The following is a 72089-nucleotide window of genomic DNA, read 5'->3' as shown; positions in this document are numbered from 1 at the left end:
TCTAATAGTATATTGATTAGGTAAACTCAAGCTTCTTACCACTAAAGAAATTTTGGATGTATAAAAATCTCTCTTAATTTTAAAAATTCATCATAAAAAATAAAGAAAATTTTAACCATGGGTTTGTGCTGTTTTATTTCTTTCGAAAGTTATGATATCTCTATTGTTTTTATTATTTATGAGTATCCTTTAATTATTAAATAGTTAATTAAATGATGAAATACTACTTTGGTATGATATTGTGTATTCTTTAATTATTTTTTTATGGAATATGTTTCTTATTATTTAGATAACTTTTTCATATATGGATGCGTATTTTTTAGGTATTAAAAGTTTTGAAGGAATATTTCAATTAAGTTCAAGTTATTGACATGTAGAAGATGTTCTTTTCATATACCATTGAAAATATAATAAAAAATTAATATATATATATATATGTGCGCGCTAATCTAATTATTTTCACTACAATGAAAAATTAATACATAGTTAATTTAAGAAATTTGTAGATAAAACTTAATAATCTCTGATATACCAATGAAAAAGAATTTGTAAGTAAAATACTTGAGGATTTCTAATGTGTAGGTAACTACATGTGATTTTATTCGCATATATAATTGGTTACATATAAATTCATAATATAATTATCTACATTTAAATTTATATATTATTAGATGTGGATGGATCTATACAGGTAATTACATATAAGGATCTTATAATAAAAGGGACGTTGCATAGGTTTTGTTTGAAAATTACAAATCAACTACAGATAATAACATTTTATAGTATGTAAGTGAGTGCAAACTTCACTTTATAAACCGATTATATAAGGTTGAGTTAGACATAAAGTGTATTTCTTAATAGTTTCATTGAAGTTGTATAGAATATCCTAAAGTGGTCCTATGTGGGTCTAATACTCTTTGAAGGAAGACTGTGGTTCATGGAAGCATTTTCCAATTAAAAAATTTAAATGTGTTTCTAAAGACTAAAGGAAATTCACTAAATATTTTGAGAGATGAAGTCTAGTTTGCCACGAATACTAAAACGCTAATGAAAACAAAAGAAAAATAACTCCACCTAAGTCTACAGTAATACCTCTCGGATGTTAACATATTTAGTTTTTCTGTTTTATGTTATTGGGCTTTGTTTGGGCTTTGTTTGTTTGACCTAACTTTCCTTCTCTGTTTCAGCTAAGTCTTAGTCTTTTTCTTATATATACACCATGTATTTTATTCTCATATGCACAAGTAAATAAGAATTTCTTTTGTATTTTCTTTTCTCTATTTTTTCTCTTTTATGCTTAAGTCATTGTCTCTTTTTCATTTGCAATTAGGGTTCATGAGAACCTACCTTTCTTCATTGCGGTTACGTGCGATTACGTGTGCTCCATTTGATGCACCACATCAGATAAGGAATATTCATCTTCATTGACTGTAATATGGTATCAGAGCTCTTCGAATGAAGAGTTCTGTTGCGCTTTTCTCTTATCTTTATTTCCTCATTTGTTGTTCTTAGGTATCTTTTCTATTCTCTTTCAAAATCTTGATTGTGATTCAAAATCTCTTAGAAAATGTCTAATGAAAACCCTAGTCTTTGTAGTTTTAATAGTAGTCACACTATTACATGCAATTTTTATGGTAAATACGGTCATATTGAGGCTATTTGTTTTCGCAAAGTGGGTTTTGCTTTTGGTAATGTTAAAACCTCAAAGTTTTCTTCTACTAGAAAAGTCTGCACTTTTTGTAATAGTCTTGGCCACACCGTCGACACCTGTTATAAAAAGCATGGGTTCCCTCCTGGCTACAAATTCACCAATTGGAGATCCCAAGCCAATAATATGATTACTACTGACACTTTTTCTGAGCTTTTTCCTAGAGAACAGAATGTAAAGGGAATTCAACTTAGATCACATCAGTGTCAATTCCTGACCAACATTTTGCGTCAACAAAACCTTGAGAATCCTTCCCCTCACACTCAAATTAATCAAGCCGGCACCTTCTCTGCGGATGAAATCCCCAATACTGAGCAATCTTCAATAGGTAAGTTTCTCTCTTCACTATCTGCTATAAAAGAATCTTGGATTATTGATTCTGGTGCCACAGATCATGTTTGCAACAATTTGAACGTTTTTACTACTTATACAAAAATTAAACATGTTTTAATTAGTCTTCCAAATAGTCAAACTATTTATGCCACATATTCTAGTTTAATACGTTTTTCTGATAAGTTTTATTTGTCTGATGTGTTATATTTGCCTCATTTTCAATTAAAGTTAATATTTGTTTCTAAACTCACACACCAACTTAAATTCACTTTAACATTAACTTTCACTTCAACCCACTGCATTATACATGACAATCTCACCCAAGAGAGGATTGGTACGGTTAAAACCACTGCTGACTTGTACCTTGTCAGTACCTTGCCTACTTCTAGCTGTTCTAAACCGCATTATTTTGCTCCTTTTATTAATTGTAATATCACGGACAAAACATTGTGGCATTATAGACTAGAACACCCTTCACTTGAAATATTACATGTCTTAAGGAAACAATACTATTTTATTACGGTTGATACTCATCATGTATGTGACACTCGTAGTCGTGCAAAACAGAGAAAACTTCCTTTCACTTTAAGCAATACTGTTACTTCTTCCATTTTTGATCTTGTACACTTTGATATTTGGGGACCATGTTCCATAATTTCTATGCAAGGTTTTCATTATTTCTTGACTATTGTTGATGATTACTCATGTTATACTTGGAGCATTATGTTGCATAACAAATCTGAAGTGCGTCTAGCACATCACTAACTTCACTATTTTCATTCAAAATCATTTTAAAACTAATATCAAAACGATTCGTACTGAAAATGATGTTGAGTTTGCTATGTCAAATATTTAACCACGGGTTTGATGCTGTTTCATTTCTTTCGAAAGTGATGATATCTCTATTGTTTTTATTATTATTGTGTATCCCTTAATTATTAAATGGTTAATTAAAGGATGAAATACTACTTTAATACGATATTGTGTATTCTTGAATTATTTTTTTATGGAACTTTACGTTTCTTAATATTTTATAATTACGTTAAGATAATTTTTTTCATCTCCATTATATGGATATGTAATTTTTTTTGGTATTAAAAGTTTGGAAGGAATATTTCAATTAGGTTCCAATATATATTAACATCTTATTGACATGTAGAAGAAGTTGTTTTCATATACCATTGATAATAAGAAAAACATATGTTTTAATCTTATTAGTTTCACAACAATGAAAAATTAATACATAGTTAATATAAGAAATTTGTAGATAAAACTTGTAATGAATTACCAATGAAAAAGAATTTGTAAGTAAAATACTTGAGGATTTCTAAATGTATGGGTAAGTTCATGTGATTTTATTTGCAAATATAATTGCTTATACAGATAAATTGATAATATAATTACTTACATATAAATTCATATATAATTACATGTAGTTGGATCTATAGGTAATTACTGTTAGAATATATGGCCTTAAACGAGAGGGGGGGTGAATTGTTTAAGAAGGATTTTTGAAAACTTTTAAACTTAGAATGAAACTTCTTTGATAGAATCTTGATTAAGGATTCAGTTTTTCCAAAACAAATAGCAAAAGCACAAAGCTGGAAAAACAATCGGTTGTTTTAGCGAAACAATAGGTTGTTTATACCAGTTCCAAAATATTAAAATTGAATGAAAGAGATAGCGATAGAGAAATTGTACACAGTTGTTTATATTGGTTCACTCCAATCCAGAGCTACATCCAGTCTTCTCAGAAACCCTGAGGAAATCCACTAAGCAATCACCACTTGATCACTTACACTACAACCAAGAGAATGACCTTGAACACCTCAAGAAACACACTCTCATTGGCCAACACTAAGATTGCTGATCTTGAACACCTCAAGAACACACAGCCAATCTCAGCAACACACACAAACGAATTGTTCAGCAGTTTACAAAGATTACACTTGTTACAGATGAATTTCTTAAATCAATACAAGTAGAATCCTATTAAGCACCTTGATCAATCTCTCAACTCTTTTGCAATCTTAGAACTCTTTGAAAAACTCTTAGATCAAAACTTTGTTTCAAGATACTTAAAACTCCAAAAACAGTTTTTCAGAATATATCTAAGAATATAGTTTGTTATCAAATCTTAACAAACTCTTAATTGCATTTAAAATAGATTGGTCAAAACATTTAATGACTGGAGCGTATTCTGTTAAAGCATTTAAAGCTCAGTCAAAGAAAACAGTTTTTCTGTTATGGTTTCAAAACAAACAATCGATTGTTTCCTCGAATCAATCGATTGTTTTGTTACTTAACAAAATTCACCATTCAAAAACAGTTTTCAAACTTTCACAAAACACCCAAGTGTAAACAATCGGTTGTTTCGACAAAACAATCGGTTGTTTCAACTTAGTTTAAAAAACATTTTGCTTTGTTAAAATTGAGATGCTAATTGCTTTGAGATTTAATCTAAATGTTGATGACAACATTAAACTACCCCAGAACAAGGCTTAAACCAACACAGCAGCATCAAGCAAAGCAGAGGCTTCATCATCCTTCAAAGAATTTGGATTCTTAAAAACATTGAACACCACTTCGTTCAACAATCTCCCCCTATTTGATGAAGACAAATCCCTGGTGCTTGTGTTGTACTGATTAAATCTGAAGCAGTTCCTGCAGAGAAAGCATTCATACTATCCAAAGCTTCTTACAGCAGCAAGTTAGATTTCAACTTATTAAGCATAATAAACAATCGGTTGTTTACACGAAAAAATCGGTTGTTTCTATCAGCAGCAACAGAAAGCAATTTTATATTCAGAGATTTAAACATTTTATGCATATAAGACATAGATATACAGGAACCAATAATTCTCCCCCTATTTGTCTTCACAAATAGACTTTAACATGTATCAAAGACAGATTTAAGAAAGATTATTAAGATCAATAATACCTAACTCATTTCTCAAGAAGAAAAACCTTTCTTTTGGCAAGGGCTTTGTGAAGATGTCAGTTAGCTACAGTTTGGTCTCCACAAACTTCACTTCACTGTTCCCATTTTGCACATGATCTATGATGAAATGATGTCTTATTTCAATATGTTTGGTCCTTGAGTGCTGGATTTGATTTTTGGTAAGATTTATTGCACTTGTGTTATCACACATCAAAGGAACTTTGCTGATTTGTAAATCAAAATCTGCAAGTTGTTGTTTGAGCCATAGAATCTGTGCACAGCAGCTACCTGCAGCTATATATTCTGCCTCAGCAGTAGAGAGAGCAACACATGCTTGCTTCTTGCTATGCCATGAGATTAGGCTTGAGCCAAGAAGGTGACAAGTGCCACTTATGCTCTTTCTATCTAGCTTGCAACTTGCAAAGTCAGAATCTAAATAACCAATTAAATGTATTGGAGAATGAGAAGGATACCATAGTCCTACAGAAGATGTTCCTTTGAGATATTTCAGAATTCTTTTTGCAGATGTACCGTCCCGTACCCGGGCCTTGACGAAGTTAAGGTCAAAGTCAGCGTCGAGGTCAAAGTCAACATGAGGCGTCGCCTAGGTGAGGCGACGCCAAGTACAAGCATCGCCAAGGCAAGGCGTCGGCACGAGGCAGCGTCGCCAAGTTAAGACGTCGCCTAGAGCGGGCGTCGCCAAGGTAGGGCGTCGCCGAGGCAAACGTCACAAAAGCAAGACAACCACAGTGTTGCTCCCCGATACCCATGGGTAGGAAAGACCATGCAGGGAGTGACGCCATGGGAAGGCCTCAAACCCGATAACCCGGGGTAGCGATAAAGAGAAGAGAAAGGTGGCTTCAAGGCCATAGTGATAGCGCTAGCGGAGAGCAATCTGACTCGTGAAGTGCCCATGTCGCCCCAGAGAATCCCTTGGGATAGTTACGACTAATGAAAAGGGTCATGCCCAGGGGTAGCCAGGTGCAGGGTACGAGAGGAAGATAAATACGCTCTCAAAGCGAGTGACTAGAGGTTTGGGGGCATGAGTTGGCACCCAAAAGGTCACCCCTTGCACCTAATGCACTCCAAGAAAGGAGGACTCACGCGACGAAAATACCCCTAAGTTGGGTCGCCGTGCTGTGAGGCCCTCCACGTGTGATAGCAGCCAAGTCAGAATAGAAACATCAATTGGTCAGGTACATGGTAATTAAAGCTATTGAAGTTAAGGTTTCTGTTTCGAGCGTTTAAGGTACTTTAAATGCTCCAAGCGGTTTAAATGTCTTAAAGGCGCTGAACGTTTCATAACCTTAAATGCGCTTTAAGACGCTTTAAATGCTAGAATCGTTTAAATAGAACCTTGGATGTTGGAAACGGGGTTGGAACTTTTGGCGAATTTCCTGAGAGGATACTCTAGTTGTTTGCTCAAGTCTTGAGACTACGGACAGGGGACTAGAGAAAGGTTGTTTGCCAGAAGGAGAAAAAGATACACAATACACAATTTCGTTCACCACCTTCAGAGTGCCACTCACGGTGCTCAGATACGAAGGTGCAAAGTTTTTGGTGTTTCTTGCTAGCTGACTTGAGCGTCAGAGTGCAAACGGTCGCTAGTGCGCCCTTTTGTCCTTCTTTGTAGATCCACAGGTAGCCAGAGGGAAGGTGTCCCTAGCTGACGGGCAAAGGTTGCGCACCAAGACGTCCCAGGTCAACCGGCCGGAACATTTGGCGCCCACCGTGGGGCCCAATTTAAAACATCAGCCCCATTACAGTTCAGAGGATCTATCGGAGCTACCATAACGTCAGCAAAAGTTTGAAGGAAACAGTGAAGAATGAGGGGCACTAGAAGAGGTTCCGCACGCCCTGCGAATGAGGAAATGTCCATGCAGCGGGTCATGGAAATGATGCGGGGGCTGCAGGATGAGATGGCGGAATCGAGGATGGAACAAGAACGCATGAAGGCGGATCTCGCAGCCTCGCATGCGAGAAACGAAGAGCTTCATCGTATTAATAAAGAGTTGCACCGGGGTACGGGCAATAACCAAGGGCAGACGCACGCCGACACTCTTGAAAACCACCTGGTAGAAATAGAAGAAGGGGACCCCCTCGTTGGCCCGTTCGTCCCCGCACACCGGCTCCCCTAAAGCGCAAGGAAGCATGATGATGTCGTCATCATGCCTCTTCGCGAAGGCACAATGATCGTAGGAGCACGGATCCCCTTTGTGCTCCCTTATGGCCCTGGTAGACAGTAAGCATGAGCACTCGTCAAGGAGCTCACGCGAGGCCCATGTATAAAGGTCCTTGGGATTGACTCTAGCGGGAGGGGGATGGGCAGGCATGTTGGAACAGTATCTGGGGAGGGGTTGGAAGGTCGAAGGAGAATAACGCGCTAGAAATGTGGAAGTAAAACACTGACTAGAAGGAACGCAGGAAGAACTCTTTGTGAGGAAGAAGAGCGGTGCAAGGAGGTTGTGAAAATGATGAGTGCAGGTGTAAGATTTCAAAGACCCAAATGTTATAGTTGGAGCGCCAAACGACGCAAAGGGGAACACCGTCCGATCATGCCACGTGTCAGGGGATGAGAGGATGACCCTGGCGTCACTGGCTAACAGTCAGAAAAACGTCACATCGACAGAATGCCCAAGGGTACGATGCGCCATCAAGATGGGAGCATCTTGTCAAAAGCTCAGAAAATGTCAAGATCAAAACACGGAAGGGAACATCCCATCAGCCATAGGGGAAATGCCACGTGGATGGTGCTGGGAAACCTTAAACTTTCCACTACGGCAATGACCTCGCCTTCAGGCGTCGACCGGAGTCGAAGTCAAAGTCAATGCCAAGGTCAAAGTCAACAGGTTGGTCGCACTAGGCATCGCCAAGACGCTGAAGGCGTCGCCAGTATAAGACGCTGAAGGCGTCGCCAGACGCTGAATGCGTCGCCAGTATAAGGCATCAGCAGCGTCGCCTCCCCGATACCCACAGGTAGGAAAGACTGTGAAGGGAGGCGAAATCGCTAGAAGTCAAAACAAGTCACCAGCGACGTCGCCTCCCCGATACCCACAGGTAGGAAAGACTGTGGAGGGAGACGAGATCGCCAGGAGCCGAGTGAGCCACCGGCAGGGTTGCTCCCCGATACCCATGGGAAGGAAAGACCATGGAGGGAACGACCCCATGGGGGGCTTCAAGCCTTCCCGGGGCTTGGCGTCTCTAGACACCCTGAGGACGATACGGTGCTGCTGTAGCAGACCTCTCCTTAGGCGTGAGCGCCAAACACCCAGAATTAGGGGGCAGATCGCCTTCGTGTTTAAGACACTCCATGGACGATACGACACTGTTAGATAGGCCTCTCTATGGGCGTGGTCTCGACTTTTGCGTTTGCAACAATAGCGGTGTGGCCAGCGCCTCCACGAGGCAGAGACCTCATAGATACGAAGGCGGAACGGGTTTTGAAGGGCGCGTTGGAAGTGAGGCGCTGCATGTACGGGATCACCCAACACAGCGAAAGAAACAGGTAAAGGTACAGGTAAAGCAATTGAAGCATACAAAATAAAGAACGGAGGTGAAGCCAACCAAACAGTGCTCAACGCCTCAGAAGTATGCCATCGTTATACAAAACCCGTTGTTCAAACAAAGTGCAAATGGTTCAAAATGTTTACAAGTTTATCAAAGGTTAGCAAGAACGAATAAAAAGCACAAAAGGTAAAGGAGGCAGTTGAGAGTTGGTGTTTCAATCATCCAATTCGAGAGGCACGACTTGTCCTTCGACGACATGGTGGGTGGGATCGCAGTTAGAAACATTGATCCCCGGGTTCTCGCAGGCGGCCTGGGCCAAAGCCTCCTTGAATCCCTCCTCGAAGGTGTCGGCCATGTCATCGATGAGTGCCTTCTTGACCTTCTCCAACTCCTCGATTGTAGAGTCCCCGGAGGCCACCTGCTTCTCCAGAGCCTCCTTCTCAACTCGGAGCCTGTTGACCTCAGTTTGCAGCTTGCCATGGTCAACCTGGAGAAGGCCCAATGCCTCAGCCTTGGTAGCCATTTCCTCCTCCATCCACTCTAGTCTTTCCGCCTGCCCGTAGCACTGATCCTGGAAGTCCTTCTGAAGCTCTTCGGAGGCCTCAGCCATGTCTCGGAGACCCGTTATTTGAACTTGGAGAGACACTTCCCGGACGTAGATATCTCCCTGAAGTTCCAACGCCTCACCAAGTTGCCTGTCAACCTCCTCTTTGGCCTCTTGGGCCAACTTCAGAGAGGCTTGATAGGCCTCATTTTGGCGTTCCAAAGCTTCTTTCTCCTCCTTCAGAGCGGCCACTTCCTCTTTCAGAGCCTGGAGGGCTTGTGTGTTCGAAGCGGCGTTTCTAGCTTGGGCGCGCCAGTCAAGGGCCACGACCAAGAAGGCCCCCAAGTAGAAAGGCATTCCCTCTTTCCTGTCGGAGCTTTCTGGCATCAATCCTCCGTTGAAGCCCCTCATCAGATGCATGATTGGAGGAGGAATGACAATAAGCTCGGGGGCAGCAGAAACGGAGGCGGGAACAGCAGAGACCTTGCTGGTGGTGGAGGTGGAGCAGACTTGGCCCCTTCGCCTTTTTCCTCTTGGACTATTGTGGGTTGGGGAGAGGTAGCGCTAGGGGGATTGTCCCTGAAGGACACCCCTCTCTGGGAGGATGTTGCTGGTAGGATGGGAACCCTAGCAGCCTTTCTCCTCTTGAGGACTACCCCACCGTCAGAGTCTTCGTCATCGGAGAGAACCTCCAACACCTTTTTCCCTTTGTCAAGGGGAGCTGGAGCGGGTGATGAGGCCACAACCAGTGGGACTGCGGCGATGGGCGGAGGTGAATGGGGTGTTTGAAGTGTTTGGGGGCTACGAGGGGGTGGTGAAGATGGGCCTAGTGGAATTTCAGTGGTGGTTGGCGTTGGTGAGGGTGAGGATAATGGGGGGTTTGGGTTAGCAGCGGGGGTGGCGGAGGCGCCAGCCTTGGAGGCACGAGCGACCTTCAGTGCTCTCGCCAAGACCATCCTTTTAGACGAATCCATCACTGATCCTGCATTCAGACAAACCAAAGAACAGAAGTTAAAAGCCACACCAGACCAAGCACAAGGCGTCAGTTACACACAAAGCACAGAATGCCAATCCCCCCGCCAACGCAGTTACACGGATCCCCAAGGCACGCAGGTAAATGAAATATAAAGAGTAAAAATGAACACTTAGCAACGAGGGAAATAGGTGGAGAAGGCCAACAGTACAAGCATGATGTAATAAAGCACAGATAAGAAAGGAAGGACAAAGGGCAATAAGGAATGAGCCTCCCTACCAAAATAGCTGGACAGGGTGTGTGCGTTGTACTCACACGCTATGAGCTTCAGCGTGTCAAAAACAATCCCCAGGCCAGCCAAGGCCTCACATACCCCCCTATCAACGGAAGACAGTTCATCTAGGGCCTTAGGCTTGAGCAGCTTGGGGTGCTCCGTCCAGTATAAGCGAAAGCCATCCAAGGCTGTGGGGTCCTGTTTGGCACAGCACACCCTAAAGAACTTCCCTTTCCAGCCTTTGTATGAGTTCTGGAAGAGGGAGAGGATGATCCTACCGGCGATCCCAGAAAAGCTCACCCAGAGGCTTTTCCCTTGCTTCTTCACCTCGAAGAAATGTAGAAAGACGTCCACAGAAGGAAGAACGCCCAGATATCCACGGAGAATTTGAAAGGCCCGAACGAAGGCCCAGCTATTAAGGTGTAGCTGGGCGGGGGCCGTGTTGATCTCCGTGAGGAGTTCCCTCTCGAAGGGTGTAAATGGAAGGCGCACACCAACGCGTTTGAATACAGTTTGGTACATGAAGAAAAAGGGGGCCCTACCACTAGGTCTATCATCCACACAAACGGGTTCCCCCGGTGTGCCATGGCGGACGGAGATGTGGGCGTCGTGGGTGCGACAGAAGGCGTTGAAGTTGTATAAATGAGGGTCACCCTGATGGTTCTCCACATCCTCGATGGTTGTCAAGGTGGTGCATTCATTTAAGAGATCGTCAGAAGCCCATTTATAGAAGGCCTTGTAGTCGATCTTGGGGGGAGAACTGGACTTCGGTTTCGAGCGCACCATGATGCAAATAAACAGATGAAGAAAGAAGAAAGGAAAAGGGTTTTAACAAGCGATGCCAAGGCAGAAAGGGGAAGAGAAACCCTAGAAAATGCCACCCACGCGAAGAAACCCAGAAAGGGGAAGAAGAGAGCGTAGAAGCACGAGGAGAGAAAGAAATGTGGAAATACAGAAGCACAGACAGTCCCAGGCAGTTCATACACAGCAATGCAACGCAATGAAGAAGAAGAGCCATGGAGGTAGAAAAATCATACCTTTGAACGTGTGGGTCGGTGGTTGTTGGGAAGCGCCAAGGGAGCAGCGGTCGCTGGGATTTAAGAGAAAGAGAGATGAACAGTAGCGCACAATGCGAAAGAGTGAATAGAACAGTGTTTGGGGCGCGGGATTTCGAAGTCTTAAACGTTACATTTGCAGCCCAAAAGGCGCTAATTTGGGACCGCGCGATTGAGCCACGTGTCGAAGGATTAGGCACTCGCTGGGAGCGTAAGAGGCTTGTGAGGCTAACCGCGTGATGAACCACGTGGCAAGCGATTAAGCGTGGCCCCAAAAAGTGTTGCTCTCCCCGTTTCAGAGGATGTCCAATCAGCCATTAAGAGCACCCCAATGGTTTAGAGAATGTGACGTCAATAGTTTGAGGAGTGTCACGTCAGCAAGAATGACATGTCACCAGGATGCCACGTGGATGGCGTGGGCGAGGCCTTAGTCTTTTCGCTGAAAACAAGTCATCAACTTAAGACTGGGGGGCTTGTGTACCGTCCCGTACCCGGGCGTTGACGAAGTCAAGGTCAAAGTCAGCGTCGAGGTCAAAGTCAACATGAGGCGTCGCCTAGGTGAGGCGACGCCAAGTACAAGCATCGCCAAGGCAAGGCGTCGGCAAGAGGCAGCATTCCCAAGTTAAGACGTCGCCTAGAGCGGGCGTCGCCAAGGTAGGGCGTCGCCGAGGCAAACGTCACAAAAGCAAGACAACCACAGTGTTGCTCCCCGATACCCATGGGTAGGAAAGACCATGCAGGGAGTGACGCCATGGGAAGGCCTCAAACCCCGATAACCCGGGGTAGCGATAAAGAGAAGAGAAAGGTGGCTTCAAGGCCATAGTGATAGCGCCAACGGAGAGCAATCTAACTCCTGAAGTGCCCATGTCGCCCCAGAGAATCCCTTGGGATAGCTACGACTCATGAGAAGGGTCATGCCCAAGGGTAGCCAGGTGCAGGGTACGAGAGGAAGATAGATACGCTCTTAAAGCGAGTGACTAAAGGTTTGGGGGCATGAGTTGGCACCCAAAAGGTCACCCCTTGCGCCAGATGCACTCCAAGGAAGGAGGACTCACGCGACGAAAATACCCCTAAGTTGGGTCGCCGTGCTGTGAGGCCCTCCACGTGTGATAGCAGCCAAGTCAGAATAGAAACATCAATTGGTCAGGTACAAGGTAATTAAAGCTATTTAAGTTAAGGTTTCTGTACCGCCCTGGTAGTCGGAAGTGTTGACGTGGCATCGAGCTATTATAAAGGCGTGTTAAACGGGACACCTGGCTAGCAGAAGGGAAGGAAGTCGGGGGGGCTCGTGTAGTCGCCAGTTATTAAGTTGGCGTGCTCCGATCTCCAGCATACCTAAACCGGCGGTCACCGGTTTGAAGATGAAGTCGCCAGATGTGAACCCAGGCAACCAAGTGATTAGAGATCGCCGAAGATGAAGGCAGATAGTCATTTCCCAGCTGGCCAGAGGATGAGCTCGGGAGACAGCTTACTTGAACATACACGGGGAAGCAGGTAGGGCAGATCATGAAGACGGTCGGCGAGACCACAGGGAAGGTGTGTACGAAGGCACCCGAACTCGCCACCCAGAAGAGATCACGCTCCAAGGCATCTATGCACTGAGTATATCATGCATAAGTAACTTAGCCAAAAAACCTGAAGAGTAAGAAGTAGCGCCCAAGTCAAGGATGCTCCAGATGATGGCACGTGTACAGCTGGATACGAGCCACGTGTCCAGATGTGTAACTGCCAGGAGAGAGAAAGTGCCCAGGTATATAAGAGTTTCTAACGAACTTCTGAGGTACGCACGTTCAGATTGTTTCTCTACACTTGCGAGTCTTGAGTACGCTGAGAGAGAATTTGTGCACGATTCCTTAGAGTTCTTGAGTTTTTTCTTAGTATTTGGTGGTTCAGTCGCTGACTTGGACGTCGGAGCGTGATCGACCGCAGCGGCGCCGTTCTGTCTTTTGCAGGTTCTTGAGGTGGATCGCGGTGAAAGACGGAGGCTAACACGGCGCTGAAGTCGATCCAGGTTTGATGAGGCAAGGCTCCAGCGTTTTGGTCAACAGGCAGGATCATCAGGCGCCCACCGTGGGGCCGTGTAAAACCTGTTCCCATCCACAGCGTGAGTTCTTGGAAGTTTCTGCGGTTTCTGTGTGGTTGTGTGCTGGTGCAACCATTTTCCGCTGTTCATCTAAGTTTTGTTCGGTAGTTTCGCGTTTTCCACCGTTCGTTTGAGTTCTTGTTCGGTGAGGTGAGGTTCTTCGCTGCTTACGCGAATTTCAATCGGTGAAGATCTAAGTTTCGCCGCTCGTATAGATTTTCGCGGAGGAAGCGTTGGTTCGTGGTGGAGTCGCGAATTTCTGTGAAGGTTTTGCTGTCGAAGTTGTGTTCTTGAAGTTCTTCAGAGTTTAGCGAAGTTCTGACCGATTGTTCGTCGAATCGATCGTCGCTGAGGAAGGCGTTGTTCGTCGCTCTTTGTGATCTGTCAAGTTTTCATGAGAAAGATGAGAAGCAACCGACCAAGTCCAGTCGCGCCCGTTGCTGCTGAAGGCGCCATGACTATGGCGCAGATGGTGGAAATCATGCGTTCGCTGCAGGCGAATGTGGAAGCCTCGCGTATAGAGGAGGCGAGGATGCACGAGGACCTGGTGCCTCTCAGGCCAGGAATGAAGAGCTTAGCAGAGTGACTGAGGAACTGCGTCAAGCTCTTCAGGAGCAGCGAGGGCGTCCAGTCGCTGAAGAGGCTGGGCCGTCAACGCCGCCCCGCGTTTTCCCTATGCCTTTCGCTCAGGCGATTACAGACACGCCAATCCCTGCGAGTGTGGTACCCGTGAAGGCTGTTTTTACCGGCGTGGAGGATCCTGAGGCACATCTCACCACGTTCCACACACAGATGATGCTATCAGGGGGATCGGACGCCGTGTACTGCAAGATGTTTGTGAGCACACTCCAGGGAACGGCGCTGGAATGGTTTGTGAGCCTGCCTACAGGTCACATAACCAACTTCCAACAGTTTTCGAAGATCTTCGTCGAGCAGTATATAGTGAACAAGGCGCCGCCTAGGGTGTCTTATGACCTGTTCGACATAAGGCAGTACCAGGGAGAATCCCTCAGGGACTACTTGAATCGTTTTGGGGCGCAGATGGTCCGCTCGCCAGCCAAAGACGAAGAGATGCTGGTTTACGCGTTCAAGAAGGGCGTGCTGCCGGGACCCTTCTGTGAGGCGTTGATTAGGGCTCACCCCGCCACGTTTGCTGAGGTTCGGCGACTTGCGGTGGCCCACATCGCCGATGAAAGTGAGGTCGCTGAGAAGAGGGGAAGCGTGGCCCCCGCTAGGATCCAGCCACAGAGGGTGCTGGAGACAGCGGCGGCCAAGAGGGATCAGAGGACTCGCCATCCTTATGATCCAAGGAAGAACAAGGGTAGGGGCCCAGGGCGTTCTGAACCAGCACGTCGGGAGTACAATCGCCCACCAAAGCATAAGTTTGTCATGGGGTTGGCGGATTTGATCGCCATTCCCAATATATCAGCTAGGCTGAAGGCACCCGAGAAGGTGGGCGACAAGGTGTTGGGACCAAAGCCAGACGCCTGGTGTGAGTTCCACCAGGGCTTTGGCCACACCGTGGACTCATGTTTGGCTTTAGGATACCAGCTCGACGACCTGGTCAAGAGCGGGTTCCTAAACGACTACTTGCTGGATAGAAGGACGGGGGGCGCGTCGAGCTCCCAGCCCGCAGGTGGTGAGGCTCAGCAGCACGAGATGCCCACTCACGGAGAGATCCACACCATTGCAGGAGGTTTCTCGAGTGGTGGATGCATCGCGTCACAGAGGAAGAAGTATGCGAGGTCTGTGATGACGGTGGACATGTTCGAGGACCACTCGCCGGATGTGGACATTACGTTCACAAAGCAAGATCTTCGGGACGTTGTGCCTCATGACAACGACCCCATAGTCATCTCGCTGATTACGGCAGGAAGGAAGGTCCACAGGGTGCTGGTGGACCAAGGAAGCTCGGCAGACGTGATGTTCTGGCCGACTTTCACGCAGTTGGAGCTACCCCTTGACCAGCTGAGGCCCTATGGAGGGTGTTTGTATGGTTTCGCTGGCGACCAGGTGGAGGTCAGGGGGTACATTGAGTTAAGGACTACGTTTACAGATGAGGCGGGCTCGAGAACAGAGAAAATCAAGTACCTCGTCGTGAACGCTCCTTCAGCATACAACATTCTGTTGGGAAGACCCACGCTCAACAGAATAGGCGCTATACCTTCGACCCGGCACATGAAGGTGAAGCTGCCATCTATGGAGGGGGTGGTGATCACCATCAAATCCGACCAGAAAGAAGCAAAGAAGTGCTATGAGAATAGCCTGAAGAACAAGAGGTCCGTGAGTTACGTGACAACCACCCCGCCTCCCGGTGTGAAGCCCAGGCCAACAGTAATAGAGGAGACCGCCGGAAGCGACGTGGTGATGGTGGATGCTGAGTTGGGGGAGGAGAACGCCGGTCTAGAGGAAGAAGAGGTGAGGAATCGCCCTGAGGAAGCGAGGGAGCTGGGAATCGCCAGAGCGGTGATCGCCAGAGAAACCAGACCAAAACCCGTCGAGTAGTGGCTCGAAAGGGAGATCGGGGGAAAAATATTCAAGCTGGGAAGATCCCTGGAGGTTGAGCTCCAGGACCAGATCGCCAAGGTGATAGAGCGGCATCTGGATGCGTTCGCATGGTCCGCTTCGGACATGCCCGGGATCGATCCCGACTTCTTGTGCCATCATTTGGCGATGGACAACCAGGTCAGACCGGTACGACAGAGGAGAAGGAAGTTCAACGAGGAGAGGAGGCAGGCGATTAGAGACGAAACCCAGAAGCTCCTCGCTGTAGGCCATATCAGGGAGGTGCAGTACCCTGAGTGGCTGGCCAATGTCGTGCTGGTAAAGAAGAGCAATGGGAAGTGGCGCATGTGCGTTGACTTCACTGATCTGAACAAGGCCTACCCAAAGGATTCATATCCTTTGCCAAGTATAGATGCCCTGGTCGACAATGCTGCGGGGTGTAAGTTGCTGAGCTTCCTGGATGCCTTCTCGGGGTACAACCAGATAAAGATGCATCCTAGGGATGAAGAGAAGACCGCCTTCATGACCGAGAGATCGTGCTACTGTTACAAGGTGATGCCATTTGGGCTAAAGAACGCGGGGGCCACGTACCAGAGGTTGATGGATCGGGTACTTGCACCAATGCTGGGAAGGAATGTGCAGGCCTACGTGGATGACATGGTCGTAACCTCGCCAGAGAAGAGCAAGCACGTTGCAGACTTGGAAGAGTTGTTTACTACGATCGCCAAGTTCAGGTTAAAGCTGAATCCCGAGAAGTGCATCTTTGGCGTGGAAGCTGGGAAGTTCTTGGGGTTCCTCTTAACTGAGAGAGGAATAGAAGCCAACCCTGATAAGTGTGCAGCCATCTTGGCGATGAGGAGCCCGACAACTGTGAAGGAGGTGCAGCAGCTCACGGGTCGGATGGCCGCCCTGTCTCGTTTCGTGTCGGCTAGTGGAGAGAATGGCCATCCGTATTTCTAGTGTTTAAGGCGGAATAACAAGTTTTCCTGGACGAAGGAGTGTGAAGCAGCCTTCGTCAAGCTTAAAGAGTACCTGGCGAGCCCGCCGGTTTTGTGCAAACCGCTGATGGGGACCCCTCTCAGGTTGTATTTTGCTGTAACTGAGAGAGCGGTGAGTGCGGTGCTCGCCCAAGACCAAGATCAGGCTCAAAAGCCTATTTATTTTGTCAGCAAGGTGCTGCAGGGCCCAGAGGTGAGATATTAGGCATTGGAGAAAGCTGCACTGGCAGTGGTTTTTTCGGCGAGAAGGTTACGCCACTATTTCCACAGTTTCACGATCCTGGTGATGACCGACTTGCCCATCCAGAAGGTTCTGAAGAAGCCCGACGTAGCTGGGAGGATGGTGAAGTGGGCGGTGGAGCTGTCGGAGTTCGACATCAAGTATGAGCCCCGAGGTCCGATTAAGGGACAGATCTTTGCAGATTTCGTGGTCGAGCTCTCGTCAGAAGCCACACGAGTTGAGGGGGATGACTTTCGTTGGGTGCTTTCGGTGGATGGATCGTCAAACCAGCAGGGCAGTGGTGCTGGAGTCATCTTGGAGGGGCCCAACGGCGTGCTGATCGAGCAGTCCCTGAGGTTTGCCTTCAAAGCCAGCAACAACCAAGCAGAGTATGAGGCGCTGATCGCCAGAATCTTGCTGGCCAAGGAGATGGGAGCTAGGGTGTTAATGGCTAAGAGTGACTCGCTGTTGGTCACGGGACAAGTAACAGGCGAGTTCCAGGCTAAAGATCCACAAATGGCGGCTTACCTGGAGTATGTGCAGGAGTTGAAGAGTTCCTTTGTCTCCTTCGAGGTAGTGCATGTGCCCAGAGAGCAGAATGCCCGAGCTGACTTGCTAGCTAAGCTCGCCAGTTCAGGCAAGGGGGGTAGGCAGAGGACGGTGATTCAAGAAACTCTGAAGACGCCTAGAGCATTTGTGGCAGATCACCTGGTTCTTCAGATAAGCAAATCGACGGAGAAAGCGGCGAGGAGTCACAGGTCTTTGACTCAGGAGACCTTGAGGTCGCCCAGAATAAGAGCATGTCGGGGAGAGAAGGTGAACGTGGCACAGGTCTGCGCTACCCATGAGCCAGACACCTGGGTAACACAGTACAAGTGATGCCTGGCGGATGGCCTTCTCCCGCTGGATCCGACGGAGGCTAGGAAGATAAAGAAGAATTCTAGCAAGTTCACAATGATTGATGGCGAGCTGTATAGGTTTGGGTTCACTCACCCACTCCTGGAATGTGTGCACGGGGAAAAATGTATAAGAATCATGGCCGAGCTCCATGAAGGGATATGCGGAAGCCACGTCGGGGGTCGAGCTCTGGTCGCAAGGACTCTCCGTGCAGGTTACTACTGGCCAACAATGAGAGAAGACTGCAAGAAGTATGCGCAGTGCTGCAAGCAATGTCAGCAGCACGCCGATTGGCACAAGGCGCCTCCCGAGGAGTTGAAGTCGATTTACAGCCCTTGGCCGTTTCATACATGGGGGATCGACATCCTGGGACCATTCCCGCTGGCGATCAGGCAAATGAAGTACTTGGTGGTGGCGATTGAATATTTCACCAAGTGGATCGAAGCAGAACCAGTGGCCCAGATTACCGCACACAAGATCGAGAGTTTCGTGTGGAAGAACATTGTGTGCCGGTTTGGTGTGCCCAAGCGCCTGGTGTCGGACAACGGGACTCAGTTCGCAAGTCACCTGTTGAAGAAGCTGTGCGAAGGGGTGGGAATTCAACAAGTATTTGCATCTGTCGAGCACCCTCAGACGAATGGCCAAGTAGAGTCAGCCAATCGGGTGTTACTAAGAGGTTTGAAGAGAAGGCTAGAGAAAGCCAAAGGAAGTTGGGCTGAGGAGGTACCCCGTATAGTCTGGGCGTACCACACCACCGAGCAGTCAGGAACCCATGAGACCCCGTTCAGCCTGGTCTATGGATGCGACGCAATGATTCCAGTGGAAATCCAAGAGAGCTCGCCGAGATTCCAGAACTTTGTAGCGGAAGACTCGAATGAGGAAAGAAGGCTGAATCTGGATTTGCTGGATGAGGTTAGGGAGGAGGCAAGAGTGAAGGCTGAGGCAGTGAAAAGAAGGATTGAACGAAGGTATAACTCGAAGGTGATGCCAAGACAGTTCAGAGAAGGCGACCTGGTGATGAGAAAGGCCCACCAGTACGAGATGGAGAACAAGCTGTCGCCGAAGTGGACGGGACCGTTCAGGATAACCGAGGCGCTCGGGAACGGCGCCTACCGCTTAGAAACGTTGGAAGGAGGGGCGATTCCTCGCACTTGGAACGCCACGCACCTCAAGTTATATTACAGTTAAAAAGCTTTGTAAGTAAAAACAAACACGAAGAGTTTGCAAGTTTTCTGTTAAAACAGTTTGAAGGGGACACTCTTTTTTTCCTAAGGAGGGTTTTTAATGAGGCCACCCAATAAAGAAGAGTTTTCGAAGTTTAAAGTTGTTTAGATTGCATGCTTGTCGTTATTGCGAAAGTTTTGAAGAAAAAACCTTGTCACTCGAACGTGATCTAGGGCAAGTTTTGAAGTTATGTTGCATGCTTTCTAAAAAGTTTCTAAGTCCCCATCGTTTTTCGGCGATTGGCGGCATCAGTTAAAGTTTAAAGTCCTCATCGTTTTTAGGCGATCGGAGGCACCAGTTAAAAGACCTCAACGCCCTCGCGCGTCCTGAGGCGAGAAAGAGATAAAGACCTCCTCGCCGTCGAGCGAGTGCAGGCGAGTTAGAGTAAAAAGTCCTCAGTGCTTCCAGGGGAGAGAAGATGTAACCTCTGGGGCAATGTAGAGGCACCAGTGAAAAGTCCTCAGTGTTTCTAGGGGAGAGAAGATGTAGCCCCTGGGGCAATGTAGAGGCACGAGTTAAAGACCTTCTCGCCGATGAGCTAGTTCAGGCGAGTTAAAGACCTTCTCGCCGTCGAGCGAGTTCAGGCAAGATAAAATCCTTCTCGTCTCGAACGAGTTCAGGTATGGTGTAAAGGGTGGAAGAAGTTCAGAGGGTGGCTAAGGTAGGTTCGAAGAGAGCGCCCAGCCACCCGGTTCCTTGTTCTGAAGCTCAGGGAGGTAGAGAAGGATCCGAAAGGCGCCTCTACCCCCAGATGAGGGAACAATGGCCAAGTTATGAGGGCAAGAGGAGGCCTACATCGCCAAGACCCTCTGGCGATCAGATTCGGGCGGTGGCACGAGCAAAGGCCCATTTGATGGAGCAGATGAGGTAAGCTACGCCTTAAGCCGTCAGTTGAAGTGAAACTTGCTGTTTAGTGAGTATCTTTACGACGAAGTTCGCTGCTTTTAAAAGTTCATGAGTTATTAGAATGTTGTTATTAGAAAGTTGATAGTTTGAGCAGCAAGAAAACAAGTTGTGCCCGCAGAATTGCTAAGTTAATTTCGTTTGAAGCGAATTGTACAAGGAGAGATAAGGCAAACAGAGAAGTTGTAGGAAGAGGCATAGAAAAACTTGATAATAAAGGGGTATCAGTTCAGAATACATATACAAAAGAGGAAAGTTATTACAAGAAGTTTGCGCAAAGAGAAAACAGATGAATAAGTGAATGGAGGGAATCAGCTAGTCTTCAGAAGGAACGATCTTCCCATCCACCACTTCGTTGTTTAAAGACACCATAGAGAGGTCCAGATCAGGGTATTGGCAGGCGAACTGCTCCAAGGCGGCGTCAAACCCAGCAGCGAGGATTTGGGCAGAGCTCAGCTCGAGTTCTTCAATCTGCTTCTTGAGCCCCTCGTTCTGCTATTTTAGTTCTCCAGCCCTCTCCCGAGCTTGAAAAAGGTCTTCAGTAACCCTCTTATTCTCCGCCTGTGCTTGGACCAGATCTGCGGCGATCCCTTCGTTTTCCTTTTTGGCCTCAGCGAGCTTAGCCATGGTGTCATCTCTCTCTTTTTCAGTTTTCCCCAAGAGGACCTCCCGATCTACGGACCTCTTCTCAAGGTTTTCTACCTTGGCGGCATCTGCTTTAATCGACGCCTCCAGGCCAGCCACCTTGAGACGATAGGGGACCAACTTGCTCTCCAGCTCGATCTTCTCTTGAGCTAAGAGGTGCACCCTATGGCGTAGATCGGTGGCCTCCTTGCGCGCCACCCGCAGCTCGGTGCTCATAGCATCCTCCACTCGCGAATGATCGATCTCCGCCAGCATAAGGTTGCAGGACAACTTCTCCGCCTCGATCCTTATTAGGCGATTCTCCTCTTGGAGCACGGAGATGTCATCCTGGAGTTTCTTGCTGGAACTCTCCATAGCTTTTGATATGATGGAGGGGAAATCCTCTGCCATCATCTTGAGTTTTGCTGAGAAGGGTTCCCACACCCTTTTGACCTCGAGGGAAAGGTTTGCTCGTGGAAGCACTGGGGGAGCCTGTTGCTGGTTCTCGCCACCACCTTCTTGAATTGGCTGGTGAGTTGGAGCTTCTTGGCGTGGTGGTGACGAGGGGGACTCGGTGATGATGATGGGTGAGTTGTGAGCCCCTTCATCCCCGCCTGGTGCAGCTCCCGCAGTTGAGGCTGTTGAAGGAGGACCCCCTCCAGCAGATACAAATGGCGTGGAGGCGCTCGGGGGGTTCTCCGTGAAGTTAGGCTCAGTAGCCTCAATCACGGGGAGTGCAGCCTCCAAGGGAACTGCTTGAACCGGCGGTGTCGCAGCTGGCGGAGAAGTCGGTATCGGAGTGGGAGCTGGTGGTGGGGACGGTGTTGATGTTGGAGGAGGAGGTGGAACAGGTGGTGAAGAAGGCGCCACCCTTCTTCTCTTGGTGATGAGGCCGTCCTCAGTCGCCTCATCATCTTCTTCTTCATCCTCATGGACCACCTGAGGGGTTTTCCTCTTTGGCTTCCTAAGGATGAGTTTCTTACGTTGTGGGGCGGGCAGGGCCTCTGAAGGAGCTGGGCCTTTAGGGGGCGATCTGCCCTGGGCAGCGGCGATCTCCACCACCGAGTTGGGCACAGTCTGGGAGCCCGACGCCAACCCATGGGCTCGGGCGAGCGCCCTCAATTCAGCCAGTTTTCCTTTGCCCAACATGAGATCTGCATAATACAAAGGTGTACAGGTCAGCTCAAAGAGAAAGATAAACACATGAGTAGATATGCAAATGAGGCGAACAAGTGATGCAGAAAATAAAAACCAAGTCTTGTGCACAACAGACAAGACGCCCAGCAACAGTTAACAGAGGTACAGCACGGGGCAATGACTTAGATGTTAAGGTAAGCACTAACCTATGCGAGCCTCGAGTTGGCCCTCGAAGAACTCAAAGGAGATGATTGCAGAGGTAAGAAAGGTAATGTTCGCGGCTGCCACACTCTTCCAGAAGAGGCACAGGTCTTTGTCCAAAGCGCCCATGTGGTCGGGGCTTCTTGGCTTCCTGAAGCTTCCCTTGGAGTCTTTGTTTCCCTTGTTTACCCAGTACAAGGGAAAGCCGTCGAGCAGCGAAGCGTCCTGGTCGTTTTGGCACACTTGGACAAATTTGCCCTTCCAATCCTTGTAGGACTGCTGGAAGATAGAGAGGATCGACCTCCCAGCAATCCCGTTCAGGCTCACCCAAAGGCGATCCCCAGGGTTCTTGGCCTCGAACAGAAAGAGGAACACGTCTACTGAGGCCGGTAGTCCCAAGTGCGCGCATATAATCTGAAACGCCCGCACGAATGCCCAGCTGTTGGGATGGAGCTGGGCGGCGGTGATGTCGAGCTCGGTTAGTAGCTCCCTTTCGAAACGAGTAAAGGGAAACCTAAGTTTCACCTTCTTGAACAAGGTGGTGTATACAAAGCAGAACAACTCGCCGTTGTTCCCTTTGTCGTCTGCACAGACTGGCACGTCGGGGGGGCTAGGTAGCACCATCAGCTTGTCGTCATGCTCCTTGTGGAATGAAAGGTTGGGCTCGTCCCCTTTCTTCAATCGAAGCACCGCCAGGGGAGAGTTTACTGAAGAAGTCTCCTTCAGAAGAGTCGAGGTGGCCCATGGGTATAGCTTCTTGTAGTTTGGGGAAGGAATGGAGGCACCTCCGGCGATGGGTGGAGTTGCCTGAGCAAGGTTGGGATGAGAGGTTGCAGGCCTCTCAGCCTGGGAGGAGGAAGCACCAGGTGCTCGCGGTGGGTTATGAGCTTGAGATGGAGGGTTTCGTGACGAGGGAGGAGGATTCGGGGTGATCTTTGACCGAGCCATCGCGGAAACTGCAAAGGAAAAAGAAAGGGAAAGGTGAGCGAAGGTTGCGGAGGCTGACTCGATTGTGAAAGAAGGATGAAAAACGAACGAACGGAAGTTCGTTGTAATGGAGACGAAGCCCTAAGTTACGAGAAGGGAGAAACAGAGGAAAACAACCCACAGCGTATGCACCAGGCAGTTAATGGATGATGCGAATCGGTTAAAATGCAGAAAAACTCAACAGAAGAAGTAAAGGGAGTACCTTTCGATGATCAGAAGAACGCTGAAGGAAGTTGAGGATTCAGAAGGTTGAAGAGCGTCGTGGGTCTTTGCAGAAGAAACTCAGAGCGTTTGAGGAGGCAAAGAGGTGATGGAACAGTAGAAGTGAAATGGGTTTAAGGGTTTTTCAAATGATTTTTGGAAGCGCAAACGACAACTAAAGACAACCGTTGATGAAGCCACGTGTCGGACGATTGGGAGAGTATTTGGTGGAGCGTCAGGAAAGCAGAAAGTACAAACGTTTGGAATTCTGCGCCAGCACCACGTAGATCGGTAGTGACGTGACTCCTTTAGTCTTTTCGCTGGACAAGTCTTCGCTTAAGACTGGGGGGCTTGTGTACCGCCCTGGTAGTCGGAAGTGTTGACGTGGCATCGAGCTATTATAAAGGCGTGTTAAACGGGACACCTGGCTAGCAGAAGGGAAGGAAGTCAGGGGGGCTCGTGTAGTCGCCAGTTATTAAGTTGGCGTGCTCCGATCTCCAGCATACCTAAACCGGCGGTCACCGGTTTGAAGATGAAGTCGCCAGATGTGAACCCAGGCAACCAAGTGATTAGAGATCGCCGAAGATGAAGGCAGATAGTCATTTCCCAGCTGGCCAGAGGATGAGCTCGGGAGACAGCTTACTTGAACATACACAGGGAAGCAGGTAGGGCAGATCATGAAGACGGCCGGCGAGACCACAGGGAAGGTGTGTACGAAGGCACCCGAACTCGCCACCCAGAAGAGATCACGCTCCAAGGCATCTATGCACTGAGTATATCATGCATAAGTAACTTAGCCAAAAACCCTGAATAGTAAGAAGTAGCGCCCAAGTCAAGGATGCTCCAGATGATGGCACGTGTACAGCTGGATACGAGCCACGTGTCCAGATGTGTAACTGCCAGGAGAGAGAAAGTGCCCAGGTATATAAGAGTTTCTAACGAACTTCTGAGGTACGCACGTTCAGATTGTTTCTCTACACTTCCGAGTCTTGAGTACGCTGAGAGAGAATTTGTGCACGGTTCCTTAGAGTTCATGAGTTTTCTCTTAGTATTTGGTGGTTCAGTCGCTGACTTGGGCGTCGGAGCGTAATCGGCCGCAGCGGCGCCGTTCTGTCTTTTGCAGGTTCTTGAGGTGGATCGCGGTGAAAGACGGAGGCTAACACGACGCTGAAGTCGATCCAGGTTTGACGAGGCAAGGCTCCAGCGTTTTGGTCAACAGGCAGGATCAGTTTCTGTTTCGAGCGTTTAAGGTACTTTAAATGCTCCAAGCGGTTTAAATGTCTTAGAGGCGCTGAACGTTTCATATCCTTAAATGCGCTTTAAGACTCTTTAAATGCTAGAGTCGTTTAAATAGAAGCTTGGACGTTGGAAACGGGGTTGGAACTTTTGGCGAATTTCCTGAGAGGATACTCTAGTTGTTTGCTCGATTCTTGAGACTACAGACAGGGGACTAGAGAAAGGTTGTTTGCCAAAAGGAGAAAAAGACACACAATACACAATTTCGTTCACCACCTTCAGAGTGCCACTCACGGTGCTCAGATACGAAGGTGCAAAGTTTTTGGTGTTTCTTGCTAGCTGACTTGAGCATCGGAGTGCAAACGGCCGCTAGGGCGCCCTTTTGTCCTTCTTTGCAGATCCACAGGTAGCCAGAGGGAAGGTTTCCCTAGCTGACGGGCAAAGGCTGCGCACCAAGACGTCCCAGGTCAACCGGCCGGAACAGCAGCTTTGAAGTGTGACTCTTTAGGATTTGCTTGATATCTTGCACATAGACACACCACAAACATGATGTCCGGCCTACTTGCTGTTAGATAAAGCAATGATCCAATCAAACCTATGTATTTTGTTTGATCTATACTCTTTCCAGCAGCATCTGCATCCATGTAGCAGCTTGATGGCATTGGAGTGGTTGCCTCTTTGCAATTCTCCATTTCAAACTTTTTGAGAATTTCCTTGCAATACTTTGATTGACTTAGGAAGATTCCATCCTTTGTTTGTTTAACCTGCAATCCAAGAAAGAAAGATAGTTCTCTCATCATAGACATTTCAAACTCACCTTTCACTGCAGCCACAAATTCTTCACACAACCTATCTTGTGTAGCACCAAAGATGTTGTCATCAACATAGATTTGTACAAGAATTATTTCTGCATTTGACTTCTTGATGAAGAGAGTCTTGTCTACCATTCCTCTTTCATAACTATGAGATAGCAGAAAGTTGCTAAGCCTCTCATACCACTGCCTTGGAGCTTGTTTCAGTCCATACAAAGCTTTCTTCAACTTGAAGACATGGTTGGGATACTTGTGATCTTCAAAACCCGGTGGTTGATCTACATAGACTTCCTCATTGATGTAGCCATTCAAGAAGGCACTCTTTACATCCATTTGGAAGAGTTTAAAACCACTCATACAAGCAAAGGCCAGCATCAGCCTCACAACCTCCAATCTAGCCACAGGAGCAAAGGTTTCACCATAGTCTATGCCCTCTTCTTGATTGTAGCCTTTGGCAACTAGCCTTGCTTTGTTTCTAGTGATCACTCCATCCTCATCTAGCTTGTTCCTGAAAACCCATTTTGAACCAATAATATTTATTTCATTAGTTTTAGGGACAAGAAACCATACCTCATTTCTTTCAAATTGGTTTAGCTCTTCATGCATAGCTTCAACCCATTTCTCATCTTTGAGAGCTTCTTCAATTGACTTTGGTTCAATTTGAGAAACAAAAGTTGTGTGCCTGCAGTAGTTTGAGATGGAGCTACGTGTGGAGACACCTTCCTTTATCTGCCCTATGATGTTATCCACTGACAGATCTTTAGGAATCCTCCACTCTTTGGGCAGCTCACTCTGTTGCAGAATTTCAATCGGTTGTTTCTGCGAATCAACCGATTGTTTTTCTGCACAGATATCTAGCTTTTCCAAACTGATGCTCTGTTCGTCTTCCTCAGCACTGATCAGTGGGTTCTCACTGGTTCTGCGATCTACCTCATCAAAGACTACATGAACTGATTCTTCTACAGTCATCAACCTTTTGTTGTAGACTCTATAAGCATGGCTTGTGAGTGAATAACCAATGAAAATGCCAAGATCAGCTTTTTCATCAAACTTTCCCAAGCTTTCCTTTCCATTGTTGAGAACGAAACAGCTACAACCAAAGACTTTGAGGTGACTGATGTTAGGCTTCCTTCCATTGAAAAGTTCATATGGAGTTTTCTTCAAAATGGGCCTTATAAGCACTCTATTCATTACATAACAAGAGGTGCTCACTGCATCTGCCCAAAAATACTTAGGAAGTGATGACTCACTAAGCATTGTCTTTGCAAGCTCTTCAAGAGATCTGTTCTTCCTCTCAACAACTCCATTTTGCTGTGGTGTTCTTGGAGCAGAGAAATTATGTAGAATCCCCAACTTCTCACGCAACTTTGCAAACTTCTCATTTTGGAATTCTCCTCCATGGTCACTCCTTATGGAGCCTATGTTGTTGTTCTTTGTGTTTTGAAGCCTTCTTGCTAGCTTTTTGAATGCAGCAAAGGCATCACTCTTTAATTCCAAGAACAAAGTCCAAGTGTACCTAGATAAATCATCAACAATAACAAGAGCATAATAGTTTCCACCAAGACTCATAGTTCTAGAGGGTCCAAAGAGATCCATGTGAAGGAGTTCAAGAGGTCTCAATGAAGAGACAAGATTTTTGGTTTTAAAAGAACTTTTCACTTGTTTCCCCTTTTGGCAAGCTTCACAAATGTGATCCCTCTCAAACTTGAGTTTTGGCAGCCCAATCACAAGATCTTTTGATATTAGCTTGTTCAAATGATTCATGTGAATAGGTTATCAAGCATTGAACACAGCAACATTTAATACACAGTAGCATCAAGCAAAGTAGAGGTTTCATCATCCTTCAAAGGATTTGGATTCTTCAAAACATTGAACACCACTTGGTTCAACAATTACATACATATGGATAGGTTATAAGCGCATTTTATTGGCTGACACAAGTGAGGATCCTAGAATAAAAGGGACATTGTATAGGTTCATTGATAGTATGAGGGGTGTGCTTAGGGAGAATTTTTGTATACAGATTAAGGTTTTCCTTAAATATCTCATATTTATTCATTTGTTTTTTTTTTTTTGATAAAAAAATATTTAATTCATTTTTTGTTGTGAGTTCTTTTAATGCATTGATTTGATCATATGTCTAGTTAGAAAACATTCTAAAGAAGTATTGGACTTTTGAATTTTCGAGTAATGTTTTACTAGATTAAAATACGTTTTTAATATGATAAAATATTTTTGTTTTGCTGGAAAAACTTCAAGAAACGTGATCATGCTCTAAATCTTTATATCTCTCATTTAAAAATCAAATTGTTTGAAATCAATTGCATTATTTTTAAATTAATTTACATGTTAAGAGGGACTAAGACTCGAATAAAACATTGTGTTTTATTCATCTTATTATTTGAACTCTTTTATATCATTACCTTGCCACAATAAGAACATTTTGAGTAATCACCTAAGTATGTAGTTATTTTATTATATTTTATTTTTTCTCTAGGTGATTGTATTTTTGTATTGATTTGTTTTTCTAATAAAAGTTTAAAATTAGACAAGATTTCCAAGTTGTTCTTACAGTCTTTTTCATCTCAACTTTTAGGATTGACATTTAGACTTATTTATGAAATTCGCAAGGAAGGAAGGTACAACAGGTAGGATCTTCCGATACATCCTTGGAATTTAAATTAAGGTGGAACAATTATTTCCTCAGATATAAAACTAGTTTTGGTTGGAAATTTTGTATAAGAGTTAAAACACCTCTAAATTTTTTATTTTATTTGATTAATTCATTATTAATAAAAAAATATCAACTAATAAGATGTCATAAGAGGCTCAAGTATTGTATGACAATAATTCTTGGATTTCTTTCTTATTTTTTTATTGCTAGTACAACTTAAAAGTAATAGTAAATAAAATTAACTAAAGTAATTGAAAAATACTATATGTATCCTTGGTGTTCTTTTTCCTCTTAATCTTCTTTACTTGATATATTGTTAATTCCCTTGTTCTTTTGAATTTATTTTTCTCTCCACGTATAATGTGATCTATTGATATCTCGTTCAAAAAATTTGACCAAAACTTTTGTTTTTCACTTTTGAAAATTGGTAAAAGTTCAATTACCATTCTCTCTTTCTAGTTGAACTCAATCCTATAATTTTAAATTAAAGACCCTTCAAAAACATTTCAGATTCCTATAACATAATTGATACTTCCACTGACTAATTATATTTGGAATTAGAATATTCTTATTATTATACTTGGTATTATAGTTTAGGCTCATAATTTTTCTAGTTTTACTTTAAATTATTTTTAAGGTTGCGTTTGAATTGAGCAGTCAAAGTATGAATATTTGAGGGAATGAATGTGTTAGATTTAAGAGAAAAGTGTGAAAGAAGTGATTGTGTTTGGATTGATGTAAAGAATTGATTGAGATTTTTTAGTAATGTAATGATTGATAGAATATTTCTAATTTTTTTAAAGATATAATATAAATTTACAATTTTACCTTTGTAATAAAAAAAATTATAAATAATAAAATATGAGTGATTTATGTGTATAAATAATAGTTAATTAAAATTTTTAAATTATTGTGTTTCCATTAAATTGTGAAATTTAAAATTGAATATTCAATTAACACAATATATTTAAAAATTGAAAAACATTCCAGTAAGTAATTCACGTTTAAAGAAATAGTCACTACAAATATTTTTATCTTATTTTTCTATTCATCTTTTATTTAAAAAATGTTACAAAAAATATCGCTATTAAGGATAAAAACGCAATTTGAACCAACATTTATAACTTTAAAATTGGATTCTGTGAAACATATCTATTAATTAATGCATTCATCAATAAAAACACATCAGTTTTGAATTCAATAAAAAATATATAATAAATGCACATTCATCACACAAACACATATACACAAACTCGTAACAAATGAAAATAAAATGCATGAATAAATAAGAAATGTGGTGATAGTTTCATAAAAATCATTAACACATTATCTTAAACCATAAATCATAAAGTGCTTTTTGCTGAGGGATCTTCTGTCAATAGACCACCTATGTTCAATGTAATGAATTATGCTTTTTGGAAAATTAGAATGAAGATTTTCATGGAATCTATTGACGCGTTAATTTGGTAGGCTATGGTCCATGGACCCTATGTGCCAATGCAGGTTGTCAAGGATGAAGAAGTGGCAAAGCCAAGATCTGAATGGAATGAGATTGAAAGGAAGAAGGCTCAATATGATCTTGTAGCCAAGAACATCATAACCTCCTCATTAACAATGGATGGGTTCTTCAGGATATCCCAATGCAGTTTAGCTAAGGAGATGTGGGAGGGCTTGGAAGTCACTCATGAGGGTACTGAAGATGTGAAGAGATCAAGAAAACATTCTCTCATCCAAGAATATGAATTGTTTAGAATGCAACCCGAGGAGAGCATTGCTGATGTGCAGAAAAAGTTCACTCATATTGTGAATCACCTTACTGGTTTGGGGAAGGAATTTGACAGAGAGGAACTCAACATAAAAGTGTTGAAGTGCCTCAACAGAAGCTGGCAACCCAAGGTGACTGCCATATCAGAAAGTTGTGATCTGTCAAAGCTGTCAACTGCTGCACTCTTTGGGAAATTAATGGAGCATGAGCTGGAGCTCAAGAGACTCAAAGAGCAGGAAAACCCAAAGGACTTGCACTGAAAGCAAGTGAACAAAATGAGATCAATGAGGAAAAAGAACATGCTGAACATGATGAAACAATCAGCCCACTTACAAAGAGGTTCAACAAATTCCTCTAACTACACTTGCTTTGGCTGTGGCAAAACAGGGCACATCAAAATGGATTGTCCAAACAATCAATCAAAGGACAAATCTACCAGCAAGAAGGTTGAAAGGAGCAAGGAGAGAAGAGCTTACATTTCGTTGGAAGAAAATGAAGTATCTTCAACCAGCAGCTCTTCAACTGAGAGTGAGGAAAACAATTTGTGCTTCATGGTGAAGGATGAATGGTCAATCTCTGATTCAGTAAGTGAATTCTCTATAGAATCTTATAACTATGATCAATTGCTTGCTGCTTTCAAAGAAACACATGATGAAGCAAATAGGCTAGTTGAAATATGCCGTAAGTTGCAAAAGGTAAATAATGTGCTTGGACCTAAAGTAAAAACACTTGAGGAAGAACTGCATAAGGCCAAAACAGATATAGCAAGCCTTGAACTAACATGTTGCATGTCTCTATTAAAACCTGTGAAAACTGCAAAAAATTGGAAAAAAAAGTAGAGTATTTGCTAAAAACCCTTTCCAATTTCACCAAGGGAAGAGAGAACCTTGAGTCTCTCCTTGGATCAGAGAATGTTTTCAACAAGAATGGTATTGGTTATAACCCTGGAAATGTAACCAATGAAAAAAAGCTTTCAAGTGTTTTTGTTCCAGCAAAATCTGGTTTCTCAGCTTTTAACAGTGGCAAAAAGGCATCTCATGTAACCTGTTTTTACTGCATGAAATCTGGTCATATCTCTAGGTCATGCATTGGTAGAAAGCATCTTGTTCCTAAGAACTTAGCAAAATGGTTACCAAAGGGAAGGTTTTCAGCCCCTAGGACACCCCAACAAAACGGTGTAGTTGAAAGGAAAAACAGATCATTAGAGGAACTAGCTAGAACCATGTTAAATGAATCTAAGCTTCCTAAGTATTTTTAGGCAGATGCAGTCTATATTGCAGCTTATGTGTTAAACAAAACCTTAATTAGACCCATTCTTAAGAAAACTTCATATGAATTGTATAAGGGCAGAAAACCTAGTGTGAGTCACCTTAGAGTGTTTGGGTGTAAATGCTTTGTATTGAATAATGGCAAACAAAATTTGGGTAAGTTTGATGTTAAATCTGATGAAGGTGTGCACATTGGTTATGCTTTGAATGGTCATGCATATAAAGTCTTCAATAAAAGATTGCTCATAGTAGAAGAATCAATGCATGTTGTATTTGATGAAGCTGATCAGAGCATATCTAAAAATATTGCAGATGACCTTGACTGTAATGAATTTAAATCTTTTTTAAATCAAAATGAATCAATTCATATTGATATTGCTGACTCACATGCTATCCAAGAACCTACTGTGTCTGCAGGTTTTCCAAAAGAATGGAAAACCCCAAGAGACCTAACCCTTGATAATGTCATTGGGAACATTGAGAAGGGAGTTTCAACTAGGAAATCCCTGAATAACTTCTGTGAAACAATGGCCTTTGTATCTCAAGTGGAACCCAAAAATCTGAATGAAGCCATCAAGGACAGTAACTGGATTCTGGCCATGCAAGAGGAACTAAATCAATTTGCTCTCAATGAGGTCTGGACTCTTGTTCCTAGAATACCTGAAATGAATATCACTGGAAAAAAATGGGTATTCAGAAACAAGATGGATGAGCATGGGGTGATTACCAGAAATAAGGCTAGATTAGTGGCTAAAGGGTATAATCAAGAAGAAGGAATAAACTATGATGAGACATATGCACCAGTGGCTCGGCTAGAAGTTGTTAGATTACTACTTGCCTTCTCCTGCATCAAATGGTTCAAGCTATTCCAAATGGAAGTGAAGAGTGTTTTCTTGAATGGTTATATAAATGAAGAGGTATTTGTTTCACAACCACTAGGTTTTGAAGACCATTAGCATCCAGGACACGTGTTCAAACTCAAAAAGGCTCTCTATGAGCTCAAGCAAGCTCTTAGGCAATGGTATGAGAGGCTAAGTGATTTCCTCACCTCACAAGGCTATGACAGAGGCACATCATATAAGACCTTGTTCATTAAGAAGAAAGGAGATGACACAATTCTAGTACAAGTATATGTGGATGACATCATTTTTGGATCAAACAATGGAGAATTGTGTGAAACTTTTGTGGAAATCATGAAGAGTGAGTTTGAAATGTCAATGATGGGTGAGTTGACTATTTTCTAGGCTTGTAGGTCAAACAACTCAAGGAAAGGCATATTCTTGAATGAAGCCAAGTATTGCAAGGATCTGTTGAGAAAATTTGAAATGGACAAGTGCAAACCAATCAGCACACCCTTCTTAACTAGTTGTCACTTGGATCATGATGAAGCTGGAATTCCTGTTGATGAAACTAAATACAGAGGACTCATAGGATCTCTACTGTATCTAACTGCCAGCAGGACTGACATAATGTTTGCAGTGTGTATGTGTGCTCGGTTTCAATCTACTCATAAAGAATCACACTTCAATGCTGTCAAAAGGATTTTGAAATATTTGCAAGGAACTAAAGAAGTTGGCTTGTGGTATCCAGGTAACATTTTGATCCTGCCTGTTGACCAGAACATTGGAACTTGCCTCGCCAAACTTGGATCGACGTGCGCACCGCTTCAACCTCCGTCCTTCGTCACGATCCACCTCAAGAACCTGCAAAAGAACAGAGCGGCGCCGCTGTGGCCGATCGCACTCCAACGCCCAAGTCAGTGACTGAACCACCAAATACTTCAAGAGCAAACACTCAAGAACTCTCAAGGAACCGTGCAATGTTCTCTCTCACAGTATGCTCAAGAACTCGCAAGCGTAAAGAATACAATCTGAACGTGCGTACCTCGAAAGTTCGTTGGGAAACCCTTTTATACCTGGTCACTTTCTCTCTCCTGGCAGTTACGCAGCTGGACACGTGGCTCGCATCCAGTCGTACACGTGCCATCATCTGGAGCCTCCTTGACTTGGGCGCTGCTTCTGACTCTCTTTTGGCTAAGTTACTTATGCATGGTACTGCCCAGTGCATAGCTAACTTGGGAGCGCGATCTCTACTAGAATTGGCGAGTTAGGGTGCCGTACACCTTCCCTGTGGTCTCGCCGGCCGCCTTCATAATCTACACCACCTTCATCTTCGGCGATGTGCTTGCTCTGGCGATCTCCAATCCCTTGGTCGCCTGAGTTTACATCTGGCGACTTCATCTTTAACCCGGTGATCGCCGGTTCTGGTATGCTGGAGATCGGAGCACGCCAACTACATAACTGGCGACTACACGAGCCCCCCGACCTCCTTTCCTTCTACCAATCTGGCGTCTTGTCAACACGCCTATACTGTAGCTTGATGCCACGTCATTACTTCCGACTACCAGGGCGGTACACAAGCCCCCAGTCTTAAGCGAAGACTTGTCCAGCGAAAAGACTGAAAGAGTCACGTCAATACCGATCTACGTGGCACTGGCGCAGAATTTCAAGCGGATGTACTTTCTGCTTCTCTGAAGCTCCACCAAACACCTCACCCATCGCTCGACACGTGGCTTCATCAACGGTTACCTTCAGTTAACGTTTGCGCTTCCCAAACCCATTTCGAAAAACCCTTAAACCCATTTCGCTCCACTGTTCCATCACTTTCTTCGTATTCTCAAACGCTCCAACTCTCTTCTGCAAAAAAGCTCTCAACGTTCTTCAACTTTCTGAATCACCAACTTCCTTCATCACTCTTCCGATCATAAAAAGGTACTTCCTTTCCTTCTTCTGCTGGTTTTTCCTGCATTTTAACCGATTCGCATCATCCTTTAACTGTCTGGTGCATACGTTGTGGGTTGTTTTTTCCATTTCTCCTTTCTCGTAACTTAGGGCTCCGTCAACGTCACAACGAACCTACGTTCGTTCGTTTTTCACCCTTCTTTCATGATCGAGTCAGCCTCTGCGAACCCTGATCATTTTTCCTTTTCTTTTTCCTCTGCAGCTTCCGCAATGACTCGCTCAAAGATCACCCCAAATCCTCCTCCTTCATCACGAAACCCCTCCTCACAAGCACACAACCCACCGCGAGCACGCGGTGCTTCTTCTTCTCAGGCTGAGAGGCCTGCACCCTCCCGCCCCAACTTGGCTCAGGCCACTCCACCCGTTGCCGGAGGAGCCTCTGTTCCCTCCCCAGACTTCAAAAAACTGTACCCCTGGGCCACCTCGACTTTGTTGAGGGAAACGTCTTTTGTAAACTCTGCTGGGGCAGTTCTGCGACTAAAGAAAGGGGACGAGCCTCACCAATCATTCCCCCGACCTGCTAGTTTGCGCCAACGACAAGGGGAACAACGGTGGACCCTTCTGCTTCATTTACACAACCCTGTTCAAGAAGGTGAAACTTAGGTTTCCCTTCACTCGCTTTGAGAGGGAGCTTCTTACCGAGCTCAACATCGCCGCCGCCCAGCTCCATCCCAACAGCTGGGCGTTCCAGGTCATGTGCGACCATCTGGGGTTGCCAGCATCAGTGGATGTTTTCTTATTTCTTTTTGAAGCCAAGCACCCAGGAGATCGCCTATGGGTAAGCTTGAACGGGATTGCTGGGAGGTCGATCCTCTCTATCTTCCAGCAATCCTACAAAGACTGGAAGGGCAAGTTCGTCCAGGTGCGCCCCAATGACAAGGACGCTTCTTTGCTCGACGGTTTCCCCTTGTATTGGGTAAACAAGGGGAACAAAGAGTCCAAGAGTAGCTTCAGGAGGCCAAGAAGTCCTGATAGCATGGGTGCCTTGGATAGAGACCTCTGCTTCTTCTGGAAGAGTGTGGCAGATGCCAACATCACCTTCCTCACCACCACGCTCATCTACTTCGAGTTCTTCGAGGACCAACTCGAAATTCGCATAGGTTAGAACGTCCAAGTCTTTATTCTAACATTACCTCTGTTAACTATTTCTGGGCGTCTTGTGCGTTGTGCGCAAGACTTTGGTTTTATTTCTCTGTACCATTTATCTGCTTTGCTACATGCTGCCTTATGCATTTATTTTCTCTCTGAGCTAACTCATGCATTTTTGCTTTATGCAGACCATATGTTGGGTCAAGGCAAGCTCACTGAACTGAGGGCACTCGCCTGGACCCACGGGTTGGCATCGGGTTCCCAAACCGTGCCAAACTCTGTGGTGGAGATCGCCGCCGCTCAGGGCAGATCGCCACCCAAAGGCCCAACTCCTCCCGATGTCCAACCCGCCAACCAACGTAAAAAGCTTGTCCTCAGGAAACCCAAAAGGAAAGCCCCCCAAGTAGTCCACGAGGAGGAAGAGGAAGACGACGAGGCAACTGAAGATGGCCTCGTCACGAAGAGGAAGAGGGTGGCACCTTCTTCACCATCTGCTCCACCTCCTCTTCCAACATCAACACCACCAACTACCCCTGCCCCGCCTCCTACATTGCCTCTTCCACCAGCTCCCGCCTCTCCAGTCCAAGCAATTCCATTGGCATCTGCGCCACCTGTGGTTGAGGCCCCCGAGCCAGACTTCATGGAGGACCCCCCGAGCACCTCCACGCCTTACGTATCAGCTGGAGGGGGTCCTTCTTCAAATGCCTCAACTGCAAACGTTGCTGCAATCGGGGATGAGGTTGCCCACAACTCTCTGATTCTGATTACTGAATCCCCGACGTCGCCACCACGCCAAGAAGCACCTGCTGAGCAACCAAGTAAAGAAGGTGGCGGCGAGAACCAACAACGAGCCCACCCGGTGCCTCCACAAACAAACCTCTCCCTTGAGGTCACGAGGATGTGGGAGCCTTTCTCAGCGAAACTAAAGATGATGGCGGAGGATTTCCCCGCCATTATATCTAAAGCTGTGGAGAGCTCTACCAGGAAGCTCCAGGATGACCTCTACGCCCTTCGAACTGAGAACAGCACCATAAGGATTGAGGCGGAGAGGTTATCCTGCAATCTGACACTCGCGGAGATTGAACACTCCCGAGTAGAAGATGCAATGAGCACCGAGCTCCGGGTGGCGCGCAAGGAGGCCACCGATCTCCGCCATAAGGTACAGCTCTTGGCTCAAGAGAAGATCGAGCTAGAGAGCAAGCTGGCGCCTTATCGCGTGAAAGTGGCTGACCTGGAGGCCTTGATCAAAGCTGATGCCGCCAAGGTGAAGAAACTGGAGCAAAGGTCAGCCGATCGGGAGGTCTTCCTGGGGACGGTGGAAAAAGAAAGGGACGATACCATGGCGAAGCTTGCTGAAGCCAACAAAGAAAACGGGAAGATCACTGCTGAATTGCGCCAGGTGCAGGCAGAATCCAAGAAGGTTGCTGAAGACCTTCTTCAAGCTCAAGAAACCGTCGAAAAACTCAAGAAGCAAGCTGAAGAGCTGGAGCAGCAGAACAAGGGGCTGAAGGAACAAACTGAAGAACTCAAGAAACAGATTGAAGAGCTTAATCTGAGTTCTGCCCAAATTCTTGCTGCTGGATTCGAGGCCACGCGGGAACAATTCGCCTGCTTGTTCCCCGATCTGGATCTTAGCATGGTGTCCCTCAACAACGAGGTGGTGGATGGGAAAGTTGTTCCCGCTGAAGACTAATTGATTTCCCCTCATCCACTACCTTTATGCTTTCTCTTTGCAGATAAATGTAATAAACTTTATATTTTCCTGTATATGTGTTCTTGAATCTGATACTCACTTTAATGACAAAGTCCTTGTATTTCTTCTTATAACTTCTTTAGCTGCTTTAACTTTCCTTGCACAATTTGCTTCAAGAAATTAACTTAACGATTTCGTAAGCGCGATCATATACTTAACTGCTTCGAACCACTTCAACCTCAAATAACAACCACTTTAACAACTTGTAATCTCAAGGTAATGAACCTTAGCGTAGAACCATTCTTCAAACAACGAACTTTAACTCAACTAATGGCTTAAAACATCGCTTCACCCGATCTGCCTTATCAAAACGGGTCTTAATTTTCTTGCCATTGCTTGAGTTTTTCCTGGTCGCCAGAGACTCTTGACGATATCAGATTCTTCCTGGCTTCATACCTTGGCCATTGTTCCTTTATCTGGGGGTAGAGGCGCCTTTCGGATCCTTCTCTACCTCCTTGAGCTTCAGAACAAGAGACCGGGTGGCTAGGCGCTCTCTTCGAACCTACCTTAGCCACCTTCCAAACTTCTTCCGCCCTCTACACCATACCTGAACTCGTTCGAGACGAGAAGGATTTTATCTTGCCTGAACTCGCTCATAGGCGAGAAGGTCTTTAACTCGCCTGAACTCGCTCATAGGCGAGAAGGTCTTTAACTCGCCTGAACTCGCTCACAGGCGAGAAGGTCTTTAAATCGTGCCTCTACATTGCCCCAGGGGTTACATCTCCTCCCCCCCAGAAACACTGAGGACTTTCGCTGGTGCCTCTACATTACCCCAGGGGTTACATCTTCTCGCCCCCAGAAGCACTGAGGACTTTTCACTGGTGCCTCTACATTGCCACAGGGGTTACATCTTCTCGCTCCCAGAAGCACTGAGGACTTTTCGCTCTTCCTCGCCTGCACTCGCTCGACGGCGAGGAGGTCTTTATCTCGCCTCAGAACGCGCGAGGGCGTTGAGGTCTTTTAACTGGTGCCTCCGATCGCCGAAAGACGACGAGGACTTAACTTTAACTGATGCCTCCGATCGCCGAAAGACGATGAGGACTTAAAACTTTTTAGAAAACATGCAATATATCTTTACTTGCCTTAAATCACATATAAGCGACAAGGTCTTTCTTCAAAACTTTCTGAAAACAACAAGTATGCAATCTAAAACAACTTGAACTTTGAAAACTTCTCTTTATTGGGTGGCCTCATTAAAAACCCTCCTTAGGGAAAAAAGAGTGCCCCCTTCAAACTGTTTGACAAAGACATTGTAATATAACTTCGTGTTTGTCTTTACTTACAAAGCTTCTTAACTGTAATACAACTTGAGGTGCGTGGCGTTCCAGGTGCGAGGAATCGCCCCTCCTTCCAATGTCTCTAAGCGATAGGCGCCGTTCCTGAGCGCCTCGGTTATTCTGAACGGTCCCGTCCACTTGGGCGACAGTTTATTCTCCATCTCGTACTGGTGGGCTTTCCTCATCACCAGGTCGCCTTCTCTAAACTGTCTCGGCATCACCTTCGAGTTATATCTTCGTTCAATTCTTCTCTTCACCGCCTCAGCCTTCAATCTTGCCTCTTCCCTGACCTCATCCAGTAGATCTAGGTTCAACCTTCTCTCCTCATTCGAGTCTTCCTCTACGAAGTTCTGGAATCTCGGCGAGCTCTCCTGGATTTCTACTGGAATCATTGCATCACACCCATAGACCAAGCTGAACGGGGTCTCGTGGGTTCCTGACTGCTCGGTGGTGTGGTACGCCCAAACTATGCGGGGTACCTCCTCAGCCCAGCTTCCTTTGGCTTTCTCCAGCCTTCTCTTCAAACCTCTTAGCAACACCCGATTGGCTGACTCTACTTGGCCATTTGTCTGAGGGTGCTCGACGGATGCAAACACTTGTTGAATTCCCACCCCTTCGCACAGCTTTTTCAACAGGTGGCTTGCAAACTGAGTCCCATTGTCCGACACCAGGCGCTTGGGCACACCGAACCGGCACACAATGTTCTTCCACACAAAACCTTCGATCTTGTGTGCGGTGATCTGGGCCACTGGTTCTGCTTCGATCCACTTGGTGAAATACTCAATCGCCACCACCAAGTACTTCATCTGCCTGATCGCCAGCGGGAATGGCCCCAGGATGTCGATTCCCCACGTATGAAACGGCCAAGGGCTGTAAATCGACTTCAACTCCTCGGGAGGCGCCTTGTGCCAATCGGCGTGCTGTTGGCATTGTTTGCACCACTGGGCATACCTCTTGCAGTCTTCTCTCATCGATGGCCAGTAGTACCCTGCACGGAGAGTCCTTGCGGCCAGAGCTCGACCCCCGACGTGGCTTCCGCATATCCCTTCGTGGAGCTCTGCCATGATTCTCGTGCACTTCTCGCCATGCACACATTCCAGGAGTGGGTGAGTGAACCCGAACCTGTACAACTCGCCATCAATCAATGTGAACTTGCTAGAATTCTTCTTTATCTTCCTAGCCTCTGTCGGATCCAGCGGGAGAAGGCCATCTGCCAGGCACCGCTTGTACTGTGTTATCCAGGTGTCTGGCTCATGGGTAGCACAGACCTGCGTCATGTTCACCTTCTCTCCTCGACATGCTCTAATTCTTGGCGATCTCAATGTTTCTTGCGTCAAAGACTTGTGGCTTCTTGCCGCTTTTTCCGTCGACCTGCTTATCTGAAGAACCAGGTGATCTGCCACAAATGCTCTCGGCGTCTTCAGAGTTTCTTGAATCACCGTCCTCTGCCTACCCCCCTTGCCTGAACAGGCGAGCTTAGCTAGCAAGTCAGCTTGGGCATTCTGCTCTCTGGGCACATGCACCACTTCAAAGGAGGCAAAAGAACTTTTCAATTCCCGCACATACTCCAGGTAAGCCGCCATTTGTGGATCTTTAGCCTGGAACTCGCCCGTTACTTGCCCTGTGACTAGCAGCGAGTCACTCTTAGCCATCAACACCCTCGCTCCCATCTCCTTTGCCAGCAAAATCCCGGCGATTAGCGCCTCATATTCTGCTTGATTGTTACTGGCTTTGAAGGCAAACCTCAAAGATTGTTCGATCAGCACGCCGTTGGTTCCTTCCAAAATGACTCCAGCACCGCTACCCTGCTGGTTCGACGATCCATCCACCGAGAGTATCCAACGGAAGTCGTCCCCTTCAACTCGTGTCGCCTCAGACGAGAGCTCGACCACGAAATCTGCGAAGATTTGCCCCTTAATCGGGCCTCGGGGTTCATACTTAATATCAAACTCTGACAGCTCTACTGCCCACTTCACCATCCTTCCCGCAACGTCAGGCTTCTTCAAGACCTTCTGGATGGGCAGGTCAGTCATCACCAGAATTGTGAAGCTATGGAAATAGTGGCGCAACCTCCTCGCCGAAAATACCACAGCCAGCGCAGCCTTCTTCAGGGCCTGATATCTCGTTTCGGGGCCCTGCAGCACCTTACTAACAAAATAAATAGGCTTTTGAGCCTGACCTTGATCCTGGGCGAGCACCGCACTCACCGCCCTCTCAGTTACAGCAAAATACAACCTGAGAGGGGTTCCCACCAGCGGTTTACACAAAACCGGCGGGCTCGCCAGATACTCCTTCAGCTTGACGAAGGCTTCCTCGCACTCCTTCGTCCAAGCAAACTTGTTATTGCGCCTTAAGCACTGGAAGTAGGGATGGCCCTTCTCTCCGCTAGCTGACACGAAGCGAGACAGGGCGGCCATCCGACCTGTTAGTTGTTGTACTTCCTTCACGGTAGCTGGGCTCCTCATCGTCAAGATGGCGGCGCACTTATCCGGGTTGGCCTCTATTCCTCTTTCAGTCAAGAGGAAACCCAAAAACTTTCCAGCCTCCACGCCAAAGATGCATTTCTCTGGATTCAGCTTCAACTTGAACTTGGCGATCGTCGTGAACAATTCCTCCAAGTCTGCGACGTGCTTGCTTTTTTCTGGCGAGGTCACGACCATGTCATCGACGTACGCTTGCACATTCCTTCCCAGCATCGGTGCAAGTACTCGATCCATCAACCTCTGGTACGTGGCCCCCACGTTCTTCAGCCCAAACGGCATCACTTTGTAGCAGTAGCACGATCTCTCGGTCATGAAGGCAGTCTTCTCTTCATCCATGGGGTGCATCTTGATCTGATTATACCCCGAGAAGGCATCCGGGAAGCTCAACAACTTACACCCTGCAACACTATCCACCAGGGCGTCTATGCTTGGTAAATGATATGAATCCTTTGAGCAAGCCTTGTTCAGATCAGTGAAATCAACGCACATGCGCCATTTCCCATTACTCTTCTTCACCAGCACGACATTTGCCAACCATTCAGGGTACTGAACTTCCCTGATGTGGCCTGCAGCGAGGAGTTTCTGTGTTTCGTCCCTAATCGCCTGCCTCCTCTCCTCGTTGAACTTTCTTCTTCTTTGTCGCACTGGTCTCACCAAGTTGTCCATCGCCAGATGATGGCACAGGAAGTCGGGATCGATCCCGGGCATGTCCGAAGCGGACCATGCAAACGCATCCAGATGCCGTTCTATCACCTTGGCAATCTGGTCCTGGAGCTCAACCTCCAGGGATCTTCCCAGCTTGAAGATTTTTCCCCCGATCTCTCTCTCGAGCCACTGCTCGACGGGTTTTGGTATGGTTTCTCTGGCGATCACCGCCCTGGCGATTCCCAGTTCTCTCGCTTCCTCAGGGCGATTCCTTGCCTCTTCTTCCTCCAGACCGGCATTCCCCTCCCCTAGCTCAGCATCCACCATCTCCACGTCTCTTCCGGCGGTCTCTTCTATTACCGTCGATCTGGGCTTCACACCGGGGGGCGGGGTGGTCGTTACGTAACTCACCGATCTCTTGTTTTTCAGGCTATTCTCATAGCACTTCTTCGCTTCTTTCTGATCGGATTTGATGGTGATCACCACCCCCTCCATAGACGGCAACTTCACCTTCATGTGCCGGGTCGATGGTATAGCGCCTATCCTGTTGAGTGTGGGTCTTCCCAACAGGATGTTGTATGCTGAAGGAGCGTTTACAACAAGGTATTTGATTTTCTCCATTCTCGAACCCGCCTCATCTGCAAACGTAGTCCTCAACTCTATGTACCCCCTGACCTCCACCTGGTCACCAGCGAAACCATACAAACACCCTCCATAGGGCCTCAGCTGGTCAAGGGGCAGCTCCAACTGCGTGAAAGTCGGCCAGAACATCACGTCTGCCGAGCTTCCTTGGTCCACCAGAACCCTGTGGACCTTTCTTCCTGCTGTGATCAACGAGATGACTATGGGATCGTTGTCATGAGGCACCATGTCCCGAAGATCTTGCTTGGTGAATGTAATGTCCACTTCAGGCGAGTGGTCTTCAAACATATCCACCGTCATCACAGACCTCGCGTACCTCTTTCTCTGTGATGCGGTGCATCCACCCCCTGAGAAACCCCCTGCAATGGTGTGGATTTCCCCGTGCGTAGGCATCTTGTGCTGTTGAGCTTCTCCACCTGCTGGTTGGGAGCTCGACGCGCCCCCCGTCCTTCTATCTAGCAAATAGTCATTTAGGAACCCGCTCTTGACCAGATCGTCGAGCTGGTATCCTAAAGCCAAGCACGAATCCACTGTATGGCCAAAGCCCTGGTGAAACTCACACCAGGCGTCTGGCTTTGGCCCCAGCACCTTGTCGCCCACCTTCTCTGGCGCTTTCAACCTAGCAGATATATTGGGAATGGCGATCAGGTCCGCCAATCCCATGACAAACTTGTGCTTAGGCGGGCGATTGTATTCCCGGCGTGCTGGTTGCTGGCGCCCTTGGCCCCTGCCCTTGTTCTTCCTTGGATCATAAGGGTGGCGAGTCCTCTGATCCCTTCTGGCCGCCGCTGTCTCCAGAACCCTCTGTGGCTGGATCCTGGTCTGGGCGCGTGGCCTAGCGGGAGCCACGCTTCCTCTCTTCTCGGCCACTTCACTCTCGTCGGCGATGTGGGCCACCGCAAGTCGCCTAACCTCAGCAAATGTGGCGGGGTGAGCCCTGATCAATGCCTCGCAGAATGGTCCCGGCAGCACGCCCTTCTTAAATGCATAGACCAGCATTTCTTCATCTTTAGCCGGCGATCTGACCATCTGCGCCCCAAAGCGATTCAAGTAGTCCCTGAGGGACTCTCCCTGATATTGCCTTATATCAAACAAATCGTAAGACACCCTGGGCGGTGCCTTATTCACGATGTACTGCTCGACGAAAATCTTCGAGAACTGTTGGAAGTTGGTAATGTGACCGTTAGGCAGGCTCACAAACCATTCCAGCGCTATTCCCTGGAGTGTGCTCACGAACATCTTGCAGTATACGACGTCTGATCCTCCTGACAGCATCATTTGCGTATGGAACGTGGTGAGATGAGCCTCAGGATCCTCCACGCCGGTAAAAACAGCCTTGACAGGTACCACACTCGCAGGAATAGGCGTGTCAGTAACCGCCTGAGCGAAAGGCATGGGAAAAACACGAGGCGGCGTTGACGGCGCGACCTCTTCAGCAACAGGACGCCCTTGCTGCTCCTGAAGAGCTTGACGCAGCTCTTCGGTCACCTTGCTAAGCTCATCATTCCTGGCCCGGGAGGCGGCCAGGTCCTCATGCATTCTCGCCTGTTCTATGCGCGAGGCTTCTACAGTTGCCTGCAGCGAGCGCATAATCTCTACCATCTGCGCCATGGTCATGGCGGCGGCGCCTTCAGCAGCAACGGGCGCAATTGGACTTGAACGGTTGCTTCTCATTTTTCTCATGGAAACTTAGCAAATCGCGGAGAGTAATGAACAACACCTCCTTCAGCGACGATCGACTCAGCGATCAATCAGTCAAAACTGCGCGAAACTCCGCAAGAAAACTCAAGAACACAGCGAACCTCCACAGAAACCTGCAACTCCACCGGAAACTACCGCTTCTCCCACGGATAACGAAACGAGCCAAAGAACTCAAACTTCACCGAACAAATCTCGCGTAAACAGCAGAAAACTTCACTTCACCGAACAAAAACCCAAACGAACGGTGGAAAATGCGAAATCACCGAACAAATCTCAAACGAACAGCGAACAATGGTTGCACCAGCACACAACCACGCAGGAAACTACGAAAACCTCCAAGAACTCACGCTGTGGATGGGAACAGGTTTTACACGGCCCCACGGTGGGCGCCTGATGATCCTGCCTGTTGACCAGAACGTTGGAACTTGCCTCGCCAAACTTGGATCGACGTGCGCACCGCTTCAACCTCCGACCTTCGTCACGATCCACCTCAAGAACCTGCAAAAGAACAGAGCGGCGCCGCTGCGGCCGATCGCACTCCAACGCCCAAGTCAGTGACTGAACCACCAAATACTTCAAGAGCAAACACTCAAGAACTCTCAAGGAATCGTGCAATGTTCTCTCTCACAGTATGCTCAAGAACTCGCAAGCGTAAAGAATACAATCTGAACGTGCGTACCTCGAAAGTTCGTTGGGAAACCCTTTTATACCTGGTCACTTTCTCTCTCCTGGCAGTTACGCAGCTGGACACGTGGCTCGCATCCAGTCGTACACGTGCCATCATCTGGAGCCTCCTTGACTTGGGCGCTGCTTCTGACTCTCTTTTGGCTAAGTTACTTATGCATGGTACTGTCCAATGCATAGCTAACTTGGGAGCGCGATCTCTACTAGAATTGGCGAGTTAGGGTGCCTTCGTACACCTTCCCTGTGGTCTCGCCGGCCGCCTTCATAATCTGCACCACCTTCATCTTCGGCGATGTGCTTGCTCTGGCGATCTCCAATCCCTTGGTCGCCTGAGTTTACATCTGGCGACTTCATCTTTAACCCGGTGATCGCCGGTTCTGGTATGCTGGAGATCGGAGCACACCAACTACATAACTGGCGACTACACGAGCCCCCCGACCTCCTTTCCTTCTGCCAATCTGGCGTCTTGTCAATACGCCTATACTATAGCTTGATGCCACGTCATCACTTCCGACTACCAGGGTGGTACACATTTCATTAAGTTTGACTGGCTATTCTGATTTAGACTTTGCAGGTTGCACAATTTATAGGAAGAGCACCAGTGGTACCTGTCACTTGCTTGGATCAAGTTTGATCTCATGGCAATGCAAAAAACAGGCATGTGTTGCTCTTTCCACTGCTGAAACAGAGTACATTTAGCAGGGAGTTGTTGTGCTCAAACCATATGGCTAAGACAACAATTGAATGACTTTGGTATCTTACTTAACCATATACCTTTGTTGTGTGACAACACAAGTGCCATCAACATAACCAAAAATTATGTCCTGCATTCAAGAACCAAACACATTGAAATTAGGCATCACTTTCTAAGGGAACACATATCAAATGGAACATGTGAGATTAAGTTCATTGGTACAGATTTACAGCTTGCAGATTTGTTTGCAAAACCATTGGCTAAAGATAGGTTTAATTTTCTGCTCAATGAATTGAGAATTATAAATGTTAATTGTGCCTCGTAGTGTAAAATTAAATATGGTTATTCACAATTAAATGTGTTTATTTTTGGTACTGATATGGTTTGATGACTAGGAAAGAGAAAGTGAACTTTGACTTATTGACTGACTTAGTGGGTATTAACCATTGTACCTTTGACGGTTTTGGTCATGGTTATGTAACTGATTTGATGCATTGGTTGCTCAATGAAGGTGTGATATGTGTGCATCGTGACCCCAAATATTTGTTGCATATTTTCAAAGATTCTCTGCACATTTTCAGAGAATAAAATCCTTGTGCATATCTGCTCTTAACTTCTCTATCAACCTATTCATTCCTCAATATAAACCTGTGTGAAATTGCTACCCACATTGACTGCCCATATTCGTTGCTCACCATTTAAATCACGAGAAAAATTCTGGTTCAACCATGGCTTCCTCTTCAAGACAAAAGAAGAAAAACCAGGACATGCAAAGCACCTTTCAAGGAGTGCTAGAAGGCTGGTTCGCTGGAGATGAAGAAGGTATCAATGCCTGCATTCACGAGATGAGCAGAAAACATATTAACATACCCAAGGTGTTGGATTTCAACTGGCTGAAATCTGAAAAATTGGCTGAAACAAGGTCTGCACTGAAGCATCAGAAACTGAAAAAGCTGTTGGAATTAACTGGTAATGTATACCCTGACTTGGTTAAGGTGTTTTACACAAATCTAACTCTGGATGGAAAGAACATTGTATCCTATGTGAAAGGGATCAAAATGAAAGTCACCAGTGAAGTCTGGAATTCAGTGGCTGGAATCAAGTACTCTGGTCTAAAGGTTGGAAAAGGAAACACAAGTGGGATTCAGGAGTTCAAAAAAATTCAGTATTACAGAAGTTGTATGAGGAACCCTGCCCAGAGCATAAGCAGATTCCATGCAGGTAATCTGAACCTAACACCACAACTTGTTGCCTACATAATAGCATGACAGCTCATCCCTAGAGGTACGCATCATGTTGTTCTACATGAAGAGGATTTAATCATTTTATACTGCATCATGAATCTGATCAAGGTTAACTGGGTGTATATCATCAATGAGCATATGCTGAAATCCAAAAGATTAACTTATTATCGCTTTCCTTATGCTATACTTGTTTCAAAACTGATTGACTACTTTGGCATTGACACTTCTAATGAGCAAAATGAAACCATCAAAGCTGTGAGTGAGATTGATAACTCAACTCTCACAAAAATGGGGTTTCATAAAGTGGAGGACAGCTGGGTGATTCTCAAAGGCAAGAATCCTCAAGAAGAACATGGAGCCTCAAACCTCAACAATGAAGATGGAGATGACGTTGTTCTCATGGAAGATGACACTATTCAAGCCGCAGAACATTCATGCTATGTTATCCATCACTCCTACAGGCAAGAGCCATCTGCTGATCATGATGGAAGTCAAAAGATTAGTTCTCCATTTATAGAAATCAGAGGAGATTCGCCTGCTCCCCAATCAATGCATGAAGAGGCTGCTGCAACTCATCAGAATGTTATTGTTGCCTATCAAACCCCATAGTACAGAGGTGAACCCTTATCCATGTTTGAGAGGCAAGTTCTGTATTGCCTTGATGCCATGACAGCATAACAAAGAGCATATTTTGAGACAAATCAAGCAAGGTTTCAGCACCTTGATGATCAAATTGAAGGAGTTCAGTTGCAGCTTGCAGAGTTATATTACAAAGATTAGAAGTATCTTGCTTTCCATGCTTTCCTTTCATCAGTTTATATTTTTGTAATGTTGAACAATTTGTATTTGTTTTCTGGACTGTTATGGTTGTGTTTCTGTTTTTATCTTTCTCTATGCTTAAATGTTGTTTGATGAATCCAAAGGGGGAGAAAAATAGTTCACCATGCTAGGTGAAGATAGATGAAACAGGAAGTTACATTCTGCACCTTAAAACTCATTCACATGTTATGCAATGTTTCAATTTTCTGGTTTGGTATTTGGTGCAGTACAAGTTCTTAAAGCAACGGAGCTGTGGGGATTTGTCTCCATCAAACAGGGGGAGATTGTTGAAGATGGTTGTTGCCCCTTCAAAACATGTGTTTGATGAAGCCATCTATGTAAATTTCATTTGTATTTACATTTGCTTTAAGAATGTCTTAGGCATAGTTTAGATGTTGTTTAGAGTAGGCTTTTTGCTAAGTAACTCACCTCTTAACCCCTGACCATGTGATAAGAGCAAGCACAAGTTTTCTAAAACTGTTTTTCACATGTTTTGCAAAAATACCCTTACTGCATAAAAAATGAATCTATTCTTTTCTAAATGAATAGATTCTTTTTTAAACTGATGCATTGACTAAGTCTTTTTAAAATCATGGTTTGTGCATCAAGTATTTTAACTAAATCCTCATTCCATCAAAACGACTGTGTTTTACTTGTTAAAAATTTTCTGATATCGTTTTGAAAAATAAATCTGTTCATCTGTAAATGAATAGATTCTTTTTAGTCTGGTGCTATGTTTACCTTAAAAGGTTTTTTCATTTTATCCTTGCACCAGAGTGTTTGACTAAGTCCCCTTTACATAAGAGATTCGCTTACTGCTTTTGAAAATAAATTTGTTCATTTTATTTTCAATCTGTTCTTTTTATAACAGCTTTAACGGTTTTTTGAAAATCTGTTATAAGTTGTTTTTCTATAAAAAGAGATTTTGTTCTTACGTTCAAAGGTGAATCATACAATTCAGAAAACAAGTTTTACAACAGAGAATTAAGGATTTACAGAGAATTAGCATGTGTTCTTGAAAGATTTTACAAATCAAAAGTGTGCTTGTTCTTGGATGGCTCTAAGGCTTGGTTAAAGGTGTTGTTATTGTGTAAGCAATATGTTCTACTGGTCTAAGGTAGATTTCTGCATCCTCTATCAGGTGTATTCGTTTCATATTTCATTCCTTGTAAAAGTGTGGTTGTAAACTCTTCTTGATAGGGTTTCTTGAAGAGTTGTGTGTGCTGGAATAGTGTTTTTCAGCAAGGTTTGTCATGTTCTTGTAGGGTTCAAGAACTGTGGTGTTTTGTAATTGTTTGAATTGTGTTTTAGTGAATTTCACCTTGGATTAGGTGAAGACTGGATGTAGCTCATTGGAGTGAACCAGTATAATTACTTTGTGTTCATTCTCTCATAATCCATGCACTCAATAACTGCTGAATAAAATAAACTACCAAGAAATAAATTTGTTCAATTGTAATTGAATATGTTCTTTCTGGGCACGTATATACTGTTCTTGTTTTTCTAAAGAACTTCTTCATAAATCCATATGTGGTGAAACATTAGTGAATTTCATGCTCTGTGAAAGATAATACAATCTGACAAGTGTTTTTAAATAACAAGTATTGGCTCTGTATTCAAAGATTAGGATTAACTGCTGAAGCTCATTGTTTTAATTCTGCAAAAATTAATTTGAACCTTGCATGCAGATCACCTAACTCGATCATAAAATAAAAGATTATTCAATAGCCATAAACGCCTTAAAGTACATAAACAGTATAAAAATAAATTTGTTCATTGCTAAATAAATCAATTTATTTTTTGTGTACTGTGACAATATCTGATTTTGTGCGAAACTTATAAAAGGTCAATTCACCCCCCCTCCCCCCCTCTTGAACTTTGACACTATTGAACCCAACAGTAAGTAAAATACTTGAGGATTTCTAATTTGTAGGTAACTTCATGTGATTTTATTCGCATATATAATTGTTTGCATATAAATTCATAATATAATTACCTACATATAAATAAATATATTATTACATGTGGATGGATCTATATAGGTAATTACATATAAGGATCCTAAAATAAAAGGGACGTTGTATAGGTTATGTTTGAAAATTACACATCAAATAGAGATAATGACATTTTATAGTATATAAGTGAGTGCAGACTTCACTTTATAAACCGATTTTATAAGGTTGACTTAGACTTAAAGTTTATTTCTTACTAGCTTCATTGAAGTTGTATAGAATATCCTAAAGTGGTCCTATGTGGGTCTAATACTCTTTGAAGGAAGACTGTGGTTCATGGATGCATCTTCCAATAAAAAAAAATTTAAATGTGTTTCTAAAGACTAAAGGAAAGTCACTAAATATTTTGAGAGATGAAATCTATTTTTCCACGAATACTAAAACGCTAATGAAAACAAAAGTAAAATAGCTGCACCTAATTCTAAAGTAATGCCTCTTGGACTCTACAAATTCTCCCATATCCACCGCCCCTTGGACTTTGTGCTTGGTCTCCCAAGGATCCAAATAAGCTATGACTCTATCTTGTAATAGTGGACCATTTTAACATTTTACATTCCATAAGAGAGGATAGTCTTTTTCGTGATCACTTCTTCTTTTTTAATCATTATAGCCATTAACCTTATGAGAGGCCCAATGTGAATTCTCCTATATGCTTCTCCATTAATAGTTTTATGTGGTCTAACATTATTTGAGAAGATTGCAGTGCTCCTCTTGCTTTCTTTGTTTCAAAGTTTTGCATTGTACTCCAATTGATTAAGACCACCATTACTACATGCGAAATGGTGATATGTATAGACTATATACAAATGTATTTGATGATTCTAACCAATTGATAAAGACATATATATGGGTAAGGAATGAGAATTTTGAGTGAAAAGATATTTTGTCACAAGATTTAAGGGATGAAAATTCAAGTCAAGATTGGTTGTTGTGTGATTAAATCATGTGTTCCATGCTTAATTTTTTGTGTAAGTCCTTTTTATGCCTTGATTTGATCATATGTCAAATTAGGAAACTTTTTGAAAGAAGTATTGGGCATTTTGTGATTTCAAGTATGTTATGATAAAATATTTTTGTTTTGCTGGAAAAACTTTAAAAAACATGATCATGTTCTAAAACTTTATATCTCTCATTTAAAAATCTAATTGTTTGACATCAATTGCATTATTTTTAAATTAATTTACCTGTTAAGAGGGACCCATGCTCGAATAAAACATTGTGTTTTATTCATATTATTGTTTGAACTCTTTTCTATCATTACCTTGCTACAACAAGAACATTTTGAGTAATCAACTAAGTATGTAGTTATTTTATTGTATTTTATTTTTTCTCTAGGTGATTGTATTTTTGTAATGATTTTTGTTTTTCTAATAAAGTTGTAAAATTAGACAAGATTTCCAAGTTGTTTTTACAGTATTTTTCATCTTAACTTTTAGGATTGACATTTAGACTTATTTATGAAATTCTCAAGGAAGGAAGGTACAACAGGTAGAATCTTCCGATACATCCTTGGAATTTAAATTAAGGTGGAACAATTATTTCCTCAGATATAAAGCTAGTTTTGGTTGGAGATTTTGTATAAGAGTTAAAACACCTCTAAATTGTTTATTTTATTTGATTAATTCATTATTAATAAAACAAAATGTCAACTAATAAGATGTCATAAGAGGCTCAAGTATTGTATGACAATAATTCTTGGTTTTTTTCTTTTTTTTTTATTGCTAGTAAAACTTAAAAGTAATAGTAAATAAAATTAACTAAAGTAATTGAAAAATACTATATGTATCCTTGGTGTTCTTTTTTCTCTCAATCTTCTTTACTTGATATATTGTTAATTGTCTTGTTCTTTTGAATTTATTTTTCTCTCCACGTATTGATATCTTGTTCAAAAAAATTGATCAAAACTTTTGTTTTTCACTTTTAAAAATTGGTAAAATTTCAATTCCCATTCTCTTTTTCTAGTTGAACTCAATCCTATAGTTTTAAATTAAAGACCCTTCAAAAACATTTCAGATTCCTATAACATAATCAATACTTCCACTGAATATATTTCGAATTAGAATATTCTTATTATTATAGTTTAGGATCATAATTTTTCTAGTTTTACGTTACATTATTTTTAAGGTTGTGTTTGAATTGAGAAGTCAAAGTATGAATATTTGAGAGAATGCACGTGTGAGATTTAAGAGAAATGTGAAAGAAGTGATTGTGTTTGGATTGAGGTGAAGAATTGATTGAAATTTGTGAGTAATGTAATGGTCGATAGAATATTTATAATTTTTTTAAAGATATAAAATATAAATTTTCAATTTTACCTTTGTAATAAAAAAATTATAAATAATAAAATATGAGTGATTTATGTGTATGAATAAATAGTTAATTTAAATTTATAACAAATTTTTTTTTTATTCTTACTATGACCATGAATCTTATTGATGAGCATATATTTATTCACACTCACTAGCCTTATTTATAGATTATTGGACTATAATAATAAATAAATCCATTGTTTTAATTAATATTCTTATAATTGGGTTTATTTAGGCCTTAACTATTATTATTTTTAATTTTGTGTTTTTAGAGTAAATTATCTGGAGGAAGCATCTACCTTTGTGAATGGGCCAAATATGCAAAAGTCCAAGTTGTTTCTTGAACCAAAACAGAAAACAAATTCTGAGGAGAAGAAAGAGAAAATAAAATCTACAATATCCCATAAACAGAATTGCAAGCAAATCTTCTGCAAAATAAAAAGAATTATGGAAAGTGGAAATTGTTAACAAAATATAAACTACAATATTTTCCCAAGATCCTTGGAGCAAAAAAGCCTATAAAAGGACACAAGCATCAAGGAGAAGAGGAGAGCTTCATAGGATTTTCTTAGTTTATTTTCTTCTTAGTAATTCTTTTCTTTTGCCTCCGCATGGAAGGCTAAACCTTTTTGGTTGATTCTTTTGTAATTCCCCATTGAGTTTTGAGGTTTTGTTCAATAAAAGTTTCGATTTTTAATTCTCTATAACTATTGTTTTTATTGTCTAATCTCCTGGAAAACTGGTTTTTGTGAGAGGTTGTACTTGAACGCATGATTGAGAGTCTTCCTTATCTTAAACTTTGGTTTCTTAGTTAGTTCACATTGTTCTAATTAATTTCTTGGGCGCATGATTCAAGGGAGAGGAGGTAAGCATTGCCATGGAGTATACGCATGGAACAAAGTGGGTATTGATTAAACTAGTAGACGCATGCTTTACTGGTGAGTTTTAGTTGAATCAGATCGGCGCATGTTCAATCTGGTTTAGCTCTGTTGGAGGATTGAGAAAAGATTAATCTTTAGAGAACCTGTGAAGAATTCAATGGTGGAAGAACTTGGGATCAACCGTTTTTTATTTGCTATTTTAATCTCTTTTATATTTTTTGCACAACTATCTCAAAACCCCTTTTCATCTTTATTGTTATTGCTAACTTTTATTGCTTGCAGATAGATTTTAAACCCTGATCAACTGATTTTACTATTGGATTCGTTGGGAGACGACTTGGGGACATTTGTCCACAATTATACTATCATCTCTCTAGTGTTAGACAAGTCTACGTTAGAATCATATTAATTTGACAGCAAAACGACAGCTATCAAATTTGGCGCCGTTGTCAGGGAATCCAATTTGATTTTGGTTATCAGGTTTTTCTTTCTTATCTGCATAATTTATTTTTCCTAATTTTTTTTCTGCATATTTAACCTTTGTTTTCTTCCTTTTAGTTTTTATTTATTTATTATAGCAATAAAAAAAACGAAAAATAAAATAAAAAAATATAAAAAATAAAATAATAAAAAATCTAATATTTAGGATATCTCTTACCTTTATTTTATTTTGATTTGTTTTTATTTTCTTTCTATATATCTTTTATCTTTATTTTGTTTTGATTTGTTCTATTTTCTTTCTTTATATCTCTTATCTTTATTTTTTGTTCTGATTTGTTTTTATTTTATTCCTTTATATCTTTTTATCTTTATCTTATTTTGCCTTTATTTTATATCTTTTATGTTTTTAGTTATTTCTTTTATTTTGTTTTGTCATCTTTATTTATTTCTATTTTTGTTTTTGTTTACTATTTTTATTTTCTATATTTTATTTATTTCTTTATTTATTTTAACATAATTTTTTTCTCTACATTTTTTTTAAGCATTAAGTGTAGCATTTGCATTAGTTTTTTTTTATTTTTTATATAGGATCTTGCATTTAGGGTAAACACTTTAGTTGCTACTCTTTGATTTTTTAATATTGAAAGCAATTCAGGGAAGACTCTGGTTAGGAAAGACTTGGTTTCTAAGTTTGTCCACTTGTGACTCACCTCTCTTTCCTGAGAGTTTACTTGGTTTGCTTTTCAATTTGAGAAAAGAGTTTGCTCTAAGGCGTCTAATAGGTGTTGGTGTCCATAATATACATCCTCTGTTTTCAATTCTAAAATGGAACGGAAATTAGCTGAAGAAATTTACAATTATGATATTCATTATGAGCCATATTTGCAGCAACCTTCACAATTTTATGACCAGCCTCTACATTGTGAACCATATTTTCAACAACCTCAACATTTTAATCCATATTATCAGCCGTCATATGAGCAACCTTAACAACAACCATATTATCAACAATACTATTTTGATGAAAGGCAAACACCTTTTCAACCATTTTTGCAAACTGATAATATTCCTCATAATCTGGAAGAGCCATCTTTAGAGGAGCTGGTGAGACAATTAGTGATAAATACAATGAAATCTCAACAAAGCATAGATGCTAGTCTATTAAAATTAGAAGAGAAAGCTAGTCAATTGGCTAGACAAGTTGAAGATATTGCTAAGAATTTTGATGATACATGTGCAACATGTGTTGAGATGAACAAATGCATATCGTCTGATGATATGATTTGCACTGCAGACGCTAATATTACTACACCAACATTGTTTTTTATGTTGACCCAGTTGATTTGCAGGTTGTTAGGATCTCTGAACCATTACCAACTAATTTCCAACCTCCACTGATTGAGGAAAAATCATTGCTTAATCAAGAGGCATTAGATTCTATGACACCTGCTGATAAAAATCATTTTGTGCATCATATAAACACTGAGGATGAAAATGTGCTTGAGCTTCTAGGAGATTTTAACTTCTCCAATCCAGTTGAATGTACAAAGGATGAGATAGATGAGTTCTTAGAATGCACTAACCCTTGTGATGCATGTCTTGATACAGAAGTTGTTGATGTTGTTATACTTGTTGAATCTACTGAAAAAGATAGCGCACTAGCAGATGGCTCTAACAGGGTTTTGGAGGTAATACAATAAGAGGAAGAGCAAACATTACCCATCTTTCAAGTAAACACGGCTAGTGGAGAAGAAGATGACATTATTCTTCCATCCTTAAAGCTTCAAAGAGTACAACCTCCACTATTTAAGGTGAAGCCCATATCACTCATTCCATCATCTCCACTGGCTACACCTTCTATCATAATTGGAACGTTTGAAAGCAGCCTTTACCAGCCACCACCACCTCCTAACTTACATTTCATTCCATCTCCCATCCCAACTAGACCGTCTACCCTAGCTAGATTGTCTAGCCTTAGACCACCACCCTTAGACGATCCCCAAACAGTTAACCATATTAGATCGTCTATATTGAATAAATTTACATCTTCCATATATACTCTGGAAAATACCATCATCCATCCATGAAAGAAACTGTACCATTTCACACGTCCTCCAGACCTACCCCAGTTCCATCCACTATTTCAAGGCTTCTTCATCATAATATTTTTGTTACATAGTTTAACAAGGTACTGCATGCTTTGGTTAGACACTCCAGCTGATAGTGTTTCTACACCATTATGGATGAAGAGTTTTGGCTTATACTATAGAGGGGATGGTTGAAACAACTACAATAGTTTGATTGCTCAAGCGAGGATCATGACAATGGTACATGCACTCTAGAACATATGAGACCATACAACTATGCTCCAAGAATCAAGTGATGACATGATGCTTCAAACACTGGTGAAATAAGATGTTGTGTTGTTGAAACTTTTTGGAAGAGACATAACAATTACAACACTCAAGCGTTGTGAGAACCCTTAAACATTGTGAGAACATTCAAGTATTAAATGGGTATTTGAGCAAACAAGAGACATAATTAATTCTACTATTTTGGACTTGTCTCGTCAAACAATATGAGACTACTCAAGAAATAAAGTTTTCTTCAATTGTAAGAATCAAGAATGTTTAACTAAAAGAATCCCGTTCATGTGACACATAGTTATATAACAACAACGTAATATGTTATTATTGTATAAATTGATATATTTAATTAATGTGTGAATAATAGGTGAATCATTGGTATATATATATATATATATAATTTTATTTAAATTTTAATTCATAAATTCTTAACCAAATTATTATCTTTAAACTTAAATTTTAAATGAAATAAAATTCTAAATTATTGATGAATTTTAATTAATTTTATTCTAACTTACAAATAAATAAAAGTAATGGGTTTATTTAGACAGGAAAGATATATTAATAAGTAACAAATTAATTGCTATTTTTAATTTATCTACAAAATATTAACATAATTATTAAATGAAAGTAGTGCTAATATAGGAAATAGTATCGTGTCTCTCATTCATTACTTTACTTTTTCAATTCATCTTTTATTTAAAAAAAATTACAAAAATTCTCACTATTAAGGAAAAAAGCGCAATTTGATCCAATATTTATAACTTCAAAATTGGATTCTATGAAACATATCTATTAATTAATTAACTCATCAATAAAAACACAACAGTTATGAATCCAATAAAAATATATAATATATGCATTCATCACACAAACATACACATAAAAACGCGTAAAAATAAATAAATAAAATGCATAAATAAATAATAAATGTGGTGATAGTTTCATAAAAATCATTAATGAGTAAATCTAGAAAAAGCTTTATAAAAGTAGATTGAACCAAAACTAAACACATTATCATAAACCATGAAGTCTACAATATCCCTCAGTCTCTCTTTCTTCCTTCTCTTCACTTCCAACTTTCTTCCATTAGCATTCTCTAGGGTTCCTGAACAAGTCCGTGACTCAAATGGTTTACCCATCTCTCCTTCCACTACAAAAAAAAGTGTATATTGTGGCGGTTTTTTTCGTATAAAGTGGCGTTTATAACCGCCACAATATACGCTTGTGGCAGTTTCCCAAACCGCCATAGAACTGGCCGCCACAAAGTTTAATGTGGCGGTTTTATGTTACCCGCCGCAACACCCGCCACTTTAAACATAGTGTAAGTAGTGGCGGTTTTTATCTGTAAGTAGTGTCAGTTATAACTGTCGCAATTTACAATCATTGAAGAAGATTCTGACACCATAATATTCGTAAGTAGTGGCGTTTTTAACTGACGTAATTTTATTACTGAATAAGGAAAATTTAACCACTTTTTTATAATCTTTTTTATAATTTTTTTTATAATCTGTTTTATACAATTATAAAATTTAACCACCACTTTTCTATAATCTTTTTTATAATCTGTTTTATACAATTATAAAATTTAACCACCACTTTTTCAAAATAAAATAAAATAATGTATAAAGTTATAATCATCCATTCATTTCATTAAAAATTAAAGCACACATAATAATGTTCAAATGTTTATATGTAATTGAAAGTTAAAACACACATAATAATGTTCAAAAGTTTAAAACACATAAAAAGTTCATACATCCCTAATTAAGTTTAAAATTCCAACACATAGTTGTTCAAAAGTTCATACATTCCTAGTCAAGTTTAAAATTAAAACACACATCTCTAATCAGTTTTGCTTCCGGCACTTGATCCTATTACTTGATTAGGTGATGGAGCACCACTTCCATAATCTGATGCCTGAAATAAATAATTTTAAGTTAATGAATTTGTATGTTTATAATTATAAAATAAAAGACACCAATAAATATTTAAATATATTAATACCTCATTGGTGGATGCATGAACCAAATTAGCTGCTATTGCAGCAAAATGTTCTGGAACGTCTTTTCTTGAAGCAATATAAGCAAGCAAAGTGTTCATTTGATTTTTCACAGTTGCAAGCTCATTTTCCATTTGAGTTATCTTGTCCTCCACATTTGATGAAGTTGAACTAGAGGAAGCATGGTTCATACCACTTAGCCTTGTTGTGGATCCTTTGAAAGCACTCAGAAGTTGGTTGTGCAGGTGCAGATTCAGAAGTTGCTGGAGGTACAGATTCAGATGATTCAAGATTTTCAGATTCAGTCTGTGGTTGTGGAACTTGTGAAGCTTGTGATTGTGGAACTTGTGAAGTTTGTGATTGTGTAGGTTGTGAGGTTTGTTGATGAATAGATTGAGAAGCTTGTGGTAGTGGAGATCCAAATGGACTTGCAGAAGTAGTTCTTGTCTGGTCCTGTGTAGTAAAAGGCGTAGCATTAATGTTTACATAGTTGGCCACAGATTTGTCTGAACCAGCAACTGACTTAAGCAAGTTCTTGATCCTTTTAGGTTTAGGCATATCTGCACATAAAATTGAAGTAATCAACAACATAATTTAAATTTGAAGATATATTAAAAGTGGAGATATATTAAAAGCTTCATACATGCACATAGTAGATGAATGAACATATTAATAGTGCAGCTGAACCAAGGTTATTATTACTCTGACATTGAGTCATTTTCATGAAGTTCATCATCATTGTTGTCCTCATTTAGTAATTCATCATCTTCATCCTCCCTAAATAATGCCAATTGGTCAGAGTTGCTGAAAAATTCATGTAAGTCTTGTTGTGGACACGGTTCTACTTCACAAACTTCACCATCTCCTTCTCCCATATCATACAAGTCTCGTGGTTTCAAATGGACAACAATTGACCATTCCTTATTCACCTCATCATCTATATAATATACCATTCCAGCTTGTGAAGCTTCAATGTATGGATCATGCTCCTCACGATCTCCCGTGTGAATTAACCTTGAAAAATTAATACAAGTGAAACCCCAAGGATCCTTCCTCAACCCACAGTCCCTTGTGGTGTCAGCCCATTTACATTTGAACAAGATAACCTTAAAATGACCATAGTAATTAAGCTCAATTATATCTTCTAATTTTCCATAATATGCCAAATCTGCTTGTCTAATATTTTGATCCACACCACTTACAACACATGATGTTGAAGAAGTTAAGAACACTCCACAGTTTTGGGTTTTTAGGTCATGTTCTCGACTTTCAGTTCTAAATTTGAAACCATTTACATTAAAGGCAGAAATTCTTCTAGCATGTGTTGTTGGACCTTGAGCTAGATACTTAAGATCATTTGCAACTGTACTTGAAATGTCTGTGTTATTAATCTACAAAAATAATGCTTGTTGTCAGTATATCTTTGAAATTGACATTTTAAACTTGTAAAAACATATTGTACCTACCCTTTGAGGAAACCAATTCATGAAATCCTTATTGATAATCTTTTCTAGCTCTGTATTTGGAATTCTTCTCCCTCTAGACCTTCTTCGTAAATGTTGTCTAAATTCCCTAAGAAAAAATTTGAAACCAATATATTACTAATAATTCCATAAAGGACAACTTTTCAACATAATTAGATTTATATTGAGTGTTAATACTCACTCAATGTAAGGTTGAACTTGAGGGCAATTAAATAACACATATCGATGTGCTTGTGTTCTCTCAATAGTTGACATCTCAAAAGTTGAAGCAGCACTTACAACTCTACCAATTGGTGGAAATAGGGTATTCAATTCTGAAATATTTGTGTTGAAAGAGTCATCTACACGTGAAGGTCTATTAGTTCTTGTTTTCATCCCTTCCATATATTGAGAACAAAAGGTCAAAACCTCTTCAGCTAGGTATCCTTCAGCAATAGAACCTTCAGGTTGTGCCTTGTTTCGAACATACGATTTTAAGTGTCCCAAATACCTATAAAATTCTTTCGCAATTAGAATAATCAAACTTTGAACTTAAAAAAAGTACAAAGGTTCGTAGGAAATTTACCTTTCTATGGGATACATCCAACGGTAATGTACCGGTCCTCCAAGTTTTGCCTCACCAGCTAGATGACATGTTAAATGAACCATGATTGTAAAGAAGGTAGGAGGAAATAACATTTCCAAGTGGCAAAGAGTTTGAATCATGCGAGACTCAAGTTTATTAAGATCAAATTGACTTAAACTTTTCCCACATAATTGTCGAAAAAATGAACACATTTCTACTATCACGGCAGTCACATTGTTTGGTAGAACATTACGTATGGCAATAGGTAGTAATTGTTCCATAAGAATATGACAATCATGACTCTTGAGTCCAAAAATCTTTCCACCTTTCAAATCTACACACCTTGCAATATTACTTGAGTATCCATCTGGCATTTTAGCCTTTTTCAACGTCCGCAAAAACGTTTTTTTCTTTGTTTTTGACAATGAAAATACACTTGGTCGAAATCTTCCTTTATCATTTGGCCAAAGCTCTTTCCTTATACCCATTTCTTTAAGAACCTTTCGGGCTTTGAGATTATCTTTGGACTTCTTAGGATCATTAAGTAATGTGTACAAAACATTGTCACAAACATTTTTCTCAATATGCATCACATCTAGACAATGGCGTAACAAGTTGGTCTGCCAATAAGGAAGTTCAAAAAATATACTTCTCTTTCTCCATTGCTCTGCTCCAACTTGAACAACATTCTTTCCACTAGCCCTCTTACTTGTATCTATAGGGTCTAATGGTTTTCTAAATGTAACATTCATACCCTCAATTTGATTCCATATGTCTGACCCTAACAAAGGTTTTGGTGCATCCCTTAGTTCATTTGTTCCATCAAAAAGATGATTATTGAATCTGAATCTGTGCTCTTTATTTAAAAATCTACGATGTCCCATAAAGCAGAATTTGCCCCTGTACAACCAAGAAGAGTCGGTTTCAAAGTTACAGGTAGGGCAAGCAAGACCAGTGTGCGTGTTCCATCCAGACAAATTACCTAGCCCAGGGAAGTCACTAATTGTCCACAACAAAGCTGCTCGCAAAGTAAACATTTCTTTTTTTGAATAGTCAAATGTTTGCACTCCATCAAACCATAAATCCTTCAATTCGCTTATGAGTGGTTCTAAGTAAACATCAATGTCATTTCCTACCATTTGTTTTCCAGGAATTATCATGGAGAGGATAAAAGATGTTTGCTTCATACACTGCCAAGGGGGGCGATTGTATGGGATGAGAACCACTGGCCATATACTATGGTTTGTACTCATGTTTCCATAAGGATTGAAGCCATCAGCAGCTAAGCCTAATCGTACATTTCGAGGATCATTTGCAAATTCTAGATGCAATAAATCAAATGATTTCCAAGCCTCGGAATCTCTAGGATGCCTCATCAACCCATCTTGATTATCCTTTGATGCATGCCATGTCATAGACTCAATCGTCTTAGAACTCATAAACAATCTTTGCAAACGCGGTTTTAATGGAAAGTAACGCAAGATTTTTGCGTATTGCTTCTTATCTTTATTTTTCCACTTAGATGTTTTGCATCGTTTACATTCTTCTAAGCCTTCATTGTCTTCACCCCAATATAGCATACAGTCTTTTGGGCAAGCTGGTATTTTGACATAGTTAAGTCCAAGTTTGCTAATCACAGTTTTCGCCTCATAGAACGAGTTAGGAAACTTAGCATGTTCAAATGCGTCCTTTAGCAACTCTAGAATCATGGTCATTGCTTTGTCACTCATTCTACTCATGCATTTGATATGGTACAACTTCAACATGAATGATAATTTTGAATACTTTGTACAACCTTCATATAAGGGTTCATTATTGTCCCTCATCAATTCATCAAAGTTTGTCTTTCCTTCATCACCCACCATATTAGTTTGCAGATCATCAGCTTCAGTATCCTCATCATGCCCCGCAAACCCGAATGCATCATTCAACATGTCTTCCATCGGATTTTGAGATTCCAATAAATCTTCAATGACATGCGCACTTGTGGCGACCATTGACTCAATTACACTTGATCCTTCACCATGCAAATACCAAGTTTTGTAGTTCTGAGGGAAAGCTGTACATGTTAAGTGTTCTTGAACTACATCCCTTGTTTGCCACTTTTTGAAACCACATTTTGCACATGGACACTTAATTACAGGACCATTAGCATGTTGAAATGCAATATCCAAAAACACATTCAACCCATTTGCATACTCAATGGTGTTTCGTGGTTTACAAATCCACGATTTATCAATTGGCATGACTACACCAAAACAGCAAAATAGAACATTACTTATCTAGTAATGTGTACATATATTATATATTAAACTGAAGTAAAAAAAGTTAACTAAAACAAACTTACTTGGAGTGATGTTTGTGAAGTTGTGAAACTGCTAGATGATTGTGAAGCTGGAAATTGTAATATAGTAGGTTTTATCCATTAATTGAGTCATAATATAATCAATCTTCACAATCTAAACTACATTTTATTCTGGCAAATCCATAATTTAAAATGGATGAAAATAATATTATATAATTTAGAAGGAATGTAATTTTTTTAAGATCGAAAACATTTTTTGACACATCTAAAGCTCAATAACTATGATAATTATATTTGGCCTTTCTTAGGAACTATTAGATTGGGTATCTCTTTTCCCCAGAAAGGATATAAAAATAAGCTAAAGTAACTTTTGCACAGGCCTGAAAGTATTTGATTAGATTAAATTGACATTTATATTTTGTTTAATAATCAACCAGATTATAATTCAATTAAGTTAGGTCAAGTTATCAAATTCATTAATTTTAATTATAAAAAATTTATCCATTCAAAATAAAATTTAACGTTCTTTAGTATTGGCAACATGTTAAGAATATGATATACAAATAATTAATATTAATATGATAAAACATAAAAACAATTGTAAAAGTATTAGATGTTATGAATTAGGTTAACTAAAAAATTTAATACAACTCACTCAATCTAAAATAAAATAATAAACTATATAAACAACATATAATAAACTATATGAATTGTATTAAGCAATATTCAAAATACATTAATTTATAAAATCTGATATAATTGGTGAGTAATTTGTCTTTGAACGTACCCTTTTGGGTGCTGCCTTAAGAGCAATTCTTGTCCTATGATTCCTAATTATCAAAGAAGTCCTGATTCACAAAATGATTCAGATTAGTACATAAAATACAATAATCACCTTACACACTATATTGATAGCAACATGAACTTAAAAGAGCAGGGTAAGAATATTCCAAACAAGTGACATCCAACTTAAATAAACTTAAGAATTTTTTATGGCAAAATAGAATTTTACGAAAGTCATACAAGATTGCTTTTGCATAAGCTAGTTTTAACATTTGAAAAAACTTATTTTATTTTTTCCTCTTATTTTTCTTTTGTAGACTTATATAGATAAGTTTGGTCAATCAAATACACAAAATATAGCAAATCAGAATAGTCACTCAATCAGGAGAGCATAGTCACCATCACCAAAGCATCAAGAGGGACAAGTTATGGGCATCATAGTGAAAACTGAATTCTAAAAAGAGTTGTGAAAACTCAATTCTTAAAAATAATCTCAGCACATTAAAACAATGATTTTAAATTTTTGGGAAATGAGAATTAAATAGAAAACTAAAAAAATTAAAATATAAACTCACTTTTATATAATCTTTTAGTCATGATTAAGGACTTAATAAAATCCCTTGACTTGACTTCTTTAACAATTTCCATAGATCCAATGCTTAATACAGAAAAGCAGTTTCTGCAGCAAACCAAATCCTTCTCTGTGTGATTCATCAACAGCTTTCAGAATAATAATGCACTATAATTGTGGCATTCACTTTTAAATCAATTTTCAAAACAGTTATTAATTAGGAATCATTTAGATTCTGGTATTTAATATTTGTTTTTGTTGAACATTAGTATTTTTAAGTATATTAAAAATTATTGTTGACTGAAAAAACTGAAGACGTTGTAATGTGGTAATTCTGGAATGGTTATGACTATTTAAAAGGAAGGGAAGGGCACAGCTCACACACAAAAGTTGCTTACACCCCACACATTATGAAAGCATATTAAGAAGAGAATACTATAAATAAATGGTACAATCACATTCAAACTATTAACTTTTGCTTTTTCTCATATATATTCCATGCATATATATATAAAAAACTATAATCTACAACTTCACATTTGCAAGAGACAAATTCAGTAAAGAGGTACCATCAAGCTAGTAGCCATTTTTATTGTTTGCTTATTAATTATACCAACAATGTGAGAGAAAAAAGTCTTAGTTTAGTTGGAAAGAAAACAAAAGGTGGATTAAAAATGGGGTCCACAACATACATGCACCTATATTAAGAATATGGAGTTATAGCTAGCATGTTCAATTAAGCTGACAGTAATATTATTCATATATCACTCATATTTTATATTTTTTTAAGGAAGAAGGACAGAGAAACAAAACACATTCTTCCTTTCTATTTTCTCTGTCATAAACCTGAGGTTTAAAATAAATTTTCAAATAAAGAAAGCGTATAATTATTGTGCGTGTGATAATTAGCATAAAAGTGAGAAGTCCCTAGCACAGGTCAAACAGTTAACATAATCACGAGCTAGCTAGTCAGAGACAGACAGAGAGGTAGATTGATTTTTACAACTGTCAAGGGAGGGAGAGTAAATCTGATATTCAAACGTACCCTTTTTTGCTATAACTCCAAATTATCCAAACTTCTCTTTTCTCTTTTCTCTTTTCACGACCTTCTTCTTTTCTTCACCCTTCAACCATTGCTGAAAACACTGCTAACACCACCTCCAGAAAGTGTTGGGATTTTCTACTCAGAATGGCGGTTTTCCAAAAATGTCCTGATTCACAAAATATTCAGATTAGTGCATAAAATACACTATATTGATCTTTGATTATGGTAATCCCAGCTCAGAGTTTGGGAATCCCTTATATAAGTGCATATCTTGATTCCCATGGCACCAACTTCTCACATGGTGCATATCTTATACTTATACTTTGCATAAGTATAAGGAATGCACAGCAGGTTAATTACCTTCAAATCGGTTCCGTGTAGAGGCAGAGAGTGCTAGGGTTCGTGTTGAGGCGAAGAGCGCTAGGTTCGTGTGGAGGCAGAAGAGCGTTAGGTTCGTGTGGACGCAGAGATCGCGGGTTCGTGTGGAGGCAGAAGAGCGCTAGGTTCGTGTGGAGGCAGAGATCGCGGGTTCGTGAGAGCGTTAGGGTTAGGGTTCATGTGAGGCAGAGAGAGGGACGAGAGTGATGAGTGTTAGGAGTTAGGGTTTTTCCAAACTGAAATTCAAAAAAAATTATTTTCTTAAGTTTTCAAAAAGAAAATCAATTTTCAAGTTAAAATCTGAAGGATTTTTAAATCAAGTTAAAAATGTAAATATAGGAATAAAGGAATAAAAAGTTTTCTCTGAAAGAAAATTATGACAGTTGAAAATGACATAATTTGAAAGTTAATTGTGGTGGTTAATGAAATGACGTATTATGCTGAAATTTGTGGCGGTTATTAATAACCGCCATATTAAAACCGCCATTTTTTACACATTTTTTTGTAGTGTTCTAATCAATACACTCTTTTGCATCTTAATCGTAATGGTCCACAAGGTGGTGGAGTAGAGGTAGGTTCTGGTCCGATCGAAAGATGCAAAGTTGTTGCTACAAAAATTAATTATCGTGGGAAAGGTCTGATATTCAACACAAAAGGAAGAAGCTCAGGTGTCATACTGACAGAGACACCATTAGAGATTAGATTTAATTTTATTCCTTATTGTTCTGAATCCTCCAAGTGGGTGGTATTTGGTGATGATTTTCCTACAAAATGGGTTGGTATTGGTGAGGGTGGAGACCATCTAGGGATGGAGTACTTAAGTGGATCGTTTATGATTAAGAAATATGGTGAGGGTTATAAGTTTGCATTCTGCAGCAACAACACTAACCACAACACTTGTTTTAGTATTGGGAGAATTGATGATCATGAAGGAAGGGATCTTGTTTTGATGGATAATTCTCACACTAATGTTCCCTTTAATTTTGCACTTATTAATATTGGTTGAAGAACCTTCACAAGGTTTAATAAAATGTTCCTATTAGATATATGAGTGTTGTGGTAGAACTATTTTGAAGTTATTTTTTTATATATATAAATTCGTTTATTAAGAAGTGTATTTTAAGTTTGATTCAATTTTCTAAAGTTTGTTTCATTACGATAAACTTTGAATGAGTCTGATATATTATGAAATATATTTTAAGTTTAACTCAGTTTTATACAAACCACTAGTGGATTCTTTAAAATTAAAAAAATATTTTCTAATAGTGTATTGATTATGTAAACTCAAGCTTCTTACTACTTAAGAAATTTTGGATGTATAAAAATCTCTCTTAATTTTAAAAATTCATCATAAAAAACTAAAGAAAATTTTAACCACGGGTTTGTGTTGTTTCATTTCTTTCAAAAGTGATGATATCTCTATTGTTTTTATTATTTATGAGTATCCTTTAATTATTAAATAGTTAATTAAATGATGAAATACTACTTTGGTATGATATTGTGTATTCTTTAATTATTTTTTTATGGAATATGTTTCTTATTATTTAGATAACTTTTTTATATATGGATACTTATTTTTTTGGTATTAAAAGTTTTGAAGGAATAATATTTAAATTAAGTTCAAGTTATTGACATGTAGAAGATGTTGTTTTCATATACCATTGATAATATAATAAAAAATTTAATATATATATATATATGTGTAATTTAAGAAATTTGTAGATAAAACTTAATAACCTATGATATACCAATAAAAAAGAATTTGTAAGTAAAATACTTGAGGATTTCTAATATGTAGGTAACTACATGTGATTTTATGCGCATATATAATTGGTTACATATAAATTCATAATATAATTACCTATATATAAATTCATATATTATTAGATGTGGATGGATCTATATAGGTAATTACATATAACGATCCTAAAATAAAAGGGACGTTGTATAGGTTCTGTTTGAAAATTACACATCAACTACAGATACTAACATTTTATAGTATATAAGTGAGTGCAAATTTCACTTTATAAACCGATTATATAAGGTTGAGTTAGACAAAAAGTGTATTTCTTAATAGTTTCATTGAAGTTGTATAGAATATCCTAAAGTGGTCCTATGTGGGTCTAATACTTTTTGAAGGAAGACTGTGGTTCATGGAAGCATATTCCAATAAAAAATTTAAATGTGTTTCTAAAGACTGAAGGAAATTCCCTAAATATTTTGAGAGTTGAAGTCTAGTTTGCCACGAATACTAAAACGCTAATGAAAACAAAAGAAAAATAACTCCACCTAAGTCTAGAGTAATGCCTCTTGGATGTTAACATATTTAGTTTTTCTGTTTTAAGTTATTGGGCTTTGTTTTTTTGACCCAACTTTCCTTTTCTGTTTCAGCTAGGTCTTAGTCTTTATCTTATATATACACCATGTATTTTATTCTTATATACACAAGTAAATAAGAATTTCTTTTGTATTTTCTTTTCTCTATTTTTCTCTCCTTTATGCTTAAGTCATTGTTTCTTTTTCATTTGCAATTAGGATTCATCAGAACCTACCTTTCCTCATTGTGGTTACGTGCGATTACGTGTGCTCCATTTGATGTACCACATCAGATAAGGAATATTCATCTTCATTGACTGTAATATGGTATCAGAGCTCTTCGAATGAAGAGTTCTGCTGCACTTTTCTCTGATCTTTATTTCCCCATTTGTTGTTCTTGGTTATCTTTTCTATTCTCTTTCAAAATCTTGATTCTGTTTCAAAATCTCTTAGAAAATGTCTAATGAAAACCCTAGTCTTAGTAGTCTTAATAGTAGTCACACTATTGCATGCAATTTTTGTGGTAAATACGGTCATATTGAGCCTATTTGTTTTCGCAAGGGGGTTTTCCTTTTGGTAATGTTAAAACCTCAAAGTTTTCTTCTACTAGAAAAGTTTGCACTTTTTGTAATAGTCTTGGTCACACCGTCGACACCTGTTATAAAAAGCATGGGTTCCCTCCTGGCTACAAATTCACCAATTGGACATCCCAAGCCAATAATATGATTACTACTGACACTTTTTCTGAGCTTTTTCCTAAAGAACAGAATGTAAAGGGGATTCAACTTACATCACATCAGTGTCAATTCCTGACCAACATTTTGCGTCAAAAAAACCTTGAGAATCCTTCCCCTCACACTCAAATTAATCAAGTCGGCACTTTCTCTGCGGATGAAGTCCCCAATACTGAGCAATCTACAATAGGTAAGTTTCTCTCTTCACTTTCTACTATAAAAGAATCTTGGATTATTGATTATGGTGCCACAGATCATGTTTGCAACAATTTGAACGGTTTTACTACTTATACTAAAATTAAACCTGTCTTAATTAGCCTTCCAAATGGTCAAACTATTTATGCCACATATTCTGGTTTAGTACGTTTTTCTGATAAGTTTTATTTGTCTGATGTGTTATATGTGCCTCATTTTCAATTAAACTTAATATCTGTTTCTAAACTCACACACCAACTTAAATGCACTTTAACTTTAACTTTCACTTCAACCCACTGCATTATACATGACAATCTCACCCAAGAGAGGATTGGTACAGTTAAAGCCACTACTGGCTTGTACCTTGTCACTACCTTGCCTACTTCTAGCTGTTCTAAACCGCATTATTTTGCTCCTTTTATTAATTGTAATATCACGGACAAAACATTGTGGCATTATAGACTAGGACACCCTTCACTTGAAAGATTACATGTCTTAAGGAAACAATACTATTTTATTACGGTTGATACTCATCATGTATGTGACACTTGTAGTCATGCAAAACAGAGAAAACTTCCTTTCACTTTAAGCAATATTGTTACCTCTGCTATTTTTGATCTTGTACACTTTGATATTTGGGGACCATGTTCCATAATTTCTATGCAAGGTTTTAATTATTTCTTGACTATTGTTGATGATTACTCACGTTATACTTGGGTTATTCTGTTGCATAACAAATCTGAAGTGCGTCAGCACATCATTAACTTCACTATTTTCGTTCAAAATCATTTCAAAACTAATATCAAAACGATTCGTACTGACAATGGTGTTGAGTTTGCTATGTCAAATTTTTAACCACGGGTTTGATGCTGTTTCATTTCTTTCGAAAGTGATGATATCTCTATTGTTTTTATTATTATTGTGTATCCCTTAATTATTAAATGGTTAATTAAAGGATGAAATACTACTTTAATATGATATTGTGTATTCTATAATTATTTTTTTATGGAACTTTATGTTTCTTATTATTTTGTAATTACGTTAAGATAATTTTTTCATATATGGATATGTATTTTGTTTTGGTATTAAAAGTTTTGAAGGAATATTTCAATTAGGTTCCAATATATATTAACATCTTATTGACATGTAGAAGAAGTTGTTTTCATATACCATTGATAATAATAAAAACATATGCCTTAATCTTATTAGTTTCACAACAATGAAAAATTAATACATAGTTAATATAAGAAATTTGTAGATAAAACTTGCAATGAATTACCAATGAAAAAGAATTTGTAAGTAAAATACTTGAGGATTTCTAAATGTATAGGTTCGAAATGTATAGGTAAGTTCATGTGATTTTATTTGCAAATATAATTGCTTATACAGATAAATTGATAATATAATTACTTACATATAAATTCATATATAATTACATGTAGATGGATCTATAGGTAATTACATACATATGGATAGGTTATAAGCGCATTTTATTGGCTGACACAAGTGAGGATCCTAGAATAAAAGGGACATTGTATATGTTCATTGATAGTAGGAGGGGTGTGCTTAGGAAGACTTTTTGTATACGGGTTAAGGTATTCCTTAAATATCTCATATTTATTCATTTGTTTTTTTGTTGATAAAAAATGTTTAATTAATTTTTGTTGTGAGTTCTTTCAATGCCTTGATTTGATCATATGTCTAGTTAGAAAACCTTCTAAAGAAGTATGGGACTTTTGAATTTTCGAGTAATGTTTTAATAGATTAAAATACGTTTTTAATATGATAAAATACTTTTGTTTTGCTGGAAAAACTTCAAGAAACATGATCATGTTCTAAAACTTTATGTCTCTCCTTTAAAAATCAAATTGTTTGACATCAATTGCATTATTTTTAAATTAATTTACCTGTTAAGAGGGACTGAGACTCGAATAAAACATTGTGTTTTATTCCTCTTATTGTGCCACAACAAGAACATTTTGAGTAATCACCTAAGTATGTAGTTATTTTATTGTATTTTATTTTTTCTCTAGGTGATTGTATTTTTGTATTGATTTGTTTTTCTAATAAAGTTGTAAAATTAGACAAGATTTTCATGTTGTTCTTACAATATTTTTCATCTCAACTTTTAGGATTGACATTTAGACTTATTTATGAAATTCGCAAGGAAGGAAGGTACAACAGGTAGGATCTTCTGATACATCCTTGGAATTTAAATTAATGTGGAACAATCATTTCCTGAGATATAAAACTAGTTTTGGTTGGAGATTTTGTATAAGAGTTAAAACACCTCTAAATTATTTATTTTATTTGATTAATTCATTATTAATAAAACAAAATGCCAATTAATAAGATGTCATAAGAGGCTCAAGTATTGTATAACAATAATTCTTGGATTTTTTTTCTTATTTTTTTTTATTGCTAGTAAAACTTAAAAGTAATAGTAAATAAAATTAACTAAAGTAATTGAAAAATACTATATGTATCCTTGGTGTTCTTTTTCCTCTCAATCTTCTTTACTTGATATATTGTTAATTACCTTGGTTGATAGAATATTTATAATTTTTTTTAAAATATAAAATATAAATTTACAATTTTACCTTTGTAATAAAAAAATTATAAATAATAAAATATGAGTGATTTATGTATATAAATAATAGTTAATTAAATTTTTTAAATTATTGTGTTTGCATTAAATTGTGAAATTTAAAATTGAATATTCAATTAACACAATATATTTCAAAATTGAAAAACATTCCAGTTAGTAATTCACGTTTAAAGAAATAGTCACTACAAATATTTTTATCTTATTTTTCTATTCATCTTTTATTTAAAAAATGTTACAAAAAAATCTCACTATTAAGGAAAAAAGCGCAATTTGATCCAACATTTATAACTTCAAAATTGGATTTTGTGAAACATATCTATTAATTAATGCATTCATCAATAAAAACACAACAGTTTTGAATCCAATAAAAAATATATAATAAATGCACATTCATCACACAAACACATACACAAACTCGTAACAAATGAAAATAAAATGCATGAATAAATAAGAAATGTGGTGATAGTTTCATAAAAATCATTAACACATTATGATAAACCATGAAGATTACAATATTCCTCCCTCTCTCTTTCTTCCTTCTCTTCACTTCCAATTTTCTTCCATTAGCATTCTCTAGGGTTCCTAAACAAGTCCTGGACTCAAATGCTTTACCCATTTCTCCTTCTAATCAATACATTCTTTCGTAGCTTAATCGTAATGGTCCACAAAGTGGTGGAGTAGAGGTAAATTCTGGTGGGAACGCAAGATGCAAAGTTGTTGTTACAATAATTTATTATTGTGGGTATCCTTTAATTATTAAATAGTTAATTAAAGGATGAAATACTACTTTGGTATAATATTGTGTATTTTTTAATTATTTTTTTATGGAATATGTTTCTTATTATTTAGATAACTTTTTCACATATGGATATGTGTTTTTTTGGTATTAAAAGTTTTGAAGGAATATTTCAATTAAGTTCAAGTTATTGACATGTAGAAGATGTTGTATTCATATACCATTGATAATATAATAAAAAATTAATATATAAATATATATATATATATATATATGCGCGTTAATCTTATTAGTTTCACTACAATGAAAAATTAATACATAGTTAACTTAAGAAATTTGTAGATAAAACTTAATATCCTCTAATATACCAATGAAAAAGAATTTGTAAGTGTTGAAGATTGTTGTTGCCCCTTCAAGAGATGTGTTTGATGAAGCCATTTGTGTTAATTTCATTTGTATTTACTGTTGAACCAAGTGGTGTTCAAGCTTTGAAGAATCCAAACCCTTTGAAGGATGTTGAAGGCTTGGTTGTGCTTGCTGTTGCTGAGCTGTTTTAGTTAGGATCTGGGGTAGTTTGAGTATTGTAATACACTCCTTGATTGAATCCAAAGCATAGGCATTCTTAATCTTTTTGAAAGAAAAATGTTTTTCAAACTAAGTTAAAAACAACCGATTGCTTTGTCGAAACAACCGATTGTTTATACTTAGATGCTTTTAGAAAAGATTGAAAACTGTGTTTCAAATGGTTGAACTGTTAGAACCAAAACAACCGATTGATTCGAGGAAACAACCGATTGTTTGTTTTGGTACCATAACAGAAAAACTGTTTTATCTTTGACTGAGCTTTAAATGATTTAACTGCTTACGCTCCAGTCTTTAAATTCTTTGACCAATCCTTAAATGCAATTAAGAGTTTGTTAAGATTTTATAACAAACAACATCTTTGAATATATTCAGAAAAACATATTTGAGTAATAAGATTTTGAACACAAGTTTTTGAGTTTTTCAAAGAGTTGAGATTGCTTAGTGTTTGTGATTGATCAAAGTGTGTGGAATAGGATTTCTGCTTGTATTGATTTTAGATTATCTTCTGTAACAAGTGTAATCCTTGTACTCTGTTGAACAAGTTTCATTTGTGTGTTTGCTGAGATTTGTTGTGTGTTCTTGAGGGGATCAAGATCAGCAATCTTAGTGTTGGTGTGTTGGCCAAGAGAAGTGTGTGTCTTGAGGGGATCAAGGTCACTTTTTTGGTTGTGGTGTAAGTTATCTAGGTGTGATTGCTTAGTGGATTTCCTCAGAGGTTTCTGAGAAGACTGGATGTAGCTCTAGGTTTGGAGTGAACCAATATAAAAATCTGTGTGCATTCTCTCTATCCCTAACTCTTTAAATTCAGTTTTGATATTTGTTAACTGGTATAAACAACCGATTGTTTTTGTGAAACAACCGATTGTTTTAC

At 40.7% G+C, this 72089-nt stretch overlaps 3 protein-coding genes and 1 long non-coding RNA gene across 4 annotated transcripts; 1 reads left to right on the top strand and 3 right to left on the bottom strand.

The window, feature by feature from the left end:
- Positions 1-56586: 56586 nt before the first annotated feature.
- LOC137837762 (uncharacterized) lies at positions 56587-57133 on the bottom strand. Its single transcript, XR_011085513.1, has 2 exons — positions 56919-57133; positions 56587-56831 (listed from the first exon to the last, which is right to left on the bottom strand). It is a non-coding gene; the product is annotated as an uncharacterized lncRNA (long non-coding RNA).
- A 10-nt stretch (positions 57134-57143) lies between these two features.
- LOC137837761 (uncharacterized) lies at positions 57144-59574 on the bottom strand. The gene is made up of 4 exons (XM_068646871.1): positions 58963-59574; positions 58579-58887; positions 57557-58485; positions 57144-57473 (listed from the first exon to the last, which is right to left on the bottom strand). Exons 1-3 carry the CDS (start codon positions 59550-59552, stop codon positions 58326-58328), a joined length of 1059 nt encoding a protein of 352 aa, XP_068502972.1. The 5' UTR covers positions 59553-59574; the 3' UTR covers positions 57144-57473; positions 57557-58325.
- Positions 59552-61208, bottom strand: LOC137838869 (uncharacterized). The gene is made up of 2 exons (XM_068648082.1): positions 59640-61208; positions 59552-59557 (listed from the first exon to the last, which is right to left on the bottom strand). The coding sequence occupies exons 1-2, from the start codon at positions 61206-61208 to the stop codon at positions 59552-59554; spliced, it is 1575 nt and encodes a 524-aa protein (XP_068504183.1).
- Positions 61209-63888: 2680 nt separating this feature from the next.
- On the top strand, positions 63889-65050 carry LOC137838868 (subtilisin inhibitor CLSI-II-like). The gene is made up of 2 exons (XM_068648081.1): positions 63889-64017; positions 64553-65050. The coding sequence occupies exons 1-2, from the start codon at positions 63889-63891 to the stop codon at positions 65048-65050; spliced, it is 627 nt and encodes a 208-aa protein (XP_068504182.1).
- Positions 65051-72089: the final 7039 nt, after the last annotated feature.

The sequence above is a fragment of the Phaseolus vulgaris genome, chromosome 4 (genome assembly GCF_000499845.2).
Source record: "Phaseolus vulgaris cultivar G19833 chromosome 4, P. vulgaris v2.0, whole genome shotgun sequence".
Lineage (NCBI taxonomy): Eukaryota > Viridiplantae > Streptophyta > Magnoliopsida > Fabales > Fabaceae > Phaseolus > Phaseolus vulgaris.
The sequence above is the reverse complement of the archived record's forward strand: the minus strand, read 5'-3'. Positions and strand labels throughout refer to the sequence as shown.

Coding starts and splice junctions, on each gene's coding strand:
- LOC137837761 (XM_068646871.1), bottom strand. CDS start 59,552: ATGCATATTGAGAAAAATGTTTGTGACAATGTTTTGTACACATTACTT. Junction 58,888..58,962: donor TGGATGTATCCCATAGAAAG/GTAAATTTCCTA, acceptor AGAATTTTATAG/GTATTTGGGACACTTAAAAT. Junction 58,486..58,578: donor CAAGTTCAACCTTACATTGA/GTGAGTATTAAC, acceptor ATTTTTTCTTAG/GGAATTTAGACAACATTTAC.
- LOC137838869 (XM_068648082.1), bottom strand. CDS start 61,208: ATGCCAATTGATAAATCGTGGATTTGTAAACCACGAAACACCATTGAG.
- LOC137838868 (XM_068648081.1), top strand. CDS start 63,889: ATGGTAATCCCAGCTCAGAGTTTGGGAATCCCTTATATAAGTGCATAT. Junction 64,018..64,552: donor GTATAAGGAATGCACAGCAG/GTTAATTACCTT, acceptor ATTTTTTTGTAG/TGTTCTAATCAATACACTCT.